This window comes from Chlorocebus sabaeus, chromosome 10 (genome assembly GCF_047675955.1).
Source record: "Chlorocebus sabaeus isolate Y175 chromosome 10, mChlSab1.0.hap1, whole genome shotgun sequence".
NCBI classification, from domain to species: Eukaryota; Metazoa; Chordata; class Mammalia; order Primates; family Cercopithecidae; genus Chlorocebus; species Chlorocebus sabaeus.
Window position 1 is genome coordinate 110693493 of NC_132913.1, and position 72089 is coordinate 110765581.

Here is a 72089-nt window from a genome sequence, read left to right on the forward strand (position 1 = left end):
CATCACGTGTTGTACACATGTACCAAAACATCACATGTACCACATGAGTATGTTCAAGTATTATGTACCAACAATAAAAGAGTTCTACTATTTTACAATTAAACTCTCTTATTCAAAAAACATGGTCAATAAAAATGTTATAATGTTATATTCCCTTCCCCCCTGTGCCATAAAGTGCTAACAGTTCCTAATGAACTGTTAATAATTAATAAATTAACAAATAATTTTAGTTTACATTAGGATTCATTTTTGGTGCTGTACATCTATGGGTTTAGGCAAATGTATAAAGACATGCATCTTCCATTATAGTATAATGGATGATAATGATGTGTCAGTGTAGGTTCACCAATTGTAACAAAATTTAATGAAATTTTTAATTTTTAATATTATAAATTGCACTACAATAAACAACTTGCACATACGTCTTTGTGCATTTGTCAGATTAATTCATTAGGATACATTCTAAGAAGCAGGATGTCTAAGTCAAATAAAATATGCATTTTTGGAGGGATTTATGCATATAACCAATTGTCCATCATGAAAGTGATATCAATTTACACTCCTTTAGTCACTTGTCCTTAGATTCTTTTAAATCTTGGCCAGTCTTATAGAATAAGTAATTGTGTCTCATTTTTGTTTAAATTTGTACTGCTTAGATGATGGATGAGGCAGAATATAGTTTTGTGTATTTATCAGCCATTTGCTTTTGTGTGTGTGTATGTGATTTCCTCATTTAGTTATTTCACAATTTCAGGAGATAATTCAAACTACCTTTGGCTATGTAATTCAATCTGAAATTTTCCCCAAAATGTTATGTTTTTACCTTATTTAAATCTGTTTTTTCTTGTCCGATTCTTAGGAAAAGACTAGGAATCTACTACTCACCAAAACAAATTATTTGGTATGCAAAACAGGCTTTTCCAACAGGTTTTGACCTCTCCTCTTGTTTTTTTATAATACAGTGCAAAGCAGCACTTTCAAAGTTTGACAGGACAATAATAATGCTTGTTGAAGTTTTGGATGGGGCAAAGGCTGTGGCAAAAGAGAGGAAAATCTGGTTGAAGAAATTGGAGGTAAATGGAGTTACAGGATTAATAGGCAAGCTGTTTCAAACTTGTTTTTTAATCACAGAATCATTTTTTAACCTCTGCATTTGTGATGGTCACATGTAAATGGCAACAAACAGTAAGACTAGACCTATATCAACCTTTCATGCACGTTTGAAAAATCAGCTCAAAATGCATGCCCTGCAAATGGTGCGTCAGAAACATCATCATTTTGTGCGAAACATGAAATAATGATAATAATTATTATTACTTGTGTATTAGGATTCTCCAGAGAAACAGAACCAATAGCATATATATGAAATGCTATTATGAAATACTAATATATATAGTTACAGATATATATTATATAATACGTGCGATAATATGATATGTAATAATATATATTATATGACACAATATATATGTTATAGAAATAGGCAATTATAAGGCTGAGAAATCCCACAATCTGCCCTCTGCAAGCTGGAGAACCAGGAAGGCTGGTGGTATAATTAAGTTTGAGTCTGAAGGCTTGAGAACCAGAGTGTCGACGTCTGAGGCAAGAGAAAATGGATGTTACAGCTCAAGAAGAGAGGCAATTCATCTACTGCCTTTCTGTTCTATTTGGACCCTTCTGGATCTAATGGATTGGATGATGCTCACTGACGTTGAGGAGGGCCATCTGCTTTACTCAGTTCACCAATTCAAACACTGATCTCTTCCAGAAACACCCTCACAGACACACCTAGAAATAATAAGCTATCTGGGTGTCCCTTAGCCCTGTCAAGTTAACACATAAAATTTACCATCACATTACTCAGAAATGTATCTCCGAAAGACTTATATTTACTGAGTTAAAAGAGCTTCCTTTGAGATGCCCGCTTTCTCAATACACAAGCAGGACTACAAGCTGAAATGTTAAAGTTGGAAGAACCTTTGGAGCACCTTCCTCACCTCAGTTTCCTTATCTGTGTCATGACGGTTGTGTATAAATGAAATATTTTACCTTGGTTCATATAATTCAGAGTAGGAGAAGCTCAGCAATTCCTAAATAGAAACTCTACAGGTACTGCCTTTGTGGCAATGCGCATGGTAGCTCCAGGTCATGGCTGTGATACCCAATGTGCATGTGAGTCAACACCTTGCTTTGATGAGACCCTGAGCCAGTATTAGACTGCGCTGCTCCTAAACATTGATGCGCTTGTGAGATCATTTCCTATCAGCTTACAGGGTTTATGAGCTGCAATTATTTGTTACATTTTCAAGCTTATGCTTCACAGAGATGAAAAGCTGATTATGACTTTTAAGACCCACAAGAATAATTGTTGCCATGAGGCAAGCTTAAGATTTCTGCTTGCATCATAAAGCACACTCCTAATGAGAGACGCAGAATTTTGTAGTTTCTCTGTTTTTCAAAATATGTTTTTGATGAAAAGGTATTTCATGCTCCATAGCTTCTTATACCTCTGACCTGCTTTAAACTTAATTAGTCCCATCTAAACCAATGTCAGCTGTGTTATGGAGAACTCTTTGTAGCGAACTTTCTCATTTGGATGAAATATGAGATGTGCATGGGCACATTCTGCTGGAAAAAAAAAAAAAAAAAGCAAAGACTAAATTTCTTGACTGGAAGCAAAGTTTCTGGAACGTGTAAGTCAGGCAGCTCAGACAGCAGCAGTTTGTGCTTCATTTTGAAAACATTCCTGCTCATGAAGAACAGAATGCAAAGGGTAATCAACGTCTGGGACTTTGCAGAAAACCCTTCCGAAAAAGAGGAGAGTGACGAGCAAACTAGGCCCCCACACACCATGGAAATTTTAGAAGTTTTCTTAAGCTGCTTTTCACTGATAAGCTACCTTATGTTTTTCAAGTTCCCATAGTGAGGAAAACATTCAAGTGTGTAGTCTACAAAATTAACTGTCTGGCTAAATCCCATGGAGGTGGGTTCTGCAACTCAACCTCCTGCCTCCTCCCCAGACCCGCCCCTCCCTTCTCACTTCTGTCCCTTGCTGCTACCCTATAAGGATCTTCTGGAGTCCATTTGTTCTGCTTAATATTCTGTGAACATTACTTGCTCTCTCTGCCTTGTTCCCTTTTTCATATTACTCCCCTGCTTGGGGTACTCTCTGTGTCTTCTTCTTGGCTATCTTGCACTATTCCTGAGGTATGGAGAGCTATATAGCCTGTTCATATGAAACAAGTTTTAATGAAGACTGTCTTTGGGACCAGGTATTTCTTCAGAGTGATGTGCACATCAGTGTGAATAAGATGTCATTCCCTCCCTCAAAGTATTCACACTTTAGTGAACCCCAAAGGCTTTGCATTTATTCCAGCCCCTTGGAACCCATTTGTTTGCTAAATTCCCCCAGTATTTACTTTCAAAATCTTTCAGTTTCTAACAACCAATTATTGTTGTCTTAGAATAATTTCACGAACTGTCTTAGAATAGTTCATTGGTCTTTTGACTGCTGCATTCATGAAATTGAAGAAATACATTCCTTAATATACAATTATTTATTTACAATGTTCTAGAAATTTTGTTTTTTTAAATTAAGTTTAAAATGAACTATTTTATTGCTATTTGAAATAGATAACCAGCCTACAGCCATACTACCCTAAATGCACCCAAAACACATAACCAGAATTACTTGCCTTAAATAAGAAGCAACCATAATGAATGCGATGAAACCAAAATACTGTTCTTAAATTCTAGTGAAAAGAAAACAATGTTTATGGCAGCCTTATTTATAATAGCCCAAAGCTGGAAACAATTCAAATGTACACACTGGTACAACAGAGAAGTTGTGGTGTATCTACACAATGAAATGCTACCCAGCAACAACAAAAAAGAACAAACTATTATAACATCCAACTGCACGAATATCAAAGATGTGACAGATAAAAGAGGCAAGGATATGAACTATATGATTCAATTTCTGTAAAAGTCAAGAATGGGAAAATCTAATCTATGGAAACAGAAGTCAGGATACTAGCTACAACTAGAGAGGGGTATTGATTGGAAGAGGGCAAAAAAGAGCTCTCTGGATGATAGATATGTTCTGTATCTTAATCTGTCAATGGTTATATAAATCCATCCATGTGTTTATAAAAGTGTATCAAGCTGTGAATTTAGGATTAGTTCAAGTTATATATATTACACTTCATATAAATGTAAAAATGCAAGTGACATGTGATGAGATCTTAAAAATAATTCTAGCTGAAGATTCTTTGCTTGGAAGTCTCTGAGCCTGAGGTCTATTTCCTGTAAAAAAGGGGATTAGTAAGGGAGAGCGGTATTAAGGACATATTAGCCCCAAACTGAGACTCTTGTCTTATATAGAAGTTGAGGAGAATTGAAAAAGGATGTCTTTTCATTATTGAGATTAAATGTTCCATGGCATCATATTCATGTGCCACTCACATTTTAAGAAATTGCTATATGGCATTTCTTACATTTCCTTTTTATGATTAAGTCCAGTCTTTTGATCTATACTAGAAATCCTATGAGAGTGGAGATGATTGCTGATGCGTCTTGCTAGTTTCTCATATCACTCATTACAAAAGCCATAATTTCCTGGAAAAACAGGTGTTCACATCATGCTGGTAGTTTAACCTAACGTAAGTTAGTTATTCCACAACCGTAGACTGTGTGCCTCCTACTGAATGTGACAGATGAAAAAAGTGTGATGAGTAGCTTCACTAGAAGTTGCTACACCTTGCAAGATAGGGGGATTCTTAGGGCACAGTTTCTTAACTATCTTCCCTCATTCCCCTTTGGAGTCACAAATGCATTTAAGGTTGTAATGGAATCTATGGGTTCTGTCCTTAGGAAAATGCAAATATGTATATGCACATACTGTTTTGCATAAAGTTTATTTCATTGGATTGAAACTTGATTGTCTTCACATAGAATATTTAAAACATCTTTACCATAATATATTTCTTTTTTTTTGGTACAAATTAATGTCTAGTTCATGAAAAAGAGGGAAACTAATCCAAATTGTCTATTCAGAAATAGAAATGTTAATCTTGTTCAGAAATAAATAGATGGCTATTATCATTTTGTTGATAATGAGATAAAATCATAAAGTAACCTTTGATGTGTTATCTTTGACATGTCACGCGTCTCAACTTTGTTTCTTTCGGCAACATGTCCTGAAAATTCTGATTCATGAAAATCTTTAGTAGCAAAGATAACTGGAGCCCCATAGCTTGCTTTGTCAAGAGAGATTAAGGAAGGGAACAACAAAATTTCAAAGATTCTTCATCACATAGCAGAATACAAGTTCATAAAGCAGGAATCCTATTTTGTTCAGTGCTATATCACCAGTACCTAGAATGGTACCCAGCACATGGTAAATACTAAGTAAACATTTGAATAAATAAGAAAAGGGATTCCTTTGTCCAGAAGTCTATGAGATTATATCTGGAAAGCTTTCTTCTTGAATTTATGTTAGCTGGGAAAGGATTATGAATCTTTATTTCACTTTTATGGAAGACTGAACTGAAGGACCTTCAGAATCCTTTGGGGTTTCTGGCACTTTATCCCTTTGACTTTAGCCTGTACAGACTCTCCCCCTTCATTAGAAAGTTTGTCCTCTCCAAACTCCCAGAATAGCTGCGCAGACAGAACAGTTGGGCCCTTCTCCCATCCTGAAAATACAAAGCATTTATATTGGGACATATCCAGATTTTGCTGAAGTTCCAGCCTTTTGCAATTTAATCTGCCCCTGAGAAGAAGCCACACTACCGGATGTATTTTCAGGTTGGGTAACATGTAACATTCCTTTGGCTTTGCTGATTCTATATTTTGTGGAAAGGTAAGAGACCTTCCAGAAAGAGGATACACTGATGACATTTCAGAATGGAAGTAAAACATTATTATGCATAGCTTTGTAGTGTTCCCTTTTCTTTGACATTTTTCAGCCTAAAAAGATCAAGGCAAACAAAGACTCATGCCATAATTAAAATGATGAGTTTTTTAAAATTCCTACGCTGATGAATAGTGTTACATGAAAATAATGGCAGCTATACATTTCTTCACTATATCGCCTCATGTCTTACATTGCGCTTCTTTGATAGAAAACAGTAATACAATTGCAAAAAGTAGCATTCAACTCTCTTACTTACGAAAATAGTTTCCAGAGCAATAGAAAGAAAATCAAAAGAACATTACTAATGAGTGTTCTCTAGTTCACAAACCTTCTGGAAACTCCTCCATGGACCCTAGGTTAGAAATGCAATCTGAGCTCAAGTCTTGGCAACAGAGGTAAAGGGAAGTCTATAGAGGCCCCAGACTCCAAAAGGTTGAGAAAACTGCATTACCAATCCACCTAAGAAAAACAGAATTATTGGAAGTTGGGACATAAGGTTCAAGAAAGAGAGCCCCACATCGGGAAGCAGCTGGTTTTACTACCCGTTTTACAGATACTCTGGGTAATGTCAGTCAAGTCTCTGCCCTCTTTCTTTTTCATTGCCTTCTCTTTTCCCCCTTCCCTTCCCTTCCCTTCCCTGCCCTGCCCTGCCCTCCCCTCCCCTCCTCTCCCCTCCCCTTCCAGGATTGGCATTCATATCTCATACATTGGAAAACAAATCTCATAGTATTTAGCTGTTATACATCATGTCAATAAAATGGGCCAAAAGGCCAAACTTCATCTGTATGCCAATGAGAGACACAGACTTCAAGAAATTTTCAGAATAATATTTTGCTGTGGCATCAGGTAAATTGTGATGTGGCTCTGCTATCTTCCCCACAATGATCCAAACATCATTCCTCCCTTCCCCAGCTCCTGCCCCTGTGACCTGCCTTGAAGGTATGGTTTGACCTTATGCTCTCTGTTAAACTAATTTCCAAGCAGCTTTAAATTTCACATCTCCTTGATACTAAAATGCCATTAATTATAAGATATGTCACTGATTTTACAGCTTTTTGTTGACAGTAGAGGGTGGCGGAATACTACTATACTGAATGTAGACATCAACGTTGATTGCAAAATGTATTTAGATTTTAGAAATGAGAAATTATGAAAAGTATTGTAGAATGGATAAAATATATTATTGCCTTTGTTAGGACAATGCATTTTAATGGGGGAAATTCAAACCTCTGATGGATGTGTGAGAAGGAAGAATATTTTCATTTGGGATGAGAAGCCATCCTTCTGCTCCTCCTCATTTCATACCATATGGTAGGCAACTATCTGTCTTCTTCCACCCTAATTTCTTGTAAGACTGATCTGGTGAGTTACTCCTTTATTATCTTATGAAATTAACAGGTTTTTAATAAAAGAAATATTATTTAAAAATGAATCTGCATATGATGTGTGTGAAAATTTAGAGATAAAGTTAATCTTAGCTCAGGCAATGGACTAATACTTTCAGGAGGAAGTACAAGTCTCCCTCGAGATAACTAGCTAGAAGCACATTTGCAGAGTGTCTCTGCTTCTTCAACATTTCACACATGAAAATCATAAGGAAGTATTGGTAAAATCAGGCCTTTTGATTTTCAGTTATTTCCCTTTCCACTCTGGAACAAATGATATATGACTATCTCTTTCTTGTTGGTTAAGTAAGTTGTGCTTTTAAAAGGAACGTACTGCTTGGAGAATAAGGGTTGCAACTCACTGAGTTCTGATCAGATCCTTTTGAGGTAGGAAGTTGAGGTAATAGAATTACCGCAAGGAGACGCTGTGGCCAGGCATGGAGGGAAAGGGAACTGTGGTTCAGGGTGGGCAGGGACAGAGCCGAGGCATCGTAGTGGGGAGAGGAGTACTGCCAGGGGAAGTGGGAGAAGGCTGATGGCCAATATTTTGCTCAAATCAGTTCTATGCACATCTTTTTGTACGTTAAAAAAGAATGCAGCCGGGCGCAGTGGCTCATGCCTGTAATCCCAGAACTTTGGGAGGCTGAGGAGGATGGATCACGAGGTCAGGAGATCGAGACCATCCTGGCTAACACGGTGAAACCCTGTCTCTACTAAAAATACAAAAAATCTAGCCGGGCCTGGTGGCGGGCGCCTGTAGTCCCAGCTATTCAGGAGGCTGAGGCAGGAGAATGGCGTGAACCCGGGAGGTAGAGCTTGCAGTGAGCCAAGATCATGCCACTGCACTTCAGCCTGGGTGACAGAGCAAGACTCCATCAACAACAACAACAACAAAAAAGCAAAAAAAAAAAAAAAAAAAAAGAAAAAAGCACAGAAAGAGACAAATACATCTGAGATTACCATTCTATAATTTTTCTTCAATACACCAATTTGTAAACTGGAGGTGGCATATTTAGGGCTTGCAGATTTTATGATCTGCCCTCAACGTGATCCTGTGCTGGTGTGACTCTGAGCCTGGCCTTAGGAAGGTGTTTGCTTTGATATCTGCTTGAAAACTCAACACTCTGTTAATGACTGCTTGTTCCCAGCTGTTTGCCACGCGATAATTCTTTTTAGCCATGCTTCATTTCATCTCTATGGCAGCACAAACTGACCTTCAGAAGTACACATTAAAACTACACCTGTAGTCAGAACATGGGAAACACAATCCTCATTAGGTTTATAGTGGCCTTCGAGCCCAGAAATTGATTTCCCTGTACAGCAGCTCATCCCCAGAACTGTTGGATGTAGCATTGCTATTCTCATTTTAAACACAGAGGAAATGCCCAAGGTGGCCAGTTGGCATACAGTAAAACAGCGGTTGACAGTGTGGGGTGGGGGACAAATTTGCAAACATGTGGCAATGTCTGGAGACATGTTTGATTTTCACAACATGTAAGGCATGGGTTACTGGCATCTAGTGGGTAGAGGTCAGGGATGCTGCTAAAAATCCTGCCACGGCAAGATAGCCCCTGAAAATATAGAATTATCTGGCCTCGAACATCAGTATTGCTGAAGACAAGAAATCCTGCACTACTAGGATTTGGATTCAGTTTCTCTGAATTTGAAGCCCAGCCTTCCTACTACATGGTACAGAAGAGATGATTCCTTTTAGTATATCTTCTGTTTTCAAAAGGGGAGGTGGAAAAGGTGAGGGCAGAACTTTATCTGCTCCAGAAAACAACAGGGGATGGAAAAATCATTGTTGACAGTTTCCTCTGTCAGGCACTGCTCTAAGTACTTTGCATGGTTTATTTCATTTAATGTGTTACCTTAAGAATCAAAAGATCTATAAATTTAAAAAAGGAGACTTTATTTCTTAAAAAGGGTTACAGCTTGCAAGGTGACCATCCCACAGGCTAGGAAGCACAGCCTCCCGCAAAGACAACAGAAAGGCATTTCAAAGGAGGAGAGGTTGGAATAGGAGCTTTATGCTGACCAGGTTGACTAAATGTACATATTCAAGAGGTCACAGGAAGGCCATGAATATTCATGAAGGTGATCCTGATGCATGCCTATTTAGCAAACTTGCATGTTACATATGACCCATGTTCACGTTGGGGTGGACACTTAATATTTATATGTATTACAATTAGGCATTATAAGTCAAAAAGTCTTTTCGAGACACAAAAGCACTCAGTGCACAGCCTTTGTAAACTGGCTAGGACCGGTCGATGGTCAGCCATTTTCTTATCAGTAGAAAGTTACTGAGATCCGTCCCTAGTCCAATCAAAGCTCCAGTTATGGCTTGTGAAACAGAGGGCTAGTTAATGTATCTAGTGGTGGGCTATAATTATTTTAATATTGCTTATCTTGAAGCCAGTGTTTGTTTAGCTGCTAGAGAAAAAGAAAATCCTTGTGGCACTTAGACTATAGTTTATTCTTTAACTGTAGGGCTGTGTGGCTTATCCTTTACCTGGTATGGATTTAGGTCCTGTTTATAATTTGGTGTCTTGTTGCCACAAGGAGTCTGTTCTGTCAGTCTTATGATCTCTATTTTAACATTAACACTGGTCAGATGTGTTTAAAAACTTGTCCAACCTGCAGCCCACAGGCCATGTGCTGCCCAGGACAGCATTGAATGTGGCCCAACACAAATTCATAAACTTTCTTAGAACATTATGAGGTTTTTTTTGTGATTTGGTTTTTATTATTATTATTATTTATCTCAACAGCTTTTGTTAGTGTTAGCATATTTTATGTGTAGTCCAAGACAGTTCTTCTTCCCATGTGCTCCAGGGAAGCCAAAAGATTGAACACCCCTGGTCTAAACCATAAAGGGAGGGGGGATAACAAGGTGTGTCTGACCTCCCACCTGTTTTGTCTGGAAACTCAGGGTTGTAAGGTTTCTCTGGAGTGCCCTTAGCCAAGAAGGGGTTTGTTCAGTTCGTTGGGGGTAGAGGTGGGGGGAGCTAGGGTTTTATTTTTAGTTGACAAATGTTAAATAATATAACTCTGTGAAGTAGTTGCCACATAAGGCACAATAAAGTTGAAAAACGTGCAAAGATCATGGATCGAGGGCTGGACTCACATGAATGTGTTGTTTCCCAGAAGAAAGTTGGAGGAGTCAGGAGACTTTATGTCTACATTCAGGTGCAGAGAGTAACACTGATCATGTCAAGAGAGGATTCATATGCCCACTTTCCTGCCCCTTAGCCCAAGGGTAATACTTACTCACTCTGTCAACATTTGGGATGCCAGCACTTTTAAAATGCTGAGTAACTCTACATTATTATAGCATTTCATTAAATCTAAGACTCCATTAGCTGTAAGATGCACTGTTTCTTTTATATACCAATAAGAAAAAAAAATCACACAATCCATATTTGTAAGACATTACCAATTCTCAGAGATATATTTCTATATTTTAAAAACCTATATCTAACAATTCAGTGCAATATAATAAATACCGATCCTCGATGACATGAGGCTGTGTTGTACAGAATACAGTGGGGCAAGAGAATGATCCTTGTCCTCGGGAAATAAAACAAAAGCCTTTATAATCATGTAAACCATGTTTATAATCATGTAAACAATATTAGAGCCATTGACTTTGCTTACTTCACTGCCAAGTTTTAGACCAGTGCCTGACACCAACTAGGTTCTCAAAATGTTAATTGAATGGATGAAAGAATGATTGTACATTCTTTCTACGGGCTGATGATAGTAGGTAGTAGGCAGCTTTTAACATGGTTCCTAATTATCCTCACTTGTGGGTATTCACATTCAAGCAATTCTCTCACCTTGTATGTGGGCTGGACCTAGTGACTTGTTTCTAGTGAATAAAATATGCTAAATATAATTGGATGCCATTTTTGAGAATGTTACAAAAGACTGTGACTTCTTTCTTGGTAGCACCCTCTCATCTCATTTGCTGGCTCTGATAAGGAAGCACCCACGTTGTGAACTGTGCAATGGGAGGCCCAGGAACTGAGAGGAGCCTCTGAACAACAGCCAGTGAAAAACTGAAGTCTTCAGTTCAGCAAACTGTAAGGAACAGAATCTTGTCAACAACAAAAAGCAGATTCTTCTTCCATCAAGCCTTTAGATAAAACCACAGCTATGGCCAGCATCGTCATTGAAGCCTTGAAAAGGACCCAAAGCTGGAGGACCCATTTTAGTCATGCCCAGATTCTTTACCTACAGAAACCACACACATGAAAAATGTTGTGTGTTTTAAGCCATTATGTTTTAAGCCATTACTGCAGTAATTTTTTATGCAGTAACAGGTAGCTGATACATGACATGGTGATAGAATGAGTGAGTCAAAGTGCTATAGTGGCTAAAGAACTGCTCAAGTGGTTGTGCTAGAGCAGCTGAGGTCAGGAAACAGTGGTCACAGAGGGGAATGCTTGAAGTTAAGACTTCAGAGGTGATGCAGATAGTGATAACAACAAGATCAAAAGGATGACTACAAAGATGGTGGCTGAGATGAGATCTCCAGAAATGGTGATGGCAGCAGCTCCTTCTAGTTTCTAGTGACAACAAAGGTGACAGTACCAGTGTTTAGAATCCAGTCGAGGGGCCAGACGCGGTGGGTGGCTTACGCCTGTAATCTCAGCACTCTGGGAGGCTGAGGCGGGCAGATCACGAGGTCAAGAGATTGAGACCATCCTGGCCAACACGGTGAAACCCTGTCTCTACTGAAAATAAAAAAATTAGCTGGGTGTGGTGGCACATGCCTGTAGTCCCAGCTACTTGGGAATCTGGGGCAGGAGGATTGCTTCAACCTGGGAGGCAGAAGTTGCAGTGAGCCGAGATCGTGCCACCACACTCCAGCCTGGCAACAGAGTATGACTTTGTCTCAGAAAAAAAATTCCAGTGCCAGGGAGGCTGGGGGTAGAAGCTGCAGATTCTGTGTGCAATTGTGTGTGGAAACAGCAGGAAGTTCACTGGGACAGAGCCGTGCCTCCAGTGAGCTCTCCAGCCTTCCTGGAGATTCTATAAGCTACCAATAAATTCACTTCTTGGCATAAGTTACTATAATGTACTCCATCTGCTTACAACAAAGAATCCTTACTAACATCCAGAAAGATGTGATGCCATGAACATCAAAGAAACTTAGGAATGTAAGATGAGAGGACCATATAAAGGAGCTGAAGAGGAAATGGTTTTGCCAAATCACAGACAAAGCATTATAATGAGTATGCTATGAAATGTGTCTATGAGGATGTTCATTTTAGTATTATTTATAATAGCAAAATAGAGATGCTTACACAAAAGGTGGCATAGTCAAAAATTGCTCTCTGTAAGACCTAGAAATGGTGTGCTGTTGAAAAACTAATGATATGGAAGAGTGTTTAAGATTTGTTGGTAAATGAGAAGAACGAGGCTACAGGATAGTATTTGCAGTGTGAGCACAAATTGGTTTATAGAACTACAGACACCTGCATAAAAATCCTAGAGGTGTGTATCACCAATATCTCTAGAAAATAAGATTATAAGTCATATAAATTTTCTTCTTTGTGCTTTTAAGTATCTTTAGAATCTTCTGCAATGAGCAGATTTAAATGTTCTAATTATTTTTAAGTTAAAACAAAAGCAGAACTTCTTTCATAATTTCAACTTTTATTTTAAATTTGTGGGTACATGTACAGGTTTGTTTCCTGGGTATACTGTGTGATGCTGAGGTTTGAAGTATGAATGATTCTGTCATCCAAGTAGTGAGTATAGAACTCAGTAGGTAGTTTTTTAGCCCTTCCCCTGCTCCCTCTTCCCCTACTCTAGTAGTCCCCGGTGTCTATTGTTCCCATCTTTATATTCACGTGTACTCAATGCTTAGCTCCCTCTTATAAGTGAGAACGTATGCCACATTTGATTTTCTGTTCCTGTGTTAATTTGCAAAGTGAGAATTTTGATCGTAAGTGTTCCTTCTAAAAGCACACTGGGGAGTTGGTCTGGACTTTCTTGGTCGTAACCTAAACATTGTGACCTGATCCCAAGAGGCTGGGGATTCCCATCCAGAATTCCGTGGCTTTGGTGCTCATCGTGTCATGGCATGCCTCTCCAGAGATGCAGAAGCCTACCATGGCCATCAACCGATCTACACTGACCAAGAATGGAACTTTGGAATCTTCTATTTGTCTAGGGTTTATCTCCCTTAGGTGACAAGAGAAAGGACAGAGTTAACCTGGAATGGTTGTCCTTTCAAAACCAGGTGTGGAAACACCAACTGTGCTGAAGAATGCACCTGGCCAGTATCTAGTCCTAATTCTCAGTATAGATTCATAAGGTAGTTTTTAGATTTTTTAAAAAAATCTCTATTTTCTCTTTGTTCAAGGAATTAGTAAAGATTTCTTTTCTTGAAACACGTGGTTTAATGCCTGTGACATTATTTTCCAAACGCGTTTTGAAAGGCTTTTCTTCTCATTGAAGGAAACCTTATGAAACCCTATTTATCTTGAAAGTCTATCTTTATGATAATACAGTACAGAGAGAAGAAAACCCTCCCTCAAAAATTAGAGCAGTGTTCACTCAAGCAAAATGATTCACTTATTTTTGGTGCTTCAATACAACAAGATTTAAAAAATCATTCAGCTAGGTCAAGCCTAATATGCTTTAAATTACGTTGTAGAAAAAGATAAAATCTATTCTGTCTATATATTTCAACAGCAGGACACAAATTTGTTTTTCTTAATTCTATATCAGATAAGGTGCATATGCTGTAAACAATACAAATGGGCTGAAATTCATTCTTTTTATAAATTAAACTTCATATGGTCAGTTGCAGCTATATGGCATCTGACTTTGGAGGATTGAACACAAAGAACCAAACTTTGAACTTTCACATTACATGTTTTCTTTCAAATTCGGTGAATACAATACTACACAATCCTCACTAGAAGTTGGCTCTTCCTGGCTTTGCTTTTTATGCACCACAGATAATTTTTGAGGTCACTATCAGGAGGGGACACAGACTTCCTTCTGATATCCAGAACTAGTGCCCTAGTACTTTTTCTCCAACCTAGTGATGGAATCTATAGTGTCAATGCCTTGACTTTAGGAATTTTGGAGTGGAAGAACATTGGCCATAGCCTCCTTAGAGGTCAACCTAGAACTAAAATTAGAGGTACTATGATTGTCAGATTTTATTTTAATTGTATTTTCTTCAGGGAAGCAGACATGGGCAACATTCAGGCCATATAAGTCAATAGCCAGGTGAGGAATTCCAGATAAAGTTGCTCAGAAGAGAGTTATCTGAGCAACCCTATCTGGAATTTGCAGTTGCCTGGAAGTTTTAGGGACTGTACCCATAGTCTGCGTGCAGTGCATGATGACCTCTGTGGAAGTAGGCTGTATCAGGCCCCACAAAAATAGTTATGTGTGTTCAGAACTAGCCCTGGAATGCTGGTTTCCATTGCAGAACTCCTGTTTTAAAACTTGAAAGCTATGCCTAAATCCAGGGTAATTTCATGTGTGCTGAAAGTAAAGAAATTGTGTCATTGTTTTCATTACTGTGGATTCAGGATACAGGTCCTTACAATTTACTTCTTGGTCAAATATATCACAAGACCATTTTACTCGTAAATGAGATAGTTTACCATTTTACTTATAAAGAAAGTTTACAGCAAAACTTTTTGGACTTTTCTATGACAATTATAGGTTGTTCTGTTCTGTTAAGCCAATGGATGAAATACCATTTTGTAGTAGGAATGCTTATAAACATTTAGATGACTTTCTATGTTTTGAGCTACTAATGTAGTGCTTTTTCTGTGGCATTAAATAGTATAAAACAGTGCTTCCCTAGAAATCCCTGACACAGCTCTCACCTTCTCTATATAATACAACAATATGAGGAAAATCCACAATTGTTTCAAAAAAATGAGATTACTAGCCACTCTATTGGCAGGATCTTAGGTGGATTATTCAATAATTTCAAGACCAATGAAACCACACAAAGAAATTATGGCGACCAGAGACAAAACGATTCCCCTGCAGAAAGGTATGAAGACATTCTGTCCTTCTGTCCCTGACTCAAAAGCATACAGTGTTTTAACAATCAGAAACCAAGGCAGCTTTGCCTGGAGGCTAATCTTCGTGGGAGTCAGAGGGTGTTTGCTCAAACCCAGAGCTGCTAATATTTTGTACTCATGTGTGCGGAATTCTCCTTACCAGTAAGAGGGGATAATAGCATGTGGCGTCCTGGTAGATGCTGCTCCTATAGTGGAAGCACTGTCAGCAGTGCGTAAAAGACGATATCCTCAGTTTCATCAGGTACCTGAGCACAGATAAATAATGACATTTTCATTTATTTGGTTTTATTGGAAATGAACCATTTCCTCCAGCCTTTCCAGTTTGTTACCACATAACTACTGCTAGTGTTAACATTTATATTACGATTTCCAAGACAGTTTATCTTCCTTCCTTCCTTCCTTTCTTCCTTCCTTCCTTCTTTCCTTCTTTCCTTCCTTCCTTCCTTCTTTCCTTCCTCCATCCCTTCCTTCCTCCTTCCCATCCTTCCTCTCCCTCTTTCTCTGCATTTCCCTCTGTCTCTCATCTATTACCTTCTTGTTTATAGAGATTCATTGATTAGTACAATTTCTCTTCCTCTTACCTTTTCTGTCATGATCTCTTTATTTTGGTTAATTTACCGCTTGTTAGAATGCTTTTTCAAGAATTGTACTCAAATTGAGTATTTGGATTCTGTATTCCCTCAATCTTTGGTATCTTTTTGTCATGTTAGACAAATAATCTATTAATTTTGTAGTCATTTTTTGTCAATGATCTCTAGATGCTATTTTACTATCTATCAATTAGGTTTTAAATGTTGTAGATGAGAATTCTGATACTAGTCTCTTTGTGGGCAAATACTTTTGTTGTTTCTGTCTAGAAGCTGCTAAGATTTTCTTTTCTTTTTGAACTTCATAAGTTTTGATTTTAGTAGGCATAAAAATATGCATACTAAAGATATATCTACCTTTTCATAAAAAACATTTGGAATTGTCAGTCTTCCTTTAGAGGAGAGAATGTACTTCTAGTGTTAGTTTAATCAGCATGTAACCTGCTTCTTTTTGTCCTTCTGAGATGAATGTCTTTGATATAATAGGTCTTTTGGATCTCTCCTTCTGGTCTCTTATATTTTCTTTAACAATTTTTATCTCTGTATTTCTCTTCCACTTCATTTTTAAAACAAAAAGTATAAGTCTTAATAGTAGCCATCTCTTTCAATTTATTTACTGATTGAAAAAAATCTAATATCAAGTTTTTTATTTGGCTAATTCAGGAAATCTCTTTGTTCTTATTTTAATTTGCCTCAAGTACTCTTATTATGTTGTTATTCAGATTATTTTCTGTCTCTTCCAGCAAGTCTGCTTCATCAGGGACAAATTCAGGTATTCTATCTATTTGTTCTTCTTGATGGCGGCCAAACCCATGCATGACTGTTATTTGGTAACAAAGGCCCACGTCCAACCAAAGAGACTCAATGTAACTGGTGTTAGAAGAGAGGTGCCTCTAATGTGGCAGTCAGGCTGTTCCTGTAGAGACAGCAAAAGGAATCCTGTTTTCTCTGTTCCCTAGTCTCCTCTCCTTTCCTCTCCCAGTACTGGAAGTAGAGGTTAAGATCAATTGTCAAAGAGATAGGAAGACCTGGCACCCTTATATTGTGAATGTCCACCCTCTCTGCAGAGTGCCGGGATCTTGTGGGGCCAAGTTCTTTTAGTACCATGGCAGTCAGATCCTTGGGACCTCTTTTATTCCTGCCATCAGGATCCCTCCTAACCCACAGAGAAAGGAACCCTGCAATAGCTATACAGCTGCTCCCCTTTGACCCATATACATTTTTTGGCCCCAGTAGAAATGGGTGGGTTGGAGCCAGAAGGAAGCTAAAGAAACACGGAAAGCAGTCAGCTATCTTCTTTCCAAATCCCTTTCTCCAGGAAAAAACCCTTTAATGGAGAGGATTCATTCTGAGATCATGATATGTATCTTACACAATATGAAGAAAGCTTTACTGGGTTGGCCTCTGAATTATAAATGACTATCTGCTTCCATATTTTATTAACAACAATGACTGATGATCATAGTGGTGCTCTTGAGCAGCTATAAGATTGTAAAGGATTTATAGTATTGCTAAAGAAAGTCAAATTATGCTAAGCACAAGATTTAATGTTGTCTGACTTTATACTATCCAGATACTTTGAAAATGTAATCCCATGGGTGATTTCCACAATAACAATATAGAAACCAGACTGATTAATCAAAACACTCAAAAACAACTGGTCAAAAAGTGTTTACTAGTTACTTCTGTGTTAGGTCAAATGGAGCTATTCTAAGCTTTATAAAACAGCATAAAATTTTTTTAAAGGTTTGTTGCATAATATTATAAAACTTTCACCTTTTGCAAAATTCAGGAGGTTGAACTTCAAGCTGATAATAATTTTGCTTATTTTGCTTCTACTTATATAAATAAGATTTTCCTCTGTTACTTTCTGACTGTTTTCCTATTGAAGTAAAAAAATGTTGCTTTTCAACTTCCTACATACTCCTTGTAGGACAATTTTTGTGCCTGTAGGGCTAAGATTTGAGATTCTCTCTCAGCTTTAATTTGCTTCCCTTAAGATATCAGTGACAGGAGATGAAATGCTAGCAATATGAATCTAGAACACAACTTTATGACCATGGAATCTTAGAGAATTTATTATGCTATGTAATATGCAATTCTTGGCACAAGAGTATGGACATTCCTGATTTTGCAATGTTCTTTTCCTAATTTAATGTCTCCAAGCAAAGACACAAAGATTCTACTTTCATAAAATGCTATCCTCAAGTACAGAGGCTTTCAAATATTATGATCATATTTATTATAAATTTGCTTTGTTTCTATTTTTCAGGTCCTTTTGAGAAAAATATTTTTATGTTGGGATATTAAGAAAATGGGTTTGTGACTTGTTTTTCAGTCTAAGTCATGTTTCAGATATTTTGGTAAAAATTTTGTTGTATTAGAAATGTAACAGCACACTGGTAACATCCAAATTATTATTTCCATTGTAGATGTTTCTCTTGAAGTTGAAACATAAATTCAATGGTATATTTGACTTGTTTACTAGGATATACAAGAAGTATCTTAAATATCGTGTGTCAAAGTAGAACTCTGTTTCCCACCTGTAGGAGTGTAATGGTGTCCTTCTAAATGTTATGTTCACTTGGAACCTCAGAATGTGGCCTTATTTGGAATAAGGACTTTTAAATATATAATTATAGCAAGATTTTAAGATGAGATCATCCTGGATTAGGGTGGGTCCTAAACCAGTGACAAGCATTTATATAAGAAACTCTCTGAAAACAGAGAGACACAAAGGAAAAGACCATGTAAAGATGAAAGTAGGTATTGGAGTTATGCTGCCATAAGCCAAGGAACACCAGGAGCCACCAGAGGCTGGAAGAAGCTCCCCTAGGATCTTCGAAGGGAGTATGGCCCTGCCAATACCTTCATTTCAGACTTTTGACCTCCAAATCTGTAAGAGTATACATTTCTGATGTTTTAAAATCATGTGGTTTGTGGCAATTTGTGACAGCAGTCACAGGAAACTAATATACCACTGCTTCTGAAACCTGTTACACTATAATCTTCCAAATTCAAGTAAGTGACAACCCCATTTTCAAAAAGTTAAAGACATACTTAACTGTTCTTTTAGTTTTACATGTAAAATCCAGTTTATTACAGCAAAGACATGGAATCAACCTAGGTGCCCATCAATGGCAAATTGGATAAAGAAAATGTGTTACATATATACCATGGAAAACCATGCAGCTATAAAAAGGAATGAAATCATGTCCTTTCCAGCAACACAGATGCAGCTGGAGGCTATTATCTTAAACAAATTAATACAGAAACAGAAAACCAAATATCACATGTTCTCACTTATAAGTGAAAGCTAAATCTTAAGTATGCCCGGACATAAAGATGGGAATGTTAGACACTAGGAACTCCAAAAGGAGGAAGGGAGGGAGGGGAGCAAGGGCTGAAACATTTTCTGTTGGGTACTTTCTTGGTGACAGGATCAGTAGAAGCCGAAACCTCAGCATAATGCAATATACCCTTGTAACAAACATGCACACATATCCACTGAATTTAAAATAAAAATTAGAAGTAAACAAAGTCTAGGTAATTAGCTAATATTATTGGTTTTATCTTCCAAAGGTAGCAGAAATCCAACTACTTCTTATTACCACCAACACTCTAACCCTACCCAGGGCACCACCAGCTTTTCCCAGATCTCAGCAGTGGCCTCCTAGCAGATGTTCTTGGTTCTACCCATGTCCTTCCTTTACGTATAGTACATTCTTCATATAGCAGCTGAGGTGATCCTTTTAAAGCTAAGGCAGACACTCCTTGGCTCAAAATACTTTAGGGGATGGATGCCTATCTCAGTGAGAGTTGGAGTCAAAGTCCCTGCCATCTTCCCTGTGATCTTTCATCTCCCAATGAACACTCAGCTTGTTCTCTGCCTCTCCTCCCCACCTTTCCCCCGTCCCTGACACAATGTACTCCCACTACACTGGCCTCTTTGCTTGTCACCTCAGGGCCTTTGCATCTGCTATGCCTTCTGCCTGGAGTGTTTTGCATGGTTTGCCCACATCCTCACTTTCATCTCTGTATTCAAATATCACAGGAGGCTTTCTCTGTCTTCCCTATATATAAAAACAGCCCCCTTCAGGCTGGGTGTGGTGGCTCATGCCTGTAATCCCAGCACTTTGGGAGGCCAAGGCAGGTGGATCACCTGAAGTCAGGAGTTTCAGACCAGCCAAACCAACATGGCGAAATCCCATCTGTATTAAAAATACAAAAATTGGCCGGATGTGGTGGCACGTGGCTGTAGTCCCAGGTACTCGGGGTCGGTTGGAGGTTGCAGTGAGCCGGGATCATGCCACTGCACTCTAGCCTGGGTGATAGAGCGAGACTCCATCTCAAACAAAAAACAAACAAACAAAAAAACAAAAATAGCCCCCTTCATTCTCTGTCCCCCTTACTTAACTTCAGTCTTCCTAATAGCAGTGAGCATGACCTGGCATGCTGCATGTTTATTGCCTGTTCACCACTGTCCCCATCTCCAGCCGAGTGTAAACCTCCTTAGAACAAGAGCTTTGGTTTGTTCAGTTGTTATATCCCTAGTGCTGATCCACAGCAAACACTCTGCAATTATTTATTGAATGAAAGGGCAGCTCAGACAGCACTGTGAGACTCATTTGCTAATACTGTTCATACATTAGGAAAAAACTCAAGCATTTGCTTCTTTAGAAGTTGTTTGGGATTTTCTGAGTAATTATTTTATTTAAAGTGAATTGAAAAATTATTTGGGTACAGTATTTCACAGAACACTACTTGAATCAACTCATATATTCTGTGAGTAAAAATAACCAAACAATCCAAGAGGAAATGTAAGAGACCTTTCCATCTCTCTCTAGGATTCTTGATTTGTGACTCAACTTTATCACTCTTCTTCTATGCAGCTTTTAATTTGCTTTTAAAATTTTTGTTAGCAATTAGGATGATCCAATTAAAATGTAATGGGTCTGACGTTGCTGTAATTCTTTTACTTCAATGACATGAAAAACTTCTATCACTTTAGGACTCAGATGAGATGTCAGCTGCTTTCTCCCCTCCTCCCTGACCCATTTTCCATTCCTCCTTGCTGTAGAGGTGATAGCCACACCCCCTATTAAAGCTGTCTGCGAAGAATACCAGTGATATATTATGGCTCAACTCAGGAACTCCAGTACTGTTTTCTCAGCATATTTCACACTTGCAATTTCTCCACTTGGTTGGGTTATGGTTTTTTCCCCTAGCAGAAGCTGATCCCTGCCACATTTCTTCACAACATTGGGCTCTCTTCCTTTCTAAATATGGACAGAACATGAAGCCGTCTTCAGTGCTCTCTGAATCTGTCTTTTTGGCAGCTTCAATAATTGCCTTCCCAAGCAACATCCCTAATTCCAACCTTTCTTGACGTCTGTTTCCACAGCCCCAAGTGACTGATGGGCACGTCCATCTAAAATCCAGTTTATTATAGCAAAGACATGGAATCAACCTAGGTGCCCATCAATGGCAAATTGGATAAAGAAAATGTGTTACATATACACCATGGAATACCACGCAGCTATAAAAAAAAAGAATGAAATCACATCCTTTGCAGCAACGCAGATGCAGCTGGAGGCTATTATCCTAAGCAAATTAACCCAGAAACAGAAAACCAAATATCACATATCCCCACTTAGAAGTGGGAGCTATATCTCTAAATCTGTTTCCACAGCCCCAAGCGACTGACAGGCATTTCCACTGTAAACCAGGGAGTCATTAAATTGGTTTCTTCTTGAACTTGTTTTTCACACCCCAACAGAGTGTTCTAGACACACATATTCTGCTTCACACGGCCACATATTCACTTCTTTGTTGCCATGTCTATGTCCTTCATTAAAACGTGCTTATCATCCATGCAAGTAAATGTTTTTGAGAACCTTCAATAACCTTCTTGATTTTCTTCATTGGGTGGAATACATCAAAATTACCTTTTACAAAATATCTCTCTGATTGCCTCATTCTCTCTCCCACCAAACGAGGTTAAAAACCTTTAGTGGCTCCCTAACCCTACAGGTTGTCTGATTCCCTAGAGATAACATTTAAACACTTAGATTTGAATAAACAGGTCTAGCCCGAGCCTCCCTGTCTAATACTATCCTATTTCCCTTTCTTTGCCCAAACTCACTGCTCAGCCAAACTGATTTCCCATTGTCCCCTGAACCTGCCACATACATTTCCACTTTTATGTTTTTATTCTCCTCTCCTTTCTTATTCTCTGACCACATCCTATCTGTTCTTTAAAAGCTAGATCAATTCACCTTTGCTGATTCCACCAGGCTTAGATGATTTCTCCTTCCTCAATGTTCTTTACTAGCGTTTATTGTCCATGAGATGAAGCCGGGTATAGTGGCTCACGCTTGTAATCCCAGCACTTTGGGAGGCTGAGGCAGGCGGATCACCTGAGGTTGGGAGTTTGAGACCAGCCTGACCAACATAGAGAAACCCCATCTCTACTCAAAATACAAAATCAGCTGGGCGTGATGATGCATGACTGTAATCCCATCTACTTGGGAGGCTGAGGCAGGAGAATCACTTGAACCCGGGAGGCGGAGGTTGTGGTGAGCCGAGACTGCATCATTGCACTCCAGCCTGGGCAACAAGAGCGAAACTCCGTCTCAAAAAGAAGAAGAAGAAGAAAAAAGATGAATTTCAATAGTATTGTAGATCTCTTTTTATATTCTTCCCAACTTTTAAGACCCTGTGTATGTGAATTGTCTTCTATTGTTTAAATAGCCTCATTTTTCTCGTAAAGAATCTTACCCATTTGAATTACCATCTCTGTCTGCCTCTGTCTCGGTCTCTCTCTTTCTCTCTCTCTCTCATGCACACACATACACAATTATTTACTTTTGTTTCATATCCAACCCTGTTAAATTAGAATTCAGGCAGTCACATTTAAGTATTTTTAAAGTTTTGTTTCTTAGGTTATATGGAAACAATACATTGTCACTCTAGAGAACTTAGAAAACTGTGAAAAAATAGAAGGCATTAAAATCCTTCTGCAAGACTTTTTTTTTTCTTTAAGTCCTGGGATATATGTGCAGAATGTGCAGGTTTTTTACATAGGTGTACATGTGCCATGGTGGTTTGCTGCACCTATCAACCCGTCATCTGGGTTTTAAGCCTTGTTTTAAATCTTTTTCTCTGCATGAAACCCGCAGATATGTGATCACTATCATTCATTATCTATAATTTTGTACTCCTTTTTAATGTTATGTCATAAGTATTTTTTGTGTCAGTTGATACATATTTAATTATTTCTAAATCCGTAGCTGTATAAGATGGCTTTGCTATGACCAATGTCAGTGCAATCCTCGAACACAGGAAGGCTTGAGTAATGTCCCTATGATCAACCATAAGAATGTTGTAGGCTTTTTTCCTCCATTACTATTTTCATCCTAGCTGTGCTTAGTCCCTCTTACTGCACTGAAAGGTTCGCTCTCTAGGGATCAAGAAACAGATAAATTTCTAGGACCCAGCTTCTGTCTAGTCAGTTGAGTTAGGTGCTACCTTTCACCTTAGTACTTTTAATAGCTATGTCCAGAGGACAGCAATAAGGGTAATAAGGGGAATTTCAACAAAGCCAAGTGAGGAGCTATTGAAGCAACTGAAGATGCTGAGCTCGGAGGGAAGACGCAGAGGTGATCATCACAGCAACCTTCAAACATTGGGAGAGCAGTTACGTGGAAGACGGTTATGGCTTGTTCTACTCACCTTTGCAGAGGGTAGAAATAGGATCAATGTGAAAGTAGATTTCAACTCAACCAAGGCAAGATATATCTATCAAGATTTCTGAAAATTAAACTATAAAAAAATCCTGGTCCTCTGTGAGTCATGGAGGGCCCTGGCCCTAGATATACTCTGAGAAGACGCTGCAGAGGGGATTCCAGGATTTCGTAGGTGTCTTGACACCAAATTGGATCCTTATGTCACTTCTGGATTTGGAGTTATGTTTCTGCAGTCACGTCGTTTTTTTTTTTTTTTTTTTTTTTTGGAGATAGAGTCTCGCTCTGTCGCCTAGGCTGCTGTGGCGTGACACTACCTTGACTCACTGTGACCTCTGCCTCCTGGGTTCAGGGGATTCTCCTGCCTCAGCCTCCCAAGTAGCTGGAACCACAAGTGTGTGCCAGCATGCCCAGCTAATTTTTGTGTTTTTAGTAGAGACGGGGTTTCACCATATTGGCCAGGCTGCTCTTGAACTCCCAACCTCAGGTGATCTGCCCACCTCAGTCGCCCAAAGTGCTGGGATTACAGGAGTGAACCACTGCATCCGGCCATGCAGTCACATCTTTTTTAACTTCACTTTCACCCAAATAAAGCCTCGTTTGGCCACTAAAAGAACAAAAGCCTTACTCACATTATTCTAGTTGTATCCTTCAGGCTACATCATACTTCATTCTAAATAATTCCTGATATCACTAAAGATGATTATTATCCCAGATGTTTCTCTCTCTTGTGAAGAGAGCCATCAATAATCCTTTGTAGATGATGATGAAAATCTGAATGATTGCACAGAGTGGAATAGTCAATACCCTGCAGCGACAGACTATGGTTTCTGCTGAATTCCGACTCTGCCACTTTGCTGCCTATGGGTCTTTGGGCCACTTGCTAAAACCCTCTCTATCTTTGGGGGTGAAAACTTCATGGGGCTGTTGGAAGATTAAATCTCCTGCTGTTTATAAAGTGCATAAGGCAGTGCTTGGTACATAGCAGATGCTCAGTAAATATCAAGTATTGTATGTATTATTTTATATGAGATGCCATGCTGAGCTCTCTGATTACTCAATGAATACATTGCATGATCTGCTTTCAAGAAGCCCTTAGCCTGGTGGAAGATAACCTGGGTAAAGAAAATATTACCATGAGGCATGTTTATACTCTGGTAGGGAATGTACAAATGCAGGGGACACGCATTGCCAAAGCGCCTTGCTCTGCCTTTGGTGATTAAGGAAGCCTTGTGAGAGAGGATAGCTAAGTTGAAGCTGGAGCATGAACTACGCTTAGTGAGTGAAGTTGAGAGTAGCAGTGTTTTGGGAGTAATGAACAGTATATGCAAAACTTGGGAGGTGAGAGAGAAGATACCATATTATAGGAGACCAAAAGTAAGAGAGCAGATGGTATTTGAGGAGACTCTCAATACCTGCAGATAATATAAAATGGCAGAGGTGGGTAGATGTGAGAGGGGCCTATATTTTTATTAACAGCACTCTTTGCAATTATCTATTACACTAATCTTGCAATCTGATTCAATTTCTATGCTTTATTTTCAGATAGTCTCATAATTAATCTTGTGGTGCAGCAGTCCCCAACCTTTTTGGCATCAGGGATCAGTTTCGTGGAAGATGATTTTTCCATGGACAGGGGTTCTGGGGGATGATTGAAGTGCATTACATTTATTGTGCACTTTATTTCTATTATTATTACATTGTAATATATAACAAAATAATTATACAACTCACCATAATGCAGAATCAGTGGGAGCCCTGAGCTTATTCTCCTATAACTAGATGATCCTACTGGGGGTGATGGGAGACAATGACAGATCATAAGGCATTAGATTTTCATAAGGAGCATGCAACCTAGATCCCTCACATGCACAGTTCATAATAGGGTTCACACTTCTGTGTGAATCTAATGCCACTGCTGATCTGATAGGAGGTGGAGCTCAGGGAGTAAGGTGAGTGATGGAGAGCAGCTGTAAATACAGATGAAGCTTCTTTTGCTCACCTGCTGCTCACTGGTCCATGGCATGGGGTAGGAGACCCCCGTTCCAGTGTATCTACAAAGCTTTCATAGTTCATTCTATCATTGAAAGAAACCTCCAGCCCTAATTTGATTTTGTCCTGTTTGTTAGGCCACTGACCCCAAAACTCATGCGTGTAACCCCAAAGCACCTTATTTTTCTGACCCCAGTAACAAGGCACCTCTGAGTTTGTAGGAAGTTTTATATGTCAGAATTCTGTCATGTATCTGCTTATGTTCTGACAATGAACTGAGATAACCCTAAGCTAATAGTACTTGGCTCTACCTAGTTTATCCAGAGGTTGTTCATTCAACTATTTGCAGATGCTTAATTATAAGAGAGCTGAGGCATCTCCTTCCCAAATATTCATATAAAATAGAATATTTTTCAAATTTGGCATTTTCTTTTTACCAGATGGGTTCTCTGTTTTCCCTTTCATTCTTTCTTTTTTCTCTGTAAGTACGATATTAGCATCAAAATGGTCAGCTCAATTTCAGACTTAACTCTTGATTCTTCATAAGGAATCTGTGCTCAATGATTAGAATGAAGCATAATGCTATAAATAATCTTTGCAGTTATTCAACTTGGCCCATTCATTTAATTTTTATTTTAATTAATATATTTTTCATTTCCAACTTTTATTTTCACTTCAGGGGTACATGTACAGGGTGTGCAGGTTTGTTACATAGGTAACCATGTGCCAAGATGGTTTGTTGTACAGATCATCTCATCACCTAGATATTAAATCCAGTATCATTAGCTATTCTTTCTGATACTCTCCCTCTTCCCACCCCCCACCATCCAACAGACCTGAATGTGTGTTTTTACCCACTATGTGTCCATGTGTTCTTATCATTCAGCTGCCATTTATAAATGAGAATATGCAGTATTTGGTTTTCTGTTCCTGCATTAGTTTGCTAAGGATAATGGCTTCAAGCTCCATCTATGCCCCCGCAAAGAACACGATTTCGTTCATTTTTAGGGCTGCATAGTATTCCATGGTGTATATATACCACATTTTCTTTGTCCAGTCTATCATTGATGGGCATTTAGGTTGATTCCATGTCTTTGCTATTGTAAATAGTGCTGCAATGCATGTACATGTGCACGTATCTTTGTAATAGAATGATTTATATTCATTTGGGTATATATCTAGTAATGGGATTGGTGGGTCAAATGGTATTTCTGCCTGTAGGTCTTTGAGGAATCACCACACTGTCTTCCACAATGGTTGAACTAATTTACACTCTCACCAACAGTTTAAAAGCATTCTTTTTCTCCACAACCTCACCAGCATCTGTCATTTTTTGACTTTTTAATAATTGCCATTCTGACTGGTGTGAGATGGTATCTCATTGCAGTTATGATTTGAATTTCTCTAATGAGCAGTGATGTGGGGCATTTTTTCATATGCTTTTTGGCCACATGTATGTCTTTTTTTGAAAAGTGTCTGTTCATGTCATTTGCCCACTTTTTAATGGGGTTGTTTTTTCTTGTAAATTTTTTTAAGTTCCTTGTAGATACTAGATATTAGACCTTTGTCAGATGAATAGATTGCAGAAATTTTCTCCTGTTCTGTAGGTTGTCTGTTCATGCTGATGATAATTTCTTTTGCTGTGCAGAATCTCTTTAGTTTAATTAGATCCTGTTTGTCAATGTTTGCTTGTTGCAATTGCTTTTGACATCTTTGTCATGAAATCTATGTCCTGAATGGTACTGCTTAGATTTTCTTCTAGAGTTTTCATAGTTTTGGGTTTTACATTTAACTCTCTAATCCATCTTGAGTTGATTTTTATATACAGTGTTACAAAGGGGTCTAGTTTCAATTTTCTGCATATGGTTAGCCAGTTCTCCCAGAGCGATTTATTAAATAGGTAATCCTTTCCCCATTGCTTGTTTTTGTCAGGTTTGTCAAAGATCAGATGATTGTAGGTGTGTGGTTTTATTTCTGAGTTTTCTGTTCTATTCTATTGGTCTATGTGTTTGTTCTTGTGCCAGTACCATGTTGTGTTGGTTACTGTAGCTTTGTGGTATCGTTTAAAATCAGGTAGCATGATGTCTCCAGCCTTGTTCCTTTTGCTTAGGATTGTCTTGGCTATTTGGGCTCTTTTTTTTTGGTTCCATATGAATTTTAAAATATTCTTTTCTCATTCTATGAAGAACATAAATGGTAGTTTAATAGGAATAGCATTGAATCTGTAAATTGCTTTGGGCAGTATGGCCATTTTTATTACATGGATCCTTCATATCCATGAGCATGGAACGTTTTTCCATTTGTTTGTGTCATCTCTGACTTATTTGAGCAGTGGTTTGTAGTTATCTTTGAAGTGGTTCTTCACTTCCCTTGTGAGCTGTATGCCTAGGTATTTTATTCTTTTGGTGGCAATTGTGAATGGGAGTTCATTCATGATTGTGGCCCTCAGCTTATCTGTTTTGGTGTATAGGAATGCTAGCAATTTTTGCATGTTGATTTTGTATCCTGAGACTTTGCTGAAGTTGCTTATCAGCTTAAGAAGCTTTTGGGGTGAGATGATGGGGCTTTCTAGATATAGGATCATGCCATCTGCAAACAGAGACAATTTGACTTTCTCTTTTCCTATTTGAATACTCTTTATTTCTTTCTCTTGCCTAATTGCCCTGGCCAGAGCTTCCTATATTGTGTTGAATAGGAGTGGTAAGAGAGGGCATACTTATCTTGTCCTGGTTTTCAAAGGGAATACTTCCAGCTTTTGCCCTTTCAGTATGATATTGGCCATGGGCTTGTCATATATGCCTTTTAATATTTTGAGGTATGTTTCTTCAATATGTAGTTTATTGAGAGTTTTTAAAATGGAGGGATGTTGAAATTCTTCAAAGAATTTTCTGCATCTATTGAGATAATCATGTGTTTTTTGTCTTTGGTTCTCTTTATGTGATAAGTTACATTTATTAATTTGAAGATGCTGAATCATTCTTGCATCTTGGGGATAAAGCCTACTTGATCATGGTGAATAAGCTTTTAGATGTGCTGCTGGATTTGATTTGCCCAGTATTTTGTTGAGGATTTTTGCATCAATAATCATCAAGGATATTGGCCTAAAGCTTTCCTTTTTTGTATCTCTGCCAGGTTTTGGTATCAAGATGATGCTGGCCTCACAGAATGAGTTAGAGAGGAGTCCTTCCTTTCCAATTTTTTTGGAATAGTTTCAGTAGAATTGGTACCAGCTCTTCTTTGTAATCCTGGTTGAATTTAGCTGTGAATCCATCTTGTCCTGGGCTTTTTTGTTTGTTTGTTTGGTAGGCTATTTATCACTGCCTCAGTTTCAGAACCCTTTATTGGTCTATTCAGGGATTCAGTTTCTTCCAGTTCAGTCTTGGGAGGGTGTATGTGTCCAGAAATTTATCCTTTATTCTAGATTTTCTTTGCATAGTGGTGTTTATAGTATTATATAGTTTATTTGCATAGAGGTATTTATAGTATTTGCTGATGGTTGTTTGTATTTCTGTGGGGTCACTGATGATATCCCTATTATTTCTGATTGTGTTTATTTGAATCTTCTCTCTTTTCTTCTTTATTAGTCTAGCCAGCTGTCTATTTTATTAATTTTTTTCAAAATCCAGCTTCTGGATTCACTGATTTTTTGAAGTGTTTTTTTGTGTGTGTTTCTCTGTTTCCTTCAGTTCAACTCCGATCTTGGTTATTTCTTGTCTTCTTCTAGCTTTGTGGTTTGTTTGCTCTTGGTTCTCTAGTTCTTGTTGTTGTGAGGTTAGGTTGTTAACTTGAGATTTTTCTAGGTTTTTGATGTGAACATTTAGTGCTATAAATTTCCCTCTTAACACTGCTTTAGCTGGGTCCCAGAGATTTTGGTACATTTTATCTTTGTTCCCATTAGTTTCAAAGAACTTCTTGATTTCTGCCTTAATTTCATTTTTTACCCAAGAGTCATGCAGGAGCACATTATTCAATTTCCACATAGTTGTGTGGTTTGGGGTGAATTTCTTAATCTGGATTTTGAATTTGAGTGTGCTGTGGTCTGAGAGACTGTTCGTTATGATTTCAGCTCTTTTGCATTTGCTGGGGAGTGTTTTACTTTGGATTATGTGATCAATTTTAGAGTAAGTGCCATATGGCAATGAGAATAATGTATATTCTGTTGAATTTGGGTAGAGAATTCTGTAGATATCTATATGGTCCACTTGATACAGAGTTCAGTTCAGGTACTTAATATCTTTGATAATTTTCTCTCTCAATGATCTGTCTAACATTGTCAGTGAGGTGATAAAGTCTCCCACTATTATTGTGTGCAAGTCTAAGTCTATTTGAAGGTCTTTAAGAGCTTGCTTTATGAATCTGGGTGCTCCTGTATTGGGTGCATATATATATTTAGGATAGTTCGCTTTTTTGTTGTTGAATTGAACTCTTTACCTTAATGTCCTTTATGTAATTTTCTTTTTTGTCTTTTTTGATGTTTGTTGGTTTAAAGTCTGTTTTGTCAGAAACTAGGATTGCAACCCTTGCTTTTTTCTGTTTTCTATTTGCTTGGTAAATTTTCCTCTATCCTTTTCTTTTCAGCCTATGTGTGTCTTTGCATGTGAGATGGATCTCTTGAAGACAGCATAGTGATGGGTCTTGGTTCTTTATACAGCTTGCCATTCTGTGTCTTTTAATTGGGGCAGTTAGCCCATTTATATTTAAGGTTAGTATTGTTATGTGTGGATTTGATTCTGTCATCATGATGGTAATAGCTGGTTATTTTGCAGACTTGTTTATATGGTTGTTTCATAGTGTCACTGGTTTGTATGCTTCAGTGTGTTTTTGTAGTGGCTGATAACAGTTTTTTCTTTCCATATTTTGTGCTTCCTTCAGGACCTCTTGTAAGGCAGGTCAGGTGGTAACAAATTTCCTCAGCATTTGCTTATCTGTAAAGGATCTTATTTCAAATTAAACTTCTTAAGTGAAAGAGAAATAAGATCCTTTCAGACAAGGAAATAATGAGGAAATGAAATATGAAATTTGGTGTTAGAAATTTTTTTCTTTAAAAATGTTGAATATTGGCCCCCAATCTCTTTTAGCTTGTAGGGTTTCCACTGAGAAGTCTGCTGAGAGTGGCTGGAGGCCCTGGCTGGGAGGCCTCAGCTGGAAGGATCTGTCCCATGAGGAGGAGTGGATTGGGGTCACACTTAAAGAAGCGGTCTGTGGCCATGTCTTGACAAAACAGCTATGTCTTGGTGGGGAACCATTTCTGCCCCTGTTGACTTGGACTCTGCAAAGCCCACAGGGTGGAACGGCTGAGTCGTCCAACTAACCCAGGTGCAGCCCTCCCCTCCCCAAGGCACTCCATCCCAGGGAGAGATCAGAGCTCAGTCCACAATCTGTGTGGGTAGGTGTGGCTGGAGGACCTGGCTGGGATGTCCCACTCAGTGAAGGAGAATGCATCAAAGCCCAACTTAAAGAAGCAATCTGGCCACAATCTGGCAAAGCTACTGTGCTGTGCTGCTGGGGGGACCCTTCCTTATCTGAACCACTCAGACTCTCCAAAGCCCACAGGCTGGAATGGCTGAGTAAACCAAACAGTAGAGGTGGCACCCAACCCTCCCCTTAGGGTCTGTATCCAGTCTCAGGCAGTCTCTATCCTGTTGCCAGTGTCTGGCTGGAATTCCAAGCCAGTGAGTCTTATCTTGTGAGGTGCTATGGAAGTGGGACCTGGAGAATGACACTACTCAACTCCCTGGATTCCACCCACTTCCAAAAGGTATATGTGGACTTCCCACCTTGCCTGAGTTCCAGACATGGATCCCCAGGGATCCTGGGGCTGGAGTATGCAAAGCTCCTAGATCTCCGTGTTTGCCTGAGAAGCTACTCTGCCAAGACTCCACACAATTCTGTATGTTGCACCCAAGTCCCTGGTGGCATGGGCTCACAAGGGGATCTCCTGATCTATGGGTTACAAAGATCTGTAGGAAAAGCGTGGTTTCCTGGGGTTGCACAATAACTCACCACTTTCCTTGGCTGGGGATGGGGGTTCCCTTCTCTCTGTGTTATTCCTAGGTGGTCTGTCATCCCACTCCGCTTTTCTTCGTTCTCTGTGGGTGGAGTTGTTTCCCTGATCAGTCCCAATGTGAGAACCTGGATATTTCAGTTGAAGGTGCTGTAATCACTCTCCCGTTTTGTTCCTCTCCATGAGTACCGTGGACCACAGCTGCTTCTAATTGGCTATCTTAGTCCCTCTCCCTATTTTTAAAAATAATGTTTTATTTGCATGTAGCAAAATTTAAATTGATAAACTTGGTTTCACTAATATGAAATAGACTGCATTTATTTATTTTAATGGACCTCATTTCTTAAAATCTTTTTGTCAAATAATGGTATTTTACAATGTGGGAAGTCTTTGGTGTTCTAGTTAATGATGAAGAAGACAGATATTTCATAAATTTGTCACTAAATGTGGTTTAAAGTGTTTCTTCTTTTCCAGAGTGTATGTATGCTGCCACCAGATGGGGGCAGAGTGATGCAGTGAGACTGGGGAAGAGCACTGTTTGGAAACAACATGGTGGAAATCTAGTTGACTGAAGAGCTTCATGTGTATAAACTCAAGATGTTTTGTTTTATAAATTTTCTTTTATGTAAGGGTAACAAAATATAAAATGTAACTACTTAGAATGAAGAGAAGAGTATTCTCCTCCTTAGAAACCGGATCTGCTGTGACCCATCTGTTTTGTTGCATTTTAGTAGTAATTAAGGTCTGAGTTCTTCAGAAGGGCTACAAGAATTGGAATCTAAGCTCTCCTATTACAGTAGTGTTATCTCCTGGCTACTCAACTATTTAGGCCTCAATTTTTCGTCATCAGTGAAATGGGATTAATAATGGTTCCTATCTCTCTACATTGTGGTGAGGGTAAAATGATATAATGTTTGTGGTGAGTAGAGCACAGAGTAATATTTGATGTATGTTAGTCCTTATTGTTCTTATGGATTCTCTGGTCAGCTACCTCCTCTTCTCCCTTCAAACTCCTAAATCTTGTTTAGAATGCTAGCTTTTATAATTCAATCAAATTAGGTACATTGTAACTTTGTGGCGAGTAATGGTCTTCATTTCTGTATAAAAAATTATATTTTAACCTGTTGGTTATAGAGAAAGCTTAGGAATAAGATAGGCTTACATTAGTGTCTCCCCTGGTAGTTCGATATTCTTGGAGTAACCAATTAGCAGCTTTAGCTTCAATTTCTTCAGTCATAAAATTACAGCAAAAATACAATACTTAATTCAGATGCTCTCAAAATATTACTTTATTTACCTTTCACCCACAACCAATTTGCTTTTCCTTTTATTATTTTTGGTTATGACTGGAGTGACCACATAATTTGTAGTTCAAACTGGGACACTTTTGAGAAGGAAAGAGTGTGATAAAAATAATTGAATTTATTATTACTATTTTTCATAAGACATGGGGGTCTTGCTATGTTGCCCAGGCTAGAGTTCAGTGGCTCATCACAGGAGCGATCCCACTACTGATCAGCACAGGAGTTTTGACCTGCTCCATTTCCGATCTGGGCTGATTTATCCCTTCTTGGGCAATTTTGTCCGCTCCTGGGAGGATACTGTATTGATGCCAAACTTAGGGCAAACACCTGATTGGCATACTGTACTAGAGCCCAGATCTCCTGGACTCAGGAGATCCTCCTGCGTCAGCCTCCCAATTATCTGGGACCACAGGCATGCATCACCACATTCAGCTGAAATTATATAATTTTTGACATTTATGAACACAATTATTTTTGTTATATTGGCCAATGAATAAAATGGTTTATTTGAAAATTATTTTCCAATATAAAAATTCTTTTGGAATGTAAGATAATAGATATCTGTGTAGATTTATAACACAATTTTTTCACTCTACACACTAATTAGCTAAACATTAAAAATAGCATAACCAGAATAATTTTTCCTGATACATGTTCTTGTACTTTAATCAGCTGTTAGCTTTGTTTAATTATATGTTGATACCGTTAGCTATGCCTATTTATTCTATCACTTGTATTTTCTAAAGAATATATTTTTAATACATTTCATTTCTATCGTTTCATAAAAATTGAAACTTTCAAGTTTCATCTTAAAGATAATAATTGTGATTCATTAATACGTTTAGTTGACTATTTTAATAAATGCTATCTACTGATACCTTTAATTGACTCAATTTTCAATTGAAAAAAATACTTCATCCACAGTTGCTGAAGTACCTGGTAAGTACAGAGCAAATTCTGCTAAATGAAGGTTATCCTGAATTGCAATTTTTCATAATAAAATGTGTAAATATTTCTACCCAAACATTTTCATATGTATGCTCTTTTTGATTCTAGACAGGTGAACTTTCTTCAGCAAATATTTTTACAAGACAAAACTCATTAAATAATTTCTCTAGTTATGATTTTAAAACAAATTTTGTCAAAGTTAGATGTCACAGGACAGAGGCCTTCTGAATTTTATTCCATTGTGTGGTTCAGGAAATAAATCTATTAAGTTAAAAGTATTTCCATCAAATGATTCTGCCTACTGCTTGAGACATTCCAGAGCGTAGTTATTTAATGTTCTTCAATATTTAATTTTGAACACTCTTTGAGTTCTTGTTTAGTTTATTCAGTTTCAAATTTTACTGGGATAAATCTGAATGACTACCTGTTTATAAACTTGGTTTTAAGAAATTGCAATTCTCTCTAAAAGCTCTGCAAGCTAACGTTTTTCCTTGTACCACTCGTTGAATAATTTGATTAAAGGTTCATGACTAATTTTGAACAAAATGTAGCCAAAATGTAGATACTTATTAGAAAATGCTCAATATCATTGTAAGATACTTAGGTTGACTTATATAGAAATTCTTCCAGGGTTCAAACATTTTAAAAATCCAAATTATTATTGATTTAAAAAGTAAGTATTAAAACATTCAGCATATTATCTCCATAAAATATTTGACCAATTGCTTTTTTCTATATATCGAAAAATATTTGTATATTTTGACAACTGTAACTCTTATTCCTATTAGTAGAATACTGTAGATCATTTGAATACAGTTAAGATGTGTTTGCATAATGCAATTAATTACAAATACATTTCTACTCCAAAGACTTCATCATTTAATTGGAATATCATTTTTACCATGGCATTATGTTCCATCAAAATCATATTCATATTATCACTGTAAAGAAGTAAATCACACATAAAATTTGTTTCCAATGTTGAATTTTTAAACCAAATATTCAATAACATTGACAACAGCATGGGATGTTTTATCTTTGACTGAATCAGTTTCTAACACTTTCACTTTGATTCCATGACTTTAATGAAAATAACTTAATATTATTGGAATTAACTTTATTGATTTTCCATTAGAAGTTATATAAAAAAGGCTTCATTTTACTGTTGCAAAATTCTTCTGTTAATGGAGTCAACACATTAGCAAATATAACATCACTATTTTTACATGCAAAGAAAACCTAGTATTGAAAATCAGTTATGAAATTAACTTAAAAAACTGCTATCGTTTGATTTGAATGAAAAGTCATGCTTCACAGAACTATATTCCAGCTTTTTCAAACGCATGTATTAAGTCATCATTTTGAGGCAGAGTCTTCTTAAATAAATACAAACTCTTAAAGTAGATGTTGACGTATTATTAGAGATTTGAGTATTGTAGTTGTTATGAGGTCCATGTTATTCCTATAGACCCAAAAGAGGGTGTTCAGTATTTAAAAACATTTTGAGTAAGTTAAATGTTCATCATGAACTTTCTTAAGAAATGGTAATTCAGGTTGATTCATGAAACATGCACCTTTTTGAGCTCATTACTGTTGAAAGGATTCAATACAAAATAAAAAAGAAAACCAAACAATAAAATAGTTGTTGGATTGTACCATAATGCAAACTACCCTAGAAGAGCAATCAGACTATTCTAAACATTCTATGGCAGGACTGCTCAGTCTTTATTTCCCATACTTTTCATGTTCTTATAATTTCCCATGTTGTCCCCTGATCCCACCAACTAACAGCCTAGGAGTTACCGGCATTCCACAGGCTGGCTCACCCAATAACTGGCAGAGGCAGCAACATGCAATACTTCTCCCACCACACCCTTCTCCAGTATTCATTGTCTGAGCTAGCCTTATTGCACCAGCAATCACCACTGAGTGAGAAGTGTTAGTTTCTGGGTGGGGTTGGGAGAGGAAAGATGGGTTTATCACTGGTTGTCTTTTAGGTTTCACCACGTGTTCAAGTGAGCATCTTTTTTTACTGCACACGTCTCTCACGTATGCTGCTAGACAAGACCCTGGTAGAAGTTACAAGTTCTTTTTTTTTTTTTTGAGAAAGAGTCTTGCTCTGCGGCCCAGGCTGGAGTCCAATGGCACAATCTTGGCTCACTGCAACCTCTGCCTCCCCGGTTCAAGCGATTCTCCCACCTCAGTCTCTCAAGTAGCTGGGATTACAGGCGTGTCCCACCATGCCTGGCTAATTTTTGTATTTTTAGTTAGGGGGTTTCACCATGTTGGCCAGGCTGGTCTCAAATTCCTGACCTCAAGTGATCAGCCTGCCTCGGTCTCTCAAAACATTAGGATGACAGGCGTGAGCCACCGCACCCAGCTGGAAGTTACAAGTTCAAAGCAGAGTTCTACCAAACTCATCTAACTTAACTGCAATACAGCCAAAAACATCAGGGACAAATGCTTAAAGTGAGAAGACTTTGGGAACTCAGGAGGTAACCAGGGCTGTGGCACGCAGCCAGGGTACGTGGGTGCACTACGCATAAGGAGCTTTATCCACGCAACACTTTTGCTCCTGTCTCACTCTTATTATCCCACGTTTCCACTTCTAAATGCTCGTTCATTTTAAGAGGAGTGACTCGGTGACTTGGCTCCTTCTCTCCTTTCCTTAGCTTTTTATAGGCAATAAAACCCAGCTTCTTTCTAGCTTAACGATTTAGAGCTTTGCTTTAAAGGTTTAATGAAAGTTATAACTCAGCCTTTCTAGATTTTTTTTTTTTTTTACTCTGAAAGAGAAGGCATTTTCAATCATGTGATTGAAAAATAATTCTTTTTCTAAAAAAAATGTGTTATTATACTGTAAGTTCTAGGGTACATGTGCACAACGTGCAGGTTTGTTACATATGTATACATGTGCCATGTTGGTGTGCTGCACCCATTAACTCGTCATTTACATTAGGTATAAAATAAAAATGTACTGGGATTTTAACATGTTGATTACAGGTACCTTTCTGTTTCTCAAAAAGGTAAAATTACTAGTAGAAATTAAATTGGGAGAAGTATGGGACATGTAAGCTCTCCTATGACTGAACATTCCAGTTAGAGTTGGGTGAACCTCAGAGAAAGCTAGTTTCATGGCACTGTATTCAGTTACTCTTACATTATTTTGTAAATGTTTTATGTATTTTAGTGTGTTGTGGTTCTCCAACTAGATTGTAAACTCATTGAGGGCTTTTTATCATTTTAGTATTACTCTATACATTTTAGTATATTTTCCATGTTTATTTAGTCACTATGTTTAATGACTGATAGTTAACAAAATTTCTCTGACTTTTTACCTATAAAAAGAATCCATTTCTCTTTTTTTCCTCATCATCTTTGAGTCCTAGTCAGTGAGAAAGAAGGAAGAAAACATAAAAATAAAAAAAGGAACCAGAAGCTTAGCTCTTGAGCCTGAGAAATGTGCCAGGCAGGAAGCCATGTCTTTAGTAAGATACATGGATTGACTAGGTTTATTCCCACAGTAGCTCAACCTCTTGTATTGAATTGCAAGTTGAAACAGTATAGCATACAATCTTAACTTTACAATGCAATGACTTTTTACAAATGTATACACTCATGTAACTACCAAGGTCAACTTAAATTATTTCCAGCACCCGGAAGCCCATTTCTTCCATCTTCCAGTTAATGCTTCCCATAAAATCAACACCATTCTGACTTTTTCCACTATAGATTCATTTTGTTTGTGGACTTTGAAGAAAGAGAATCACAGTGTACCTAGCCCTTGGCATCTAGCTCTTTACTTTTTAGAGTCAAAATTTGAATTGAGTTGTAATATATAGCAAGGTACACAAATAAGTATATATAGCTCTTTGAACTTTTACTAAATAAATCTATTCAGCCAACCAGCACCCATATCAGTTAAGTAAAATATTTCCAATACTCCTGTATTCCTTATTTGTGTCCCTTCCAATCAGTTCTTCAATGTTAAAGATAACCATTTTTTCTGACTTCTAAGACTACAGAATAATTTGTCTTTATATAAGTGGGATCATAGAATGTGTCCACTTCTGTGTTTGACTTATTTCACTCAAAATTATACCTGGTAGAGTTATCCATGTTAATGTATATAGTTGTAGTTTGTTTTTCTTTCATTTCTGTTCAGTATTTATTGAATAATTATATCACCATTTAAGAAGTCAACTTTATATTGTTTGGACATGTGGATTGTTAGCAGTGTGGGGCCATTGTGAATAGTATTACTAAGAATATTATTATCTGTGCCTTTTTGTGTGAACATGTATATGTATTTCTGTTAGATATATACCTAGTAGTAGAACTGCACATGTTCATGGTTGGTAGATATTACCAAAGAGTTTTCTATTTGATTATTAATTGAATGAATATTATCAAACAGTAATATCTGTTAATTGAATGGATGGTAATATCCATTAATGGTTGGTAATTGTTATTAATTGAAGTTTACACCAGCATTTTATGAAAATTTGAGTTGTTCTACATCCTTATCAACACAGTGGTGTGTGATGCTGTTCTGAATATTACTTAAGACTAGGTTTTCATTTCTTTCTAAGACACAGAAATGTAATTGTTCTTGTGTATCGACCCCATATCTGATGATACTGCTAAATGCCTTATGACATTTAGCATACTAGTCTGTGATAGATCCTTTTGGATGTTTTTATAATCACAACCAGATATTCTGTTAATAGAGATAATCTTATTTCTTACTTTTACATGATCATATATATAATACTAAATATGTGATAATACTAAACATTTTTTATTTTAAAATATTTTCATTAAATTTTTTTCCAGTTTACTGAGTTGTAATTAACAAATAAAATTTATATGTATTGACATACTTATATGCTGTGAAGTGATTAACACAATAAAGATTAATATATACGTTGTCTTAACTTGTTACTATTTTTCTTTTGTGGTGAGAACATTTAAGATCTTCTCTCTTAGCAATTTTTAATACATAATACATTATTGTTTACTATATTTGCCTTATTTCTGAATTCAGAGAAAAAGTCTCTCAATATTTAGCATTAAGTATGATGCTTAGAGTAGCTGATTTATAAGTAATTCTTATCAGATTAAGGAAGTTAGTTTGTTACATATAACTGTAATTTGAAATTATTTTTCTTCTTTGGTTAGAAGTTAGTCTGTATAGCATATCTTTTTCCATTTTTTTCCCCATTGCTCTTCTGTCCTTGTAATTCTGTGTTTTGGTCTGGGGTCCATTTCTTTCTTCTTAAAAAAACTCCTTTTAATCTATCTTTTAGTGCAAGTCTGCGACGGAAAATCCTTTCTGTTTCTGTTTATCTGAAAAGTTACTTTTTAATCCTTTTTTATTTTGGTAAAACACACATAACATAAAAGTCACCATTCTAACCATTTTTAAGTACACAGTTCAGTTGTTGTGTAACTATCACCACTATCCATCTCCAGAAATATTTTATCATCCAAAACTGAAACTCTGTGCCAATTAAACAGTAACTCTCCATTCTCCCTCCCCCAGTCCCTGATAACTGTTATTCTACTTTCTGCCTCTATAAATTTGACTATTCTTGGTGCCTCATATAAACAGAATCATACAATGTTTGTCTTTTATCTGGCTTATTTTTCTTAGCATAATGTCTTCAAGGTTCATCCATGCTGTAGCATATATAAAAATTTCACTTCTTTTTTTAGGCTGATTAACATTCCATTGTAGGTATGTATGATATTTTATTTATTCATCCATTGATAGATATTTGGGTTGTTTCTACCTTTTGGCTATTACAAATAACGCTGATATGAACCCTGATGTACAAATGTATGTTCAAGTTCTTGCTTTCAATACTTTTGGGGTAATTTTATGTTTAATTTTTTGAGGAGCTGCTGTGCTATTTTCTACAGCTGCTGAACCATTTTACATCTCCACCAGTAATGTACAGGGTTTAATATTTTCGCATCCTCACAGACACTATTTTCTGTCTCTCTTTCTGTCTTTCTTTCTTTTTTTTTTTAAACTGCCATTCTACTGGTTGCAAAGTGGTGTCTCTATGGTTTTGATTTGAGTTCCCCTAATGATAAAAGACATTGAGTATCTTTTCATGGTGCTTATTGGCCATTTGTATTTCCTCTTTGGAGAAATGTCTATTCAGATTTTTTGCCCACTTTTTAATATGAGTTGTTTTGTTATTATTGTTCTTTCATAGAAACTATTTATATAACCTTTATATTAATCTCTTTTCAGATGCAAGGTTCGCAAATCTTTTATCCCATTTTGTGGATTGCCTTTTCATTATTTTGATAGTGTTCTTTGATGCACAAAAGTTTAAATTTTTGAAGTCCAGTTTATTTATTTTTCTTTTCCTATCTGTGGTTTTGATATATTCATTTTTATATGGATAGCTTCATTGGGTATAAAACTCCATATTGCTAGTTATTTTCTTTAATCAATTTATAGGCAACATTTTATTGTTTTCTGCCTCCATATTTTCTAGTGAAAGGGATCTGTTGAATTAATTGTTGCTCCTTTGAATGTGATTTTCTTTTCTTGGATAACCTAAAAATTGTTTTTTTCTCTTGCATATTCAGTTTGTTATAATTTTACTAGGTGTTGCTTGTTTTATATTTATCTTGCCTGGGTTTTTCAGAACTTCCTGGATTGTTGCTTGATGTTTTCGATCATATTTGGATAATTCTTAGTCGTTACATCTTTAAATATGTCCCATCTTTCCTCTCCTTTCTTTCTTGTTACATGTACATTATGCCTTTTTGCTATGCCTATATGTATCCTAACACTCACTATTTTCTGTATCTTCATGACTACTTCTCTTTGTTCTTCAGTCATATATTTTCTATTGACATATTTCCTAGCTATTGACAATATATTCTGCTATTTGCAATCTGTGTTAAACTTATACATTGAGGTTTAAATTTCAGATAATAAATACTTTTATTTCTAGAATGTTTATATTAATAGATTCTAATCCCTAGTGAAATTTTTCATTATTTATATCTATGTTCTTGTTCTCCATTTCTTCATCTATTTTCATGAACAAATTATTCATGTTTAATTGAAGGTATTTGTCTGCAAGTACAATATAATAATTATTATGGAGAAGGGGTAGTTGTTTCTATTTTCTATTTTTGTTTTTTCCCCTGGAATTTTACTTGTAAGATTTTGTCTTTTAGTACACCTTGTAATTTTTTATTGAAATCCAATTTGTTTTTATAATATATTGTGGAGGCTATTAATTATGGTATATTTCTCCAGAAAAGGCTTACCCTTTCTTTGCTAAGGTATAGTGTGAGGCTGATCACTTTAAAACATTATAAATCTGAGTTGAGGCAAGACTAGTTCCCATTCTGATAAGGCTAATCTACCTCTGGTTTGTTCTTTTTCTTCTAGAGCTTTTTATTGTTGTGATTTCTGGTTTTTTAACATTTGCTGAGGAGTGCTTTACTTCCAATTATGTACTCAATTTTAGAATAAGCTAAGAAGAATGTATATTTTTTGTAGATGTATATTAGATCTGCTTGTTGCAGAGCTGAGTTCATGTCCTGGATATCCTTCCTAACTTTCTGTCTCATTGATCTGTCTAATATCAACAGTGGGATGTTAAAGTCTCCCATTATGTGTGGGAGTCTAAGTCTCTTTGTAGGTCTCTAAGGCCTTGCTTTATGGATCTGGGTGCTCCTGTATTGGTTGCATATATATTTAGGATAGCTAACTCTTTTTGTTGAATGGATCCCTTAACCATTATGTAATGGCCTTCTTTGTCTCTTTTGATCTTTGTTGGTTTAAAGTCTGTTTCATCAGAGACTAGGATTGCAACCCCTGCTTTATTTTTGCTTTCCATGTGCTTGGTAGATCTTCCTCCATCCCTTTATTTTAAGCCTATGTGCATCTTTGCACATGAGATAGGTCTCCTGAATACAGCACACTAATGGGTCTTGACTCTTTATCCAATTTACCAGTCTGTGTCTTTTAACTGGGGGCATTTAGCCCATTTACCTTTAAGGTTAATATTGTTATGTGTGAATTTGATCCTGTCATTATGATGTTCACTGGTTATTTTGCCCATTAATTGATGCAATTTCTTCATAGCATCGATGGTCTTTACAATTTGGCATGTTTTTGCAGTGACTGGTACCAGTTGTTTCTTTCCATGTTTAGTACTTTCTTGAGGAGCTCTTGTAAGGCAGGCCTGGTATTCACAAAATCTCTCAGTATTTGCTTGTCTGTAAAGGTTTTTATTTATGCTTCACTTATGAAGTTTAGTTTGGCTGGATATGAAATTCTGGGTTGAAAATTCTTTTCTTTAAGAATGTTGAATATTGGCCCCCACTCTCTTCTGGCTTGTAGAGTTTCTGCTGAGAGATTCGCTGTTAGTCTGATGGGCTTCTTTGTGGGTAATTCGACCTTTCTCTCTGGCTGCCCTTAACACTTTTTCCTTCATTTCAACCTTGGTGAATCTGACAATTACGTATCTTGGGTTTGTTCTTCTTGGGGAGTATCTTTATGGTGTTCTCTGTATTTCCTGAATTTGAATGTTGGCCTGCCTTGCTAGATTGGGGAAGTTCTCCTGGATAATATCCTGAACAGTGTTTTCTAACTTCTTTCCATTCTCCCCATCACTTTCAGGTACACCAATCAAATGTAGATTTAGTCTTTTCACATAGTCCCATATATCCTGGAGGCTTCATTCATTTCTTTTTACTCTGTCCAACCAGTCCCAGTGAGATGAACCAGGTATCTCAGTTGGAAATGCAGAAATCTCCTGTCTTCTGTGTCAGTCATGCTGGGAGCTGCGGACCAGAGCTGTTCCTATTCGGCCATCTTGGAACACCAATAATGACAAGTTATTACATTCACTTTTTTAGTTACATCAAAATTATGAATAATTAGAATGAAATGGTCTTATAAATCTTTGATATATTCTTTAATGGGGATTGGAATCTCAAGTTACCTTATTGCTCCAGGTACAGTTGACAGACTTTCTGCCTGCTGAATCAAACATATATCTCAAAGTACGAGAGCCTCTGAGAAAGGGAACATATCACCTTTGGAAAGCCCATGCAGTTTGCTTTAGAGAAAAGAATTACGCTATCACCTCAACTTTATACACAATATCATGACCCATTCTTTTAGTGCTTAATCCTTGCTAGTTTCAGCTATTTGGAAGGTAGTTTTAAATACAGAAATAAATAAAGGTTGTTCTGAACAGAGAGCTATAATATAGTACATATTTTATTTTTTTCTAGAGAGCAATAGAATCTCTTGAGATCCATAGTATTGATCTAGGTTCATGTGTGATATTAGCTTCCAACTCCATAAACTGAGCTGTCTAGTTTTTCCTTAGGGAACGTCTGATGTTCTTAGGTTGTAATGAATTAAAAATTAGGGAGAAGGCAATGAAAAGTATGAGGGTTTGTAGAATCAACATATAGAGAGTGGACAGATAAAGAATACAGAATAAGACCGAAAATTGGGGACACAAGAAATAGAGCCAAAAAGCCATTCACATGACAGCTGTTCATCCTCCTCATCTTCCCCACTGTCTTATAGGAGAGAATAATAAATTTTTTTTCTAATAATGTCCTCGTATCCTGAAGAAACAGTTGAACTATGTTTCTGTGTTCTATTTATTAAGTAGTATTTTATTTTTTGTATCTTTTATATGGATTTATGTCAGTTCATATATCCCGAATTCCTCATTTCAGTGGGATATGAATTGAATGAGATGTTGTTTATTGACTTCTTTGAGGTGAGTGTATAAGGAGAAAAAAGGAGGAAAAAGGCAAAAGTACTTGGGTTAAATGACCAGGACTGTTCAATTTGGGTAGGACCCTCATGCCAGTATTTAGTTAATTTTTTTTCTACCACTGTAGAAAATATCATAAAGGACTTTTTCCTTGCTTTCAAGGATTTTTGAATCAATATGTTCCATTTAAAGTCCTTTTTCTGTTTTGTTGGCATCAAGGTGATGTTTCCATAAATTAGAATGTTGGAGATGATAGCTATTTAGTTCCCTTTTTTTGAAGGTATTGTTTATTACTGTTAAGGAGATAATACATGCTCTGCACATTTCTCAGATGAGCTCATCAGATGTAAAATACAATGTTCCCCATATCTTTTGTTCCCTGAATAACTCTATGATTTAAATGAGTGACTCAGAGGCAGAGAGAAAAGGAAGGAAGGGAAAGTAAAATTTAAAAAATAACTACATAACTCCTACTTCAGTTCCTTGCTCGATTGTTTCTTTCTCAGAAAAAACTTCTCTCCTAATTTATTCAGTTCACATCCCCCTATGAGAAAATATCATAGCACCACGGACTTTTCTTCTTGGGTTTTGTTACATTTGCAGTTTCACTTTTTTCAATGCCTTGTCAGTAGTGTCAGTCTCTGCATCAGTCGAGGCTGTATGGCAGATAGACTTTAAGATGGACCCAAAGACCCCTGCTTCCTGGTATTCATGCTGTTGTGTAGTTCTGTCTCATTAAGCAGGGCCTGCTTCTATGAGATGCTTCTAAGCAATGCAATATGGCAAAGATGATGATCTGTCATTTGTATGATTGTGTTATGTATGATTGTAGTTTCTGTCTTGTTAGCAAACTCTCCGCCATGCTGGCTTTGATGTACAAGGTGCTATATTGTGAGCTACCCTACAGATAGGCTTATCCAAAAAGGAACTGAAGAGAGCCTCCTGCTGACTGCCTGCAAAGAACCAAGGCCCACAGTCCAAAAACCTACAAGGAACTAAATCTTACTAACAACTACTTCGATGAACTTGGAAACAGGTCCTTCCCCAGGGAAGTTTTTAGATGAGATCTCATGCTGACTGACACCTTCATTGCAGCCTTGTGAGAGAAGGGGAGCTACGTATGAGACAAAACGTGAAATATTTAAAAAGCACCAAGCATTTGATATAAATATATATTCAAGTCAGACTGGAATGTTAGTCGGGAAAAAAAGATGGAATAATAAGGGTATTCTCTTTCCAGACCTCATAATGCCTACATAGAGCTCAGTTATGCCTATTCTTTCATTTGCTATTCTAACCTCGTGACAAGCGGTCTTAGAGAGGTGAGGAGGTAAAAATGAAAAGAATGGAATAATCCTAATGCTATGGTTTGGGGGCCCTCTTTTGGGTGGACTATGGGGATTTCAGGAGCCTACATTGCTGCTGAAAGCAGTGCCCAGGAAAAACCATTCATTTATCTGCTGAGATCTCCCTTCTTGCCTGTCCAGCATTCATAGTAGCAGATGGGACAGCCTCAGCACTATTATTAATAGTGAGAACTATTATTTTCACTATGAGACCTGCCTGCTGTGGATACAGCTCAGCAATTTTCAAATTCTCTCTGCCACAATCTAGTGTTACAGCCTCTTACCTCTTTTCATCAGGAACCACGTCCCGCAGGGGTCAGTGAGGACAAATTAGCTTTGCATTCGAGTGGCCTAGAGCCTTCTTCATGGTTCCACTGTCTTAAACCCTGGAGTATGCTGTGCCCTTTCCTGAACTCTCCCTTTAGTGATTCAATTCAGTTCAATTTGATTCGATTTGATTCGATTCAATTCAATTCTACAAATGTTTACCGAGCACCTACTCCATGTTGACTTTGTTTTAGGCATCTTGAATATATTTGAGAATAAAGCAAAAAACAAAGACAAAACCCAAAAATCTTGCCTAAGCAAAAGCAGCGTATTTTCATTTATTTATTCACCTTTTTTTTTTTTTTTTTTTTTTTTTTTTGGCGACGGTATCTTGCTCTGTTGCCCAGGCTGGAGTGCAGTGACACGATCTCACCTCACTGTAACCTCTGCTTCCCAGGTTCCAGCAATTCTCCTGCCTAAGTCTCCCGGGTAGCTGGGATTACAGGCACACGCCACCACACCTGGCTAATTTTTGTATTTTTAGTAGAGTTAGGTTTTCATCATGTTGGCCAGGCTCGTCTCAAACTCCTCACCTAAGGTGATTTACCCACCTCGGCCTCCCAAAGTGCCAGGATTACAGGCATGAGCCACCACGCCCAGCCAAGCAGCTTACTTTCTAGAGACATGTCTAGATAACAGATACACTCAACAATTTCAGCAAATAGAAAGAGCGGGAGTGATGGAGAATGAAGGACATTGGGCAGTTTGAAATATTAAATAGGGTGCTTCAGATAAGTCTCTCTGAGAGGAAACAATAGAGCAAATAGTTTATAGCGGTTGGACAGACAGGCATGTGGTTTCCTGGGGCAAGAGTAGTTCTGATGCTGTGGAGGCCCTAAGATGTCCTGTGTATGGTATTTTTGAGAACAAAAAGGAGATGTGCCTGCCAGGAACAGAGGAAGTGAAAGAGAAAGTGGTAAGTGATGAAGTCAAAGAAGGGAGGAAAGCAGCAGATACGACGTGTTCTCGCAGGTGATTTATTCCTGGTATTCACTGTAATGAAATGCAGAGTGAGTGCAGGGTTCAGAAAGGAGCGCGTGACATGCACTAATTCACATTCTAAAAGGATGACTCAGGAAGGCATCCCTCTGTGCTGTCTGCCCTGGTGATGACCATCTGGTCTCTGAAGAGCCTCTTTTACTACCTTATCCACCAGGGCTGCAGGCAGATGTCCATGGGCCCTGCAGTCTTGACCACCTGCTCTCTTGTCCTCAAATGATGGACATGTCCATCTCCACCAGGCCCTCACAGCCACCATCTTTGCATTCTTCAAGGTGTCTGTTTGTCACTAAGTCTCAACCCAACCATGTTCATCTCTTAGGCCAGGCTCCTTATTTGTCTTGGGCATGGCGTCTTTATTGCTGCTCACTCCACAGCTCTCAAAGGTCTCCATCTCCCTTTCATCCACCTGCATTTTCCCCACACCTTTCAGGTGAGGCTCAGGCTTCATCTCCAAACACTTAAGGTCACAAACCACATTGAATTTTTTCCAAATTGCTTCACATATTTTAATGAGACCTTCTTAGCTCAATTGTAAGTTTCCCTGATCCTGGCATATAATATGCCCCACACTGCCATCTTTGTCCATCAGTATTTACTGTATCTCAGGTGCTGTGCTACACACTACAGATAAAAGGTGAGAAAAAAACCCAAAAAAACACATAGACACTCTGCTCAAAGGGTTACTGCCTATATTAATTACTGATTGCTGTGTAACACGTTGCCACAAAGAGTAGGTTTTAAAAAAATTTATTATTTCATGGTTTCTGTGGATCAGGAATTTCTGCATGGCTTAGCTAGATCCTCAGCTTATTAAACTTCTGCCCATTTCAGTTTTTCCATTTCAGACCTTATGAAACAATTACATATAACTTTTAAACAAAATGTCTTTGAAACATATTATCTCTAACTTTCTTGAATGACAAATTGATTTTCTTGACAAGAAAGTGGGATTAATTCTTGTCTCACGCCATTGGAAAGGAGAAAAAAGTTTAACATCACTTTGTCTTTGATAGAAATATTAACTGATACTCTCACAAATGATCCTTGGACATACAGATATGAACTGGATACATGCCCTAATAAACATATGTAAGTAAATAAAGTAAAAATGTTAAGATAAAGGCTCATGCTATGTAAAAGATCTTATATATAAAACACTAATTTGATTACATTTCAGATAGTGTAAAAGGCCAATCCACAGTCCATATAAACTTACAGGTTGAGTTTTATTTGATTATTGAAGCTGTAAGACCAACAGAAAGAGAGTTCTAAATTTTGGGTTTATTGACTTTAGCAAGTCCCTTGGTCTGTTACACCTATCGTTTAATTCCCAGTCAAGTGTAAGTTCCGATATTTTAAAATTCAATATTTGAAATAAATATTGAAAATATTTGTTTGTGTACACACACACACACACACACGCATACCCATACACAAAAAAGATAGCATACCTTGGACCCATTTGCACACTTTCTTTTACGGGGATTGAGTTTATCAATCTTAGTACAACCCAACACAACTGGCTGGGTCCAGGCCTCCTGAGTAGTTTCCCTGAGCTGAATGGTGTATGAGTTCCTTAGGGTTGCCATGACAGCATTCTATCCACTGGGTGGCTTAAACACCAGAAATGTATTGCCTCTCAGTTCTGGAAGCTGCAAGTCTGAAATCAAGGTGTCAGTAGGGTTGGTTCCTTCTGAGGGCTGTGAAAGAGAATGTGTTTCATGCCTCCCCCTGGCTTCTGGTGGTTTGCTGGCAGTTTTGGCATTTCTCAGCTTGTACAAGCGTCACCCTGCTCTCTGCCTTCATGTCCACATGTCATATGCAATCAGATTGGATCATCGTTCTACTCCAGTATAATGATCTCATTTCAGTTTAACTGATTACATCAGCAATGACCCTATTTCAGGTAAGGTCACATTCTGAGGTTCTGGGCATTAGGGCTTCGACATAAGAATTTTGGTGAGGGGTACATAATTCAATCAATAATAGATGGATTCGTAGGAAAATGAGATGCTTGAGTAAAATAGTTTCTTGGATGTATTGAAATGGGTTTGAATAAAACAAACTCATTCCATTTTTGTAATCCTAAATATTAAGTCACAAACTATGAATGTTGGAGTTAAAAAACTGGGGGTGAGAAAAAAATTATGCATATTTTCTTTTATTCACATTGAAATATTAAAAATTTTTAAAACTTCAGGATTCAACACTATTTGATATAAAAGGTAGCTTCTGGTCTCACTCTATCAGGTATGTCTGTGGAAGGCAGAATAATGGCTCCCAATAATTTCTATACCCTAATTATGGGAACCTGTAAATGTGTTATGTTTTATGACAAAAAGGAGTTTACAGATATGGTTAAGATTAAGGATCTTGAAACAGGAAGATTATCTTGTTTATTCGGGTGCATTCAACCTAATCACATGAGTTCTTAAAAGCAGAAAATGGGCTGGGCATGGCGGCTCACACCTGTAATCCCAACACTTTGGGAGGCCGAGGCAGGTGGATCACCTGAGGTCAGGAGTTCCAGATCAGCCTGGCTAACATGGTGAAACCCCATCTCTACTAAAAATACAAAAATTAGCCAGGCATGGTGGCAGGTGCCTGTAATCCCAGTTACTCCAGAGGCTGAGGCAGGAGAATCGCTTGAACCCGGGAGGCAGAGGTGGCAGTGAGCCAAGATCGCGCCATTGTACTCCAGCCTGGGGGACAAGAGCAAGACTTTGTCTCAAAAGAAAAAAAGAAAAACAAAGCAGAAAATCTTTTCTGACTGAAGTCAGGGGGAGTTGAGACTAAGGAAGACAATTCAGGGGGAGACACAATATTGCTGGCTTTGAAGATGGGTAAAGAGAGTCAAGAGCCAAGGAGTATGGGCAGAGCCTCTAGAAGCTGAAAAAGTCAGGGAAACAGATTATCTTCTTGAGCTCCCAGAAAGGAGCACAATCCTGCCGGCATCCTGTTTTTAGCTTAGTGAGACTTGTGCCAGTCTTCTGATTTCCATAACTATAAGATAATAATCTTGGGTTGTTTTAAGCCACTATTTTGTGGTAATTTGTTATAGCAGTCACAGAAAACCAATACACTCTCAACCCAGACTGCATGTGTCTATCTACATAATGCTTAGCACAGCCATCTGTACACAGTAGGTTCTGTACAAATAATTTTATAAATATTCTCAAATATGAATCACTAAGCTGTTTCAGTAAAACAGAAATTATACCAATCTGGGTTTTGTGCGTTGGTAGTTTTGAGGATAAACTAAACACGTTTAGAAATCTGAATTTAAGTTCTTCCTGGAATTTTTTTTTTTTTTTTTTTGAGATGTGTTCTTCCTCTGTCACCCAGCCTGGAGTGCAGTGGTGCGATCTCAACTCACTGCAACCTCGGCCTTCTGGGTTCAAGTGATTCTCTTGCCTCAGCCTTCTGAGTAGCTGAGATTATAGGCACATGCCACCACACCCGGCTAATTGTATTTTTAGTAGATAAGGGGTTTCACCATGTTGGCTAGGCTGGTTTCAAACTCCTGACCTCAAGTGATCTGCCTGCCTCGGCCTCCCAAAGTGCTAGGATTACACACATGAACCACCTTGCCTGGTCTCCCTGGCTTCCTAAGTGGAGGAGCTGTGTCTCCATTTTGCTTGGATCAATGCTACCATCTGTCTCCATTTTGCTTGGATCAGTGCTACCAATAAAAATATACATGTTTGGCCTCATAGAAAATATGTTTCTGTTAAGTTTGTCAAATTTAATAGTTATCCCTATGTCCTGGGTGAGTCTTTCTCTGAGGGATGAGACAGGAGAAAGGACTTTGGTTTGAAGATGGGAGCAAGGTCTTTGGGGTCAGCAAGGGATGTTGGGCAGTTTGGCTGAGTTGTTTCAATATTTTATTAGGTTCCCTAGTGAGTCAGTCTCAGCCCGACTATCAGAAGCAGGTGGTAAAAATTATAATAGGAGAACTTTCTACAGTGAGAGCACAGGGCTCACAAGCAGACCCAAAAAGTAGCCGGCATCTCTGCAGGAGAAGAAACCACTGCAGAGAAAAGCAAGCAATGATGTTCCCACTGAGAAAATTATAATGTTGAGAACCTAGCCAAGGTTCACCAGGGTATTTCTCAGCAGCCAAAGAATATTGACAGAAAGGGATAATTTGTTATTACTTCAAGGAGAGCCTAGTCGATTTTCCTTCCTCGATTATTTTTCCTCGAGGATGGCAGGTGATAAATATGCACAGCCTTATGATATAAGAACAAGGTGATTATGTGTTTTTAGTAGCTTTTCGAGGGGTCCTTTCTCCTGCTATTTTTTGTCTCCTATTTTAATATTGTCCTGCCACATTTAGCTCTTGGTGAAGAAATGCAAATCCCACAAAACGTAAAAATGAGGGGGCTGAAATAGTTGACTCTGAAGCAGCAATGTTAATTTTCCGAAGAGTGTTTTTTTCTGGTGACTGCTAAAGTCCTCTTTGTTTTATCCTTGTCATAGTTTAAAATTTATTTGATTCATTGATGAATTAGTCAGTGATGAGCTGACTAAAAAATAACAGAAAGCATAACTCAACAGAACAACACATACATTTTTTTTTCTGTTCTCTATTTCAAAGAAAAAAATGACCACAAAACAAGTTGACATCAGTATACTTTTTATTTAAAAGTTTTTTAAAGCCACTTTTGATGTCTGCTCTATTGCCAGCACAGAAAGTACAGTTCATAACAAGGCATCACATTCTATACACATTGGAGATACATATTTAAAATAATGACCCAAAGTCACATATAAGATCTTCAAATAAACAGCTAAGATTGGTATTTTTCATTAAAGGTGAAATTAAAGAGGATATCTACCTCAGTCAATTTTCCCACCACCTAATCTGTTCTTGGGCAAAAAACTTTGGAGGCTTCCTTACCTCCTCCCTTTTACATGTACTTCTCATCCAATTCATTAGCCAACATCATTGGTTCTACCTTTAAATGCATCTTATCACCTATAATCGAAAATCCTTAGATGCAGCCACATCCTTGTCTCACCTGCATCACCGCAGTATCCTCCCAACATGTCTCCCACCTCTACCCTTGCCTCACTATAGTTCACACGGCAGCCAATGTGATCCTTTAAAATGTAATCCACATCATGTCATGCTTCTGCTCAAGATCTACAGTGACTCCCTGTTTCACTCAGAGTAAAATTCCAAATCCTTGCCCTATCCTGCAAAGCCTGTGTGATCTGGCTCCCTGCTACTCCTCTGACCCCATGCCTCTCCTCGTCATGCACTCCAGCAACTCTGGTTTCCTTGCAGGCTCCCACCTTTGGACCTTTGCACCTACTCTCTCGTCTACCCCAAATTTCCCAATCCCCTAACATATACACAGAGATCATTCTCTCACTTCCTTTATGACTTCTGCAAAACCTCCACCTTGTCAAGAGAGACCTTCCTTGATCATCCTTTCTAAAAATGTACTGCTAGTCTCTCTCTATCCCCTCAATTTTTGTATCTTTCTTCATAGTATTTATTGCAACTTGATGTATCATAGGTCACCCATCTAATTTAATTAAATTGCTTCCTCCCTTTTTCATGCACTTCTCATCCAATCCATTAGCCAACATCATTGGTTCTACCTTTAAACGCATCTTATCACCTATCATAGAAACTCCTTAGACCTAGCCACATCCATGTCCCACCTGCATCACTGCAATACCCTCCCAACAATACCAGTTCAGTTTATGAACTAAAATAAACTCAGTTAACTTTCACTTAACAATTTAATTTAATAACAATTTAATTAAATTGGATGTGTGACCTAAGATACATCAAGTTGCAATAAGTTATGACGTTATTAAATTAAATGTATGACCTAGTAATTACATATCAGTGTGTTGTATATATATCATATAATAATCTATAATATTAATTGTATATTAACAGACTATAATATATTTGTTATATGTTATAATTATATGATAAGTAATTTATATATTATGTACGCATATATATTTAATTACTGATTTATTATTTGACTTCTCAACTAGAAGGTAAACTTCTTGAGGATGAGGATTTTATCGACTTTGTTTTCTGTTGCATTTCCAGCACTCATACCAGTGCCTAGCACACAAAATATGCTCAGTAAACTTTCTTTGAATAAATATATAAATGACTGCAAAAGAAAGAGGCTTGGTAAGCTAATGATGCATAGTCCAAACAACAAGAACTGAAATAAACTCAGTTAACTGTCACTTAGCAAGAAATGTTAACCTAATAGAAAACACCATTCCCCAAATTCATTGAGGTTTTATGTCACTATAAAATTTATTGATTTATTTGTATTTTCCTTAGAATATCAACCCTGATATGACAGATAAACTTTAGCTCCTTGGAAGAAAAATGTCATGCTAGTAAGGTCTTGGGGTAGGTTGTTTCCAGAATAACCACTAACAATGCCTTCTGTCCCTCAAATTTGGCTGGTCTTTTGATTTCTTTCCCCGATAGGATAAGACGGAAGTGATGTTTTACCAGCTCCAGACCTAAGCCTTAGGAAACTTTACAAGCTTGTATTTTTGTCCTTTTAGAAGCAACTCACTTTGTGTAGAAGTTTAGACTAGATTACTGAATGATGAAAGTCCATAAATAGGAGAAAGAGGATATGTGGGCAAGAACTGAGTTACCCTACAACACAGTCAACACCAAGACGCCAAGCTACTGGAGAGGCCATTTTGGATCCTCTAGCACCAATTGAGCCAACCCAGGGAATAAGCCAAGAAACTAACTCTTAGCCCCTCAAGCCATCCCATTGGAGGCCCCAGGTATTGTGGAGCATACGCAAGCTGTTCTTGCAGCATCATTCCTAAATACCAGATTATTTTCAAATACAATTATTTTCAAATAAAATGGCTATAATTTTGAACTGCTAAATTTTGGGATTCCCTGCTACATAGCAATAGATAAGTGAAACCAGTCTGACAAATTAAAGAAGGATAATGTTGAGAAATTTGGACATCTGAAGTTTACTCTTTGAAAATTTGATTGAGCTTAGTAAAATCATATTTATGTATGGATTTATACACACACAGTGTGTGTGTACATATATATGCACACACATTTGTATATGTACATTGTAAATACATCTACATGTTTTTTCTGTCTTCATTTTATCAAAAAGGTTAATATAAAATTAAGTATGCCACTGATAACACCTTGGAAATTATAGTTTATTCTTTTCATATAGTATCATGAAAGTCTTAGTTTTCAAATGCTATGCATTTAACTGTTTTATTTGCTTGTTAGTTTATTTTATTGATTCAATCATTATTGTCAAATCAGTGATAAATGTCCATGGGTTGGAAAGTTTCTGATAGAGGCCCCCTTGTGGTATAATAACATGTACTTTGCCCCTCTTCTCATATGATACTAAAATCTCACTTGACTTAGATTTATTTCAAAACAGCTCTTCCAGTCAGCTCTTCTCCGCTTTGTAGAAAAGAGTCATGCCCTTCTGCATGTGATTGCAGTGTGCTTCCCTGAGTTGATTTTGAGATACGTTCAGAGGGTATTAGCTCATCCTGCTTTATTACAAGAGGAACCTGAAAATCAAATGTATTCAAGAAATTGCATTCCTATACCATTTTGTAGAAATGAGTGAGAGCAGGAATGCGGGTCAGAGAATGGTACCAAGAAATCAAATGGCTCAGTGATGAAGCCCCACAAAGATTAGGAACCACTGGTGTAGATAATTTCCACTTCTTTTTAATCATACATTTCTTTTGGAGAATCTGCAAAATACACGTTGGCTGGTCGTTGGGATTAAATTGGATCAAGACATGTAAAAAGCTGCTCAGAGTCTTAGAGAGATTACTGTGCTGTAAGGAGGTTTACTTTATTGATCCTATTTTATTACTTTGGAAATGGAAAAACCATGCTTTTGTCAATCATGTGAAATACAAAAGTAAAATCCAAATAGTTGGTTTAGTTTTCTCAGAGTAAGGAAAAATAATTCACAGCAAAAATGAAAAATGAAAGTTCTTTTCAAGTGACTCTGATTAACAGTTAGAAATATGTTTTTGTTATTTTCTCTTGAAAGAAGACTATCAAATTGATCACATAAAAGAATACTAATTTCATTCTCAATAAATACGCATTTGTTGAATATGATGACTTGTATATAGTTAATTATAATGTATTATCCAATGTCAAGCACTGTTATATAAGCTTAAGCTCAAAAACTTTTTAATTTATAAAACGATATTGGGGGGCGGAGCAAGATGGCCAAATAGGAACAGCTCCAGTCTCCAGCTCCCAGTACGAGTGATACAGAAGTGGGTGATTTCTGCATTTTCAAATGAGGTACCAGGTTCATCTCACTAGGGAGTGCCAGACAATTGGGGCTGGTCAGCTGCTGCAGCCTGACCAGCAAGAGCTGAAGCAGGGCGAGGCATTGCCTCTCCTGGGAAGTGCAAGGGGGAAAGGAATCCCTTTTCCTAGCCAGGGGAACTGAGACACACAACACCTGGAAAATCGGATAACTCCCACCCCAATACTGCGCTTTACCAAGGGTCTTAGCAAATGGCACACCAGGAGATTATATCCCACACCTGGCTGGGAGGGTCCCACGCCCTCAGAGCCTCCCTCGTTGCTAGCACAGCAGTCTGTGATCTAACTGCAAGGCAGCAGCAAGGCTGGGGGAGGGGCGCCCACCATTACTGAGCCTTAAGTAGGTAAACAAAGCTGCTGGGAAGCTCAAACTGCATGGAGCCTAGAGTAGCTCAAGGAGGCCTGCCTGTCTCTGTAGACTACACCTCTGGGGACAGGGCACAGCTAAACAAAAAGCAGCAGAAACCTCTGCAGATGCAAACGACCCTGTCTGACAGCTTTGAAGAGAGCAGTGGATCTCCCAACACGGAGGTTGAGATCTGAGAATGGACAGGCTGCCTGCTCAAGCGGGTCCCTGACCCCTGAGTAGCCTAACTGGGAGACATCCCCCACTAGGGGCAGTCTGACACACCACACCTCACAGGGTGGAGTACACCCCTGAGACAAAGCTTCCAAAGCAAGAATCAGACAGGTACACTCATTGTTCAGCAACATTCTATCTTCTGCAGCCTCTGCTGCTGATACCCAGGCAAACAGAGTCTGGAGTAGACCTCAAGCAATCTGCAACAGACCTACAGCTGAGGGTCCTGACTGTTAGAAGGAAAACTAACAAACAGGGAGGACACCCACACCAAAACCCCATCAGTACGTCACCATCATCAAAGACCAAAGGCAGATAAAGCCACAAAGATGGGGAAAAAGCAGGGCAGAAAAGCTGGAAATTCAAAAAATAAGAGTGCATCTCTGCCTCCAAAGGAACGCAGCTCATCGCCAGCAACGGATCAAAGCTGGATGGAGAATGACTTTGACGAGTTGAGAGAAGAAGTCTTCAGTCCATCAAACTTCTCAGAGCTAAAGGAGGAATTGCATACCCAGCGCAAAGAAACTAAAAATCTTGAAAAAAGAATGGAAGAATGGATAACTAGAATAATCAATGAAGAGAAGGCCATAAACAAACTGACAGAGTTAAAAACCATGATATGAGAAATACGTGACAAATGCACAAGTTTCAGTAACTGATTTGATCAACTGGAAGAAAGAGTATCAGCGATTGAGGATCAAATGAATGAAATGAAGTGAGAAGAGAAGTGTAAAGAAAAAAGAGGAAAAAGAAATGAAGAAAGCCTTCAAGAAGTATGGGATTATGTGAAAAGACCAAATCTACGTCTGATTGGGGTGCCTGAAAGTGAGGGGAAAAATGGAACCAAGTTGGAAAACACTCTTCAGGATATCATCCAGGAGAACTTCCCCAACCTAGTAGGGCAGGCCAACATTCATATTCAGGAAATACAGAGAATGCCACAAAGATACTCCTTGAGAAGAGCAATTCCAAGACACATAATTGTCAGATTCACCAAAGTTGAAATGAAGGAAAAACTGTTAAGAGCAGCCAGAGAGAAAGGTCGGGTTACCCACAAAGGTAAGCCCATCAGACTAACAACAGATCTCTCAGCAGAAACTCTACAAGCCAGAAGAGAGTGGGGGCCAGTATTCAACGTTCTTAAATAAAAGAATTTTCAACCCAGAATTTCATATCCAGCCAAACTAAGTTTCATAAGTGAAGGAGAAATAAAATCCTTGACAGACAAGCAAATGCTGAGAGATTTTGTCACCACTAGGCCTGCCCTACAAGAGACCCTGAAGGAGGTAATAACATGGAAAGGAACAACCGGTACCAGCCATTGCAAAAACATGCCAAAATGTAAAGACCATCGATGCTAGGAAGAAACTGCATCAACTAATGAGCAAAATAACCAGCTAATATCATAATGACAGGATCAAGTTCACACATAACGGTAACCTTAAATGTAAATAGACTAAATGGTCCAATTAAAAGACACAGACTGACAAACTGGATAAAGAGTCAAGACCCATCAGTTTGCTGTATTCAGGAGACCCATCTCACATGCAGAGACACACATAGGCTCAAAATAAAGGGATGGAGGAAGATCTACCAAGCAAATGGAGAACAAAAAAAAGCAGGGGTTGCAATACTAGTCTCTGATAAAACAGACTTTAAACCATCAAAGATCAAAAGAGACAAAGAAGGCCATTACATAATGGTAAAGGGATCAATTCAACAGGTAGAGCTAACTATCCTAAATATATATGCACCCAATACAGGAGCACCTAGATTCATAAAGCAAGTCCTTAGAGACTAACAAAGAGACTTGGACTCCCATACAATAATAATGGGAGACTTCAACACTCCACTGTCAACATTAGACAGATCAACGAGACAGAAAGTTAACAAGGATATCCAGGAATTGAACTCAACTCTGCACCAAGAGGACCTAATAGACATCTACAGAACTCTGACCCCAAATCAACAGAATATACATTCTTCTCAGCACCACATCACACTTATTCCAAAATTGACCACACAATTGGAAGTAAAGCACTCCTCAGCAAATGTACAAGAACAGAAATTATAACAAACTGTCTCCCAGACCACAGTGCAATCAAACTAGAACTCAGGACTAAGAAACTCAATCAAAACAGCTCAACTACATGGAAACTGAACAACCTGCTCCTGAATGACTACTGGGTACATAACAAAATGAAGGCAGAAATAAAGATGTTCTTTGAAACCAATGAGAACAAAGATACAACATAGCAGAATCTCTGGGACACATTTAAAGCAGTGTGTAGAGGGAAATTTATAGCACTAAATGCCCACAAGAGAAAGCTGGAAAGATCTAAAATTGACACTCTAACATCACAATTAAAAGAACTAGAGAAGCAAGAGCAAACACATTCAAAAGCTAGCAGAAGGCAAGAAATAAGTAAGATGAGAGCAGAACTGAGGAGATAGAGATACAAAAAACCCTCCAAAAAATCAATGAATCCAGGAGTTGGTTTTTTGAAAAGATCAACAAAATTGATAGACTGCTAGTAAGACTAATAAAGAAGGAAAGAGAGAAGAATCAAATTGATGCAATAAAAATTGATAAAGGGGATATCATCACTGCCCCCACAGAAATACAAACTACCATCAGAGAATACTATAAACACCTCTATGCAAATAAACTGGAAAATCTAGAAGAAATGGATAATTTCCTGGACACTTATACTCTCCCAAGACTAAACCAGGAAGAAGTTGAATCCCTGAATAGACCAATAGCAGTTTCTGAAATTGAGGCAATAATTAATAGCCTACCAACCAAAAAAAGTCGAGTATCAGATGGATTCACAGCTGAATTCTACCAGAGGTACAAGGAGGACCTGGTACCATTCCTTCTGAAACGATTCCAATCAGTAGAAAAAGAGGGAATCCTCCCTAACTCATTTTATGAGGCCAACATCATCCTAATACCAAAGCCTGGCAGAGACACAACAAAAAAAGAGAATTTTAGACCAATATCCCTGACGAACATTGATGCAAAAATCCTTAATAAAATACTGGCAAACCGAATCCAGCAGCACATCAAAAAGCTTATCCATCATGATCAAGTAAGCTTCATCCCTGGGATGCAAGGCTGATTCAACATATGCAAATCAATAAACCTAATCCAGCATATAAACAGAACCAAAGACAAAAACCACATGATTATCTCAATAGACACAGAAAAGGCCTTTGACAAAACTCAACAGCCCTTCATGCTAAAAACTCTCAATAAACTAGGTATTGATGGAACGTATCTCAAAATAATAAGAGCTATTTATGACAAACCCACAGCCAATATCATACTGAATGGGCAAAAACTGGAAGCATTCCCTTTGAAAACTGGCAAAAGACAGAGACGCCTTCTCTCACCACTCCTATTCAATATAGTGTTGGAAGTTCTGGCTAGGGCAATCAGGCAAGAGAAAGAAATAAAGAGTATTCAGTTAGGAAAAGAAGAAGTCAAATTGTCCCTGTTTGCAGACGACATGATTGTATATTTAGAAAACCCCATTGTCTCAGCCCAAAATCTCCTTAAGCTGATAAGCAACTTCAGCAAAGTCTCAGGATACAAAACTAATGTGCAAAAATCACAAGCATTCTTATACACCAGTAACAGACAAACAGAGAGCCAAATCATGAATGAACTTCCACTCACAATTGCTTCAAAGAGAATAAAATACCTAGGAATCCAACTTACAAGGGATGTAAAGGACCTCTTCAAGGAGAGCTACAAACCACTGCTCAGTGAAATAAAAGAGGACACAAACAAATGGAAGAACATACCATGCTCATGGATAGGAAGAATCAGCATCATGAAAATGGCCATACTGTCCAAGGTAATTTATAGATTCAATGCCATCCCCATCAAGCTACCAATGAGTTTCTTCATAGAATTGGAAAAAACTGCTTTAAAGTTCATATGGAACCAAAACAGAGCCCGCGTTGCCAAGAGAATCCTAAGTCAAAAGAACAAAGCTGGAGGCATCACGCTACCTGACTTCAAACTATACTACAAGGTTATGGTAACCAAAACAGCACGGTACTGGTACCAAAACAGAGATATAGACCAATGGAATAGAACAGAGTCCTCAGAAATGATACCACGCATCTACAGTCATCTGATCTTTGACAAACCTGAGAAAAACAAGAAATGGGGAAAGGATTCCCTATTTAATAAATGGTGCTGGGAAAATTGGCTAGCCATATGTAGGAAGCTGAAACTGGATCCTTTCCTTACTCCTTCTAAGAAAATTAATTCAAGATGGATTAGAGACTTAAATGTTAGACCTAATACCATAAAAACCCTAGAAGAAAACCTAGGTAATACCATTCAGGACATAGGCATGGGCAAGGACTTCATGTCTAAAACACCAAAATCAAAGGCAACAAAAGCCAAAATTGACAAATGGGATCTCATTAAACTAAAAAGCTTCTGCACAGCAAAAGAAACTACCATCAGAGTGAACAGGCAACCTACAGAATGGGAGAAAATTTTTGTAATCTACTCATCTGACAAAGGGCTAATATCCAGAACCTACAAAGAACTCAAACAAATTTACAAGAAAAAAACAAACAACCCCATCAAAAAGTGGGCAATGGATATGAACAGACATTTCTCAAAAGAAGACATGCATACAGCCAACAGACACATGAAAAAATGCTCGTCATCACTGGCCATCAAACAAATGCAAATCAGAACCACAATGAGATACCATCTCACACCAGTTAGAATGACAATCATTAAAAGGTCAGGAAACAACAGGTGCTGGAGAGGATGTGGAGAAATAGGAACACTTTTACACTGTTGGTGGGATTGTAAACTAGTTCAACCATTATGAAAAACAGTATGGCAATTCCTCAAGGATCTAGAACTAGAAGTACCATATGACCCAGCCATCCCATTACTGGGTATATACCCAAAGGATTATAAATCATGCTGCTATAAAGACACATGCACACGTATGTTCATTGTGGCACTATTCACAATAGCAAAGACTTGGAATCAACCCAAATGTCTATCAGTGACAGACTGGATTAAGAAAATGTGCACATATATGCCGTGGAATATTATGTAGCCATAAAAAAGGATGAGTTTGTGTCCTTTGTAGGGACATGGATGCAGCTGGAAACCATCATTCTCAGCAAACTATCGCAAGAACAGAAAACCAAACACCGCATGTTCTCACTCATAGGTGGGAACTGAACAATGAGATCACTTGGACACAGGAAGGGAAGCATCATACACTGGGGCCTATTATGGAGAGGGGGGAGGAGGGAGGGATTACATTGAGAGTTATACCTGATGTAAATGACGAGTTGATGGGTGGTGATGAGTTGATGAGTGCAGCACACCAACATGACACAAGTATACATATGTTACAAACCTGCACGTTGTGCACATATACCCTAGAACTTAAAGTATAATAATAAAAAATAAAAAATAAATAAATAAAATGATATTTATGTTACTCTTCAAGTATTATTGAACATTTATTCTTTAGTCTGTATTTTTTTTAAATTTTAGTAGTAAAACCTAAAAATATTTTTTCTACTCCACTTCTCCAATTTTTTAAGTATTATCATAATACAATTTTTAACCTGAGAATGTTTTCGTATATATTTTTGCTTTTTCTAGTTGACGAGAAAATGCTCCTCTACGAAAAAATAAATTTTGACAAAAGATTTATTAGAGAATGCTGTTAGTTTATTAGAGGATGCTGTTACTGTGTTATTGTGATCACTTGTGGTAAGTTTCTTCAAGAAGTTTTGGCAATAACATTTAGCTTAGTATTTTTTTTTCTGTATAAACTAGAACAGATTTACGGAAGAAAAATTGGAAAATTCAGAAAAACATAAAAAAGGAAGCCAGAGGCACACATACTTTCTGTTTTTCTCAGAGGATGTCAATCCTGTCAGTTGTTAGATATACTATCCATAGATTTGGATGCCTGTGTATTTTAAAATAGAAGTACCTAAGACATAGTGTATTAGTCAATTCTCATGCTGCTATAAAGATACTGCCTAAAACTGGGTAATTTATAAACCAAAGAGGTGTAACTGACTCACAGTTCCACATGGCTGGGAAGGTCTCAGGAAACTTACAATCATGGTGGAAGGAGAAGGGGAAACAAGGCACATCTTACATGGCAACAGGACAGAAAAGAATGTGGGAAGGAGGAACTGTCAAACATTTATAAAACCATCAGATCTCGTGAGAACTCACATGTTATCATGAGAACAGCATGGGAAAAACTGTGTTTTTGGGAGAGACAGAGAGAGAGCTTGGAAGAGAGGGAACAGGGTGTTGTTTTGGTTTGGGTCTTTTGAGGAGTAGCCTCCATGATGGGATTAGACACAAAAAGATCTCACGGAAGAATGTCTATATGGAATAAGGGGTGAAGGAGCAGGAATAGGCAGACTATGGTAAAGTCCTATGAAAGGGGAGAAGGAGGAAAGGATTGGATAGAAAGAGGTCCAGACTTTAGCACAGGTCAAAGGAAGTTTTGACCATGCTGGTGTACAGTATTTGAGCAAATATTGCCCCTTGGAAGAACCCCACATCAGTCAGGAACAAGCTGGCTAATGCTAATATCCCCTTATGCTCAGTCACTGGCTGAGAGCAACTTGAAGGGAGCCTGGCTTCGATGCTAAGCTGGCAGTGGACCCCACAGGGCAGCAGCTGGGGCTCAGTCAGCAATGCCCCCTCCCACAGCAGGGTCTCTTAAAGAACATCTGAGCTTTACACATCCATGTCACCACCACTGTTAACTGCTTTCTGGCCTGGGTGGTGCATGAAAAATGCTAAGTGTAAAATCAATCCTGGATGTAAGCCTAGGTTTCCAAGAGTATAATTAAGCAAGGTGGGGAAAAATCATTTCTTGTTACAGAGAGAGAAGGACAGCTAAATCAGGCAGCCCTATTTTGCTTTCTGGCACTATCAATTTATAACTTTGGGGCTTTGACAGAGTGATCAAATTCTGTTATTCTCAATCCATAGTTTTTTATTCATAAAGTGGGAATTAAGAATACATACCTCACACAGATTTTCTGAAGATTATTTGAGATCTCGGATATATGCCATTGCTCTTGGCACATGGTAGACATTCAGTGGTTATTAGCTTCTAATAACTGGCAGATTATCGCATTGTTTCAGACTTGTGACATAGCCAGAGTGCATAGGTATAAATTGTTCTTCCTAGTTTGCTCAGTGCAAAAACTCCTTTACTCCTAGAGTTTATAGAGAAACTATTCATTTGTCTTCCTAGCATGCCCATTTATATTTTGAGTTTCACACCATTAATAGATAAAACCTTAGGAGCTAAGAAGATGCTTGTCGGAAAAGCCAGTGGGAAGTGCTTCCATTGACAAAATGGCCAGAAGTGCTGGAACACTCTGCAGACTTTACGATTTCAGATTAAGAAATTCTGGGTTTGGCTAATGCTACCTTATTTAAGTAAAAGCCAGGGGTCTTATAAACTATGATTTTTAACTGGCAAGATTGGTAGTAAAGTTATTGTAAGCTCGGGTTTTAATTTGTCTTATACTGTTCAGATAGGTCGGGGTAGGTCCCAGGCACTAATAGCTTTATAAAGCTCCTGGCTGATTCTATTGTGTATTTTCATTTTATTTTTTATGACTTTTATTATGGCTTTGAGAACGATTGATCGTGACCAGTAATATTGCCTTCTCAAACAGCCTCAGTGTCACTGTTAAACATTTAGGTATATTTGTTTAGATTATTTTTTATTTTATATTTTATTTTATTTTATTTTATTTTATTTTATTTTATTTTATTTTATTTTATTTTATTTTATTTTATTTTATTTTATTTTATTTTTTGAGACAGTCTTGCTCTGTTACCCAGGCTGGAGTGCAGTGGCATGATCTCAGCTTACTGCAGCCTCTGCATCCAAGGTTCCAGTGATTCTCCTGACTCAGCCTCCCAGGTAGCTGGGATTACAGGGACACGCCAACACGCCCAGCTAATTTTGGTATTTTTAGTAGAGACAGAGTTTTGCCGTCTCGGCCAGGCTGGTCTCAAGCTCCTGATCTCAGGGAATCCATCTGCCTTGGCCTCCCAAAGTGTAGATTTACTTTTTAAGTATAATTGAGATTAAAACAACAACAACAACATGTTTCTCTCAATACCATGGAGCCCCTCTACTGGAAGCCCAAGAGGATTTGGCAAAAGAGACCCTTGGGAAGGTAAGCATAGCTGCTTAGTGGCACTTAACTTACCTAAAGCAACGGAGAATCAGTAGCCTCTCCAGAGTTGGCCTTGCAAGTCCAATCCCAGCAACTCACCTCATGCACTGTATATGAGGTAGGAGAGGAAATAATGACTTCACCCTCCTCTCCTGCTAACTGTCAGAAACTCAGGGTTTCCATAGTGTATCTTGTAGTGAAACATCTAGACCCACTGAATTTGGAAAATAGCTTTGGAAAAAAATAACTTCTACTCACAGCAATATACAAACTTTAGAGGAAAATTTGAAACAAGATAATTTCTAAGACTGAATTTAGAATTGTTGTGTAGAAAAAATAATTTGGCTTGGTTATCTTTTTACTCTTTCAGGTATCTATGTGTCTCTCTGCCTGTAGAGAGGGTTCTGGTCTGGAATAACTTGCTGAGGGGAGCACTGAACTCAAACTTCTTGTACGATTCTAAAATATACTTCTTGTACAATTCTATCCCTCCAATTTGCAACCTGCAAGACCCACTATTCCTAGGAAAAGTAGGCCAGTCTCAAAGCAGCAAGACGCAAGATGAGACAGTCTAGCTTAGAGGGCTCTGAAGTTAAACAATGCTGGCTTTGAAAGCTGGTGCTGGTATGTACTAATAACAAATCCTTGGACAAGTCACATAACCTGTCTAACTTATCAATTTTCTCATCTATAAAATTGGTGCATGGTAATGATAATGCACATTTATATTCATTTCCTAGGACACAAATGGCAAACCTGATACACAGGCACTGGGGAGGATCCAGTGTCCCTGACACACTTGGGCATGACCTAAAGGTAGTGGGACATGAATGAAGATGGAGAAAGGGATTTGACACAAAAAGCTATTTGCTACTTTGGCCAGATCTGGGTCTCCCCAGTGTCTGTGTGTGCTTTTCATTTTCAGGCAAAAGTCAACCATATTTGTAAGAGCCTGAGATCACATTTTCTACTGGGAGTTATAAGCAACCTGACTTCACTCAGGCACCAGTTTGGGTGGCTGACTTGAACCTTGGCCTTGAAATGGAGAAGCAAAATGGATTGAGAGTAATGAGCTAACTGGTGATTCCAAATGTGACTTAAACCTTGCTTGGAATGGAATTACTTGCCCTCTTTGAACTGGGCTTACTTTTTTTTTTCTCTTTTGTGTGTGTTCCTAATGTCAATGGGAGTAGTTCAGATACTAGAATCAAGTAGATTTTAGAAGAAGGGAATAAAGTGGTTCTAAGGCTTGTGGAAGCCTGGGTATGTTTATGAATAAAGTTTGAGAAAGGTTAGATGGGAAAAAGCAGAAAGTGCATTGCTTTTCAGAATGAAAATAGAATAGACTTGGCTAACACAATTTTTGCTACGGAAAGTGGCAAAAATGATTAAAGCAGTGGATGGAGGAATGATAAGGTTGGATTGGACCTTGAAGGCAAAGAGCAACTACTGATTGTTCAGAAGTGAGGAAATGGAATGTGATAACTGTGATATTTATTCTTAGCAAAATAACAATTTTTTAATATATGTAAATGATAATAAATACAACAAATAACATTTACTATGTGCATATTATATCCTGGGTATTGCTCTAAGTGCTTCCCATACATGGAAATTATTTAATTAAGTAATAACCTTAGTGATAGGTACTGATAATGCCCCATTTCACAGATGGGAAGTAGGAACTTGTAAGGAGATTGTTCTGGTGGTGATACATTGCAAAGATCAGGTGGGGCAGACACTGAGGCAGGGAACCTGGGGTGAAAGCTGGCAAGACAACCAGACAAAGGCATCAAGCCCTGAGTCTAGATGAAGGCTGTGCTGTTGGACACGTTTTCTTGAATATCAAGAGGAATGTGCAGGTTAAATATTAAACGTAGATGAAATAATTAATGTAGATAAAGTCCTATTTGGTCGATTGATGAAAGGGGGCAAAGACCTTCCTTTGTAAAGTCAAAGGGCACCGAATTTCCTGAAACTGGCAGAGAAGAACAAATACCATATTTCTACGGCTCCTCTAAAGGTGTTCTTCAGTGTTCATTCTAGAAACTTCACTCTTGTCTGCCATTACCCATCAGGCAGAAATTCAACATTTGGTAAACGAGTGGTTCTTTTAGATTTAAAAAAAATGAAGAAACTTGTATCATTTTTTATTTACTTCTGCTTTAGACAAAATAGTATTATTTCTATTTATTTATAAAGTATGCTTTTCTTTTACTGATACATAATATTTTGAGTATTTCTGGGGTATATGAGTATTTATGGGTAAATGAGTGAGTATTGTTACGTGCATAGAATGTACAATGATCAAGTCAGGGTATTTGGAGTATCCATCACCTGGAGTATTCATCATTTATGTGTGGGCATCATTTTAAGTTCCCTCTTCTAGTTACTTTGAAACATACAAAATATTATTGCTAAGTATAGTCACCCTATTCTACTATCAAACATTAGAATTTATTTCTTCCATTAAACTGTATGTTTGTATCCATTAAACAATTTGCCTTCATCATCCTCCTCGCCCACTCACCCTTCCCTGTCTCTGATATCTATCATTCTTTGTGTTCATGAAATCAAGTTATTTACCTCCCACATATGAGTGAGAACATGCAGTATTTGTCTTTCTGTGCCTGGTTTGTTTCATTTAACATAATAACCTCCAGTTCCATCCATGTCGCTGCAAGTGACATGATTTCATTCTTTTTTTTATGGCCAAACAGTATTCTATTGTGTATATACAACTCATGTTCTTTATCCTTTTGTCCCTTGATGGACACTTAAGTTGATTTCATATCTTTGCTATTGTGAATAGTGCCGTGACAAACATGAGAATGCAGGTGTCCCTTCGATATATTGATTTCTTTTATTTTTATTTTTTGGATAAATGCCCAATAATGAGATTGATGGGTCATATGGTGGTTTTATTTTTAGTTCTTTGAGAAAACTCCATACTGTTTTCCATAGTGGTTGCACTATTATGCATTCCAGCGAAGAATGTATGAGTTCCATTTTCTCCACATCCTCATATCTGTTTTTTTTAATTTTTATCTTTTAATAATAGTCATTGTAACTAAGTTGAGATGATATCTAATTGTGGTTTTGATTTGCATTTCCCAGATGATTTGTGGTATTGAACTTTTTTATGTATTTGTCAACTATTATTATGTCTTCTTTTAAGAAATGTCTATTCACATCTTTTGACCATTTTTAATGAGGTTATATATCTTTTTTACCGTTGACTTGTTTGGGTTCCTTGTATTTTCTGGTTATTGGTCCCCTGTCAGATTAACAGTGCACAAATATTTTCTCCCATTCAAGAGGCTATCTCTTCACTCTGTTGATTGTTTCCTTTGCTGTGCAGAAGCTTTTTGCTTTAACATAGTCTCATTTGTCTATTTTATGTTTTTGTTGCCTGTGCTTTTGAGAACTTAGCCTTAAAATCTTTGCCTAGACTAATGTCTTATGTTTAGGTGTTTAATTTGTCTTAAGTTGACTTTCGTACATGGTGAGAGATAGGAGTCCAGTTTCATTCTTCTGCATATGGGTATCCAGTTTTGCCAGCACCATTTATTGAATAGAATGTCCTTTCCCCAATGTATGCTCTTGGTAGCTTTATCAAAGATTAATTGACTATAAATATTTAGATTTCAGTTCTCTGTTTTGTTCCATTGGTCTATGCATCTATTTTTTTTTATCAATACTATGCTGTTCTGGTTACTATAGCCTTGCAATATGTTTTGAAGTCATGTAGTGTGATGCCTCCAGATTTGTTCTATTTGCTTAGGATTGCTTTGACTATCCAAGGTCTTTTGTGGTTCTATACACATTTTAGGATTTCCTACTTCTGTGAAAAATGACATTGGTATTTCGATAATTACATTGGTATTTTAATTGCACTGAATCCATATTTAAGACATGCCAAGAAGTATTGAGAAAGATATTGTAGGCAACCATGTACTACAATTTAGATCTATTATAGTTTGCCATGTTTTCTTCATATAACTTTTTACTTTTGCTTTTAAATAGCTTTATGAAGTTATGGTTGACCTCTATTGCCCATAACTGAGCATAATTTGTTAAGTTTTGACATGCATGTACTTTTATAAACCCATCACTGTGATCAAGATAGTGAACATTTCTATCATCTACATATATCACTTTTCAAAGGAGTAAGATATTTCTGATACCGTGTAGCACCAACACTCTGTTCTTATCTATTTGTTTCTAGAGTTAATCACTCTCTTGAAGCTATTCTTCCTGTGCATTTGCCTCAGAAAAACTTATTATGCATCTACAGGTAACATGTTGTAATATTTACTAATATCTTGCTTTGAAATCTTACATAGATGTCATAGTACTAAACATTTTTAGCTTGCTTTCTCCTACCTCCACCAAAATATTTTTGATATATCCAAGCTTGTCCATGTAGATTAGATTAATTAATTTTACATATTCCATCAAAATACTATATTGTAGTGAAAAATTAAATAAAACCGAACTTTTTGTCTGCAAAATCAAAGTTTAAAATTAAAAACCAAAATTAAATTCCAAAATTGCAGGCCAAAACTAACTTGTTACAATATAGCATAGCTGCCATCTAAGGTGGTAAAAGAATAGAAGTTCTAAACCCACTAATTGTTAATAGTAATGTGTGTATATGTAGGAGTATGGGTAATTTTATATTTTGTATTTTATTCTTTTTATTTTTACTTTCCAAATTAATCATAATGAATATGTATTATTTTATAATAAAGAAAACTAAAATATCAGGTTGAATTATTATAAAGAAAACTAAAATATCAGGTTGAAAGCACTTATTCCAATCACAAGGAAGGTGCTAAGAGTTTTTTACACCAATCTTTTGTACATTTTTCTCGCTTGGAAATACAAATATATTTTTTTCCACTTTTTTTGGATGTGACTCATTTCCCATTGATTTTTCATTTTTAATAAAATTTTTCTGAACACTTCAAGGGAAAGGTTATTAAATGCTTCCCTGAGTGCCAATAACTAAAGTAAAAATAGAGGAGCAGAACATTTCCCCACATTTTTCTAACACTTGAAAAATGTTCAGTTACATATTTTTGAAATATTTATCTTAGAGAAAACTCAGAAGTCATGACGTGGTGGGCCAATGTCTCTGCTCTGTTGTTAAGGTTTTCACCATTCCAGAATGCTGACAAATTATCTTCTTAATTTATACATTTATTTATGTTGGAGTTGCAGTGCCTTTGTAACTTACCACAATATGTTATTGTGAGGACTGAATGCTTGAGCTGAAGGGGTCTGAGTGTGTTACTGTGAGTTAACATGAAGAATCTTTGTCAGAATGTATAATTTTAATCCAGAAAGCTGGAACTAAGTTTATACAGAAACCGCAATTCAACACTGTGTCTTTCTTCATTTGAGATGTTTTCTCCTTTCCATTGACTGGCTTTCTGCATTGTTCTACTTCACATCATACACGTGTATGCAAACCCACATTCTCTTGCTTGTGGCAAATGTGTACCTGCTTTTTCTCTTATCCAGAATTGCATATGCTACTTATATACTTATAGCCCAAATATTTGTATGGTGTGTGAACTGTGGGAGTATTTCAAGCTGTAACCAAATAACGTTAAATAGTGAAAACTGGTTTATTGAATAGAAGCACATTTTCAAAAAGCTTTGTTCCATGGAAACATTTTTAATATGTGCTTGCCAGCCAGGATATGGCACATGTCTCAAGAAGTGTCAAAATACTAATTTTTAAAAAATGAACAAACATGTTATTGATAAATGTGTTACTTGGTAGAAATGGTTGTTGAATACTACTGATCCTTATTACTCTACAGAGAAAGGGAAAAACTCAATTAACTAATAGCATTGTAGTCTAATTGTACATACCCATTTCTGGTTCTCAAAGGATAATACTAATAATTATCTTAGCAGAATTGAGTAGTAATATGTATTAAAATATCTTCTACAGTAATCTAGTTTTAAGTGCTAACAAAGGAGAAAAAATCTTGAGAATCAGTATCTTTTTAAACAATGAGTAAATCATTGACATTTTTAACTGTATTTTAAAATTATTTTCTTTTTAAATGATATTTCTCTTTTTAAGGATACAATTCATAAACATTATGTATAAAGCATTAAATTTTTTTCCCAGATTTCTTCTTTCATTGTATTACATTTATAAATTTATAAAACAAAATTTTATTCAATTTTGTTTAATTTTACCCATGAGATACTGATTACAAAGAGAGTGTTTGCAGATATTATAACCACACAGCCTCTGTAATAGAAATAATCATTTTTGCTATGCATTAGATTGTTCAATTTTGTTGAACAATGTAATGAACACTCCACTTGACAAGAGAACACTCAGAATTGTTATGGCACAAAGATAACTGTCATTTATTGTTCACCTCCTAGTTTCCAAAGATGCTGTCTTCACTCATGCTATTTTGCTTCAGTAGTCATATCACCATTGTAAAGGTAAGAAAAGAGACTCACAAAGGGAAAATAGCTTGTCCAAGGTCACTTATCAAGTAATCAGTGAAGACAAAACTCAATCACTGTTGTTCTGGGTCCACCGTGTCCTTTCACTTCCACATGCTCCCGTTCAAGGAAGGATGATAGGAGATGGAACAGGAAAAAAAGAGAGCTGGAGTATAAAGCCAATATTGAGACTAAAAAGTAACCACTCATTCCAAATAACTTGCATTCATTCAGATACGCTCAGGAAATTGTTGGAGACCAACAAATAGATCAGGCAATCTTCAGTGAGGAGAGCAATAGCCCTTGTGCTCTCACAGATGGGGATGTGGGCCATGGAGACCTGGGCCTCAGAGTTTTTGTTTCCTGTCCTATTTTGTGCTTGTTTGGCAGAAAGGTTCAAAAGAGAGTACTATATGCCAAGAGGAGCTATCAGACAAATGAGAAAGCAGACACTCAGAACAGATGATGATTTTGGCAGAGGGATTACTGGTTTGATAGGATACAGCAAAAGACCTCTACTATTTTTGCTTTATTGTAGGGAAGAAATACTGATTAGTTTATAGACCCCTAATATTCCCTATGGAGAAAAATGAATACGTCATTTTAAATGTAAAATTTTTAATGAGAAGATTTGCTGTCAATCTTGCTGGCAAGATTGAAAAGGAAAAGGAGAGGAAAAGACGAGAAGAGAAAATAAGTTGTCTGTTCCTTATCCACAACTCTATATTATCCATATTATTATAGGTATCAGGATGTAATATTCCTGTGAGGATAGCATATAATGTCTATTATCTTCTTATTATAGAAACTGTATGAAATTAAAATCCAGAAAAGTCACAGAAATACTGCTAGTTAGCAGTAAAACTAGGACATGGTTTTGTTTTGTTTTTCATGTTTTTTTAAACAAAGACAGGGCTGGAGCAACTCCAGTAACACCCTCATTAGCTGAAAAAATCTGAATCTCCACATGATTAGAGTGAGGGAGATTATGATATACATTATTCTGGTGTTAAAAGAAAAACTTTAGACAAATAAAATCGATGGAATTTAATCCAACAAACAGTGATTTGCAAATTGAGCAGCCCCTGAATCAAAATAGGTCCAGAGATTCTCTGGAGCTGCCACATGGTCAAGATTTATGGATATAAAAAGGAAAATGATGTACAGAAAATGGAAGTGAGGTACAGAAACAGCTGGGTTGGTTACAGCTTGGTATTTATCTTATTTGAACAGGGATTAAACAGTTGGCTGCCTGTGATTGGCTGAAACTCAGTGATTGGCACAAGAGTAGGTTAGGTCTGTTTACAGGCCGCTAAGTTAGAGTTCATTATGCATGGAGAAATCTTTAGGTGGAACTTAAGATATGTAAGGAGGCAGCTTTAGGCTAAACTTAATTGAACACTGGTGATCAAAGAAGTATTGAATTTCAAAATGGAGGCTGAAAAAGGATACTATGCCTCCCATTGGCCCTTCCCCTTATGCCAACAACTTGTCTGTTCATGCAAGCTGGCAGCCATCTTGGGAAAGAAACCCGGGACTGCTGTTTTGTAAGGGCTTGGTTTGTCTTTAGCTTTATTTGCTCATACATTCAGCAAATCTTTATTAAGTGCTGAGAAAAGAATAGAACGTTTATCTGAGGAATGAGAGTTCAAGTTATCAGGCCTAGAGAGACATTACAAAATGAGACAGCTATGACGCCCTACTTCCCTGCTTTTATATTATGTACTCATCTCTTGAAACTGCTTGCTAGTGCCAAAAGTAACTGTAATTTACTCTAAGAATGCAGTACCAGACACTGTAACTCACACTCCATATCTTAAAAATGTAAAGCCAATTACTAATCAGTGCTATTTCTGTAAACCAATGAGAATTTCTAACAAACAATTTTATATCATCCTGTTCTCCCCTTTTTCCTTAAAAATCCTGCTTATAATGAAGGCCAAATAGAGCTTACATTCAAGAACGGTTGGGTCTGAGCCTTCTGGGCAGCTGTCTTCACTTCAGCTCAGGTAAACTCTTTAAAA